General features: G+C 37.7%; 2 protein-coding genes across 2 annotated transcripts; one reads left to right on the forward strand and one right to left on the reverse strand.

Moving 5' to 3' along the window:
* The first annotated feature begins 25509 nt into the window (after positions 1-25509).
* LOC149811536 (ethylene-responsive transcription factor 4-like) lies at positions 25510-29783 on the forward strand. Its single transcript, XM_089993542.1, has 2 exons — positions 25510-26776; positions 29658-29783. Exons 1-2 carry the CDS (start codon positions 26198-26200, stop codon positions 29670-29672), a joined length of 594 nt encoding a protein of 197 aa, XP_089849668.1. The 5' UTR covers positions 25510-26197; the 3' UTR covers positions 29673-29783.
* Positions 29784-40401: 10618 nt separating this feature from the next.
* Positions 40402-54549, reverse strand: LOC149811537 (GRIP/coiled-coil protein). Its single transcript, XM_089993765.1, has 3 exons — positions 54501-54549; positions 54045-54207; positions 40402-40654 (listed from the first exon to the last, which is right to left on the reverse strand). The coding sequence occupies exons 2-3, from the start codon at positions 54183-54185 to the stop codon at positions 40586-40588; spliced, it is 210 nt and encodes a 69-aa protein (XP_089849891.1). The 5' UTR covers positions 54186-54207; positions 54501-54549; the 3' UTR covers positions 40402-40585.
* Positions 54550-56703: the final 2154 nt, after the last annotated feature.

The raw sequence follows: 56703 nt of genomic DNA on the forward strand, positions 1-56703 counted from the left end.
ACTTCTTAATTATTAATCCATATTGTAATTCTTATTTTGTAGGAGTTATACGAGCAACAAATGGTAGAGCGATATGGCGAGGACTCCACTCAGCATCCGCCTTTTGATCCCGCAGCATGGGTGACTACAACAGGTGAACCCAAAAGGGTCGTGTGTTCAGGTTTGGGAGTAATATGAACACCTCACTAGTCATTGCCTCCTCCAGTCACAGCTCTTAGAGTTCTCCCGTGAGCATCAGCTCCAAGCATCCGACTGACCCACCTAATTCTTGGGATGGTGTCTGCCAGCTTGTTAAGGACACAATGCGTGACTATTTACATGAAGCAATTTTCGACGTTGTCCATAATGAGTTGTGCAACTTTTTCCAGGATAGGGAAACTTCGTCTGCAGGTGCCTGTCAGGTATGAAAGTTTCATATCATTTATTTCATGTTGTTAGATTTCAAGCTAGTATGTGCATGATTTCATCACTATGAGCATGATTTCATCACTATGAAAGTTTTTGACTGTCTTATAACATATCTATGCATGATTTCATCACTATTAAAGTTTTTTTACCACATTAGAACACATATAAGCATGATTCCATCACTATGAAAGTTTTTTCACTACCTTAGAACACATATATGCATGATTGAATCACTATGAGAGTTTTTTGACAACCTTAGAACACATATTTGCCTGATTGAATTATTATGATTTTTTTATGTCAGCCTTAGAACACATCTGAATTCTGTTAATACCCTTCACTTTATTGCTAGCTAGATTATGTGTAATTCACTCATGTTACTTTGATTGCCTTAGCTTAGGTGCATTGCCTATAATTTATTTTATTATATTTTGTTTACCAATACTAACCTTTTTTTTCTCTTATAGGATGTTGGAGATAATCAACGTAGAGGAGCTAAAGGGGCAGATCGAGACAATGAAGAAGATGACACACAAAATCTTGGCAATGATTAGATTCATGTGTTGAATTTGTTGTACCTTCTTGTTGTTTCAAAAGAAACTCTTTGTAAATGTTCACTTGTAAATAATTAGAACTTGGCGAGGATTATAATGGATCGATAAATTATTTTAGTTGCTTTTTATATGTATTTTTTATGTGTACTTTGTTTTTTATACACAGGATATATAAATTGTATCACGAATTTTTTTTCTTGATATTTATATTTTAAACAATTTTTTTTTAAATTTTTTTTATTTTTTATGATGGATTAGCGATGGATATTATCCGTCGCTAATTAGTATCAACCTCCAATTTTTTGACGGATTAGGGATGGATATTTATCCATCGCAAAACTGAATTGGCCAATGTTTTGCAACGGATTTTAATTTGTCGCTAATTTCGTCACTACAATAGTGACAGATTAAAATCCGTTGCCACACCAAATCTCTGCAGATTAACGACGACCTTGTGATGAATCATGGCATTCGCTAATTTGTCTCAAATTAGCGACAAAACTTGCTACAGAAAGTTTCCATCACTAATTAGCGACTAGAATTTTGTGATGGAAGTTATTCGTCGCTAAACTCTACAACGACGGATTGGTGACAGATTAGTGACGGACTACAGTCGTCGCTAATCTACAGATTTCTTGTAGTGTTAGTGAAAATTGTAATGTTTTTATTTGTTTTAATCTTTTTACTAAAAATAAACATATTGTATGAAAAAAATGATGCACTTTCTTAAAAACTCTATAATTTTCTAAAATTCATCCAATGACCAAATATAGAAATAGCCAACTTTGTTAGGACCTTTTTACCCATCGCATGTGTGAAACTCATGAAGTTCGTGTGATATATCACTTCGTTCATCGAGTATCGCAGACTCACACTTAAAAAGAGGTCTACATATTTTTTGTGAACCTAAAGAAGCATGCAGAAAATTGTTATTTATGCGATCTTCTCCGTTAATTATAAAATTATAAATACCTAAGTAAAATCACATATTTTATACCAGTCACGAAAAACCATGTGAACTTCCTTTACTTTTCTTTAACACTCACTTAAATGTATGTTCACATATATTTTTTGTGGTCTTCACGAAGCACACAAAAATAATTTTTGTAAACCTCCTTATAATCATAACTTTGCAAATACCTTAGTAAAAATCGCATAAATCTAGTACCTATAAAATGTAATTTTTATGAGGAAAAATATTTATTTTGTGTTGCACCCATACATTTTTTTTAATGTGATATATTTGCATCTCTCCGCATAATTAGATATGTGATCTTCTTATAAAAAATAAAAATTTTCATTTGAACATAGTATAAAAGCAAAATTAGGGTTTCACAAAATCTAGGGTTTTTGTGGTCTCTAACCAGTGAGAAATTATGATCATTTTTTTAGGGCCAAGCATCGACGATGAAAAGATCGATGACACTTTATCGGCATAAAATTATCCACAACATGTTTTTCTGGTAAGCATATCTTATGATATAGGTGAGATAGAAAATGAAAGTTCACAATCTATTCTCATCATACAAAATGTGAACGATGTTGATGTAGAATTTATGTGGGGTAGGCTTTAATGAAATATGATAATTAGATAGATATGCTGGAGGATAATGATATATAATCGATGGTATAGTGCATTTTCTTCCTATCAACACAAAATTGACATATCTCATAGTCCGTGTTTGATCATATAGTATGGGTGAGATAGGAAAAACCAGGAGAACAACATAGAGTGTAGAATCAAAGATGATATGCTGTGTTTTCTCTCCATCAAAGATGTGGTGATATGCAACATTCTTGAGGCCCAAGAGATGGAGGTATCTTTGCACATACTCTGTTTTCTCCCCGTCAAAGAGGCAGTGAAAAGCAACATTCATGTGAAAGAATAAAATGAATTTGATGTACAAGCGACTTTATTTTGTGAAAAAATGAAATGAATTCAATATATGAGAATCTTCATTTTGTAAAAGAATAAAATGAACACAATGTATGATCATGCAATGTATGAACAAATTCATTTTGTAAAAGAATGAAATGATTGCAATGTATGAGCAACTTTATTTTGTGAAAAAATAGAATGAATGCAATGTATGAGTGACTTCATTTTGTGAAAGAATAGAATGAATGCAATGTATGAGTGCTCACATTTTGTGAAAAAATGGAATGAATACAAATAAGTCCACATATATTTTATGTGAGGATTAGGAAGTCCACATATATTTTATTAAGAAGACCTCACAAAGTTTACATCAAATATAGGTGAAAATGATCAATATTTGCAAGGATGATGAAATCCACATATATTTTATCAGAAATACCTTACGAAGTCTACATCAAATATAGGTGAAAATGATTGAAATTTGCAAGGATAAAAACATTCACATAAAATATATATAGACTTACTCACCCTTGCAAATATTTTATAGAGACTTACTTATCCTTACATATATTTTATGTGGACTTCCTCATCATTGCAAATATTATTTTTTTTCTTTATATTTTATGCGGACTTCATGAGGTCCACAAACAAATCGTGTGAATCTACCTGTTAGTCAGAGGGTGCGATACGACTTCATTCAATTCATTCAAACTAAATGTGTGAATATATATCTCAGTTACATATATTCATTATATTCCTTTCATTCATTCAAAAATAAACTTGCTCATACACATATATATTCATTCCTATTATTCAAAAATGAACCTGCTCATATATTTATTTTGTTCATTAAAAAATGAACATGTTACAAACATTCACAGTACATAGCTCAACATTCGAGGGTTTGACGAACTATATCACACAAGGTCATTAATTTGTGAAATGAAAAAGGTCTCAACATCATAGGGTTCGTTCTTTGGCTTCTTAATGCCAATCAAGTTAGTGTTTTTGTTCACAAACCCTCTCTACTCTTGAGCAAATGATTGAGGCAAACATCATAATTAATGTTAGTAGGGAATTTCACAAAAATATGGAGAGGTTCATATTTAATCCTCAGTAAATTTGCAAATCTCTTGTGCATTATTTGTGAGGTTTCGACATGTTTCAGTTACAAAAATTTCACATATACCTTTGTACGAACTTCGTTCTATGTATGAGAATTTTGTGAAAATATATATAAAGTTAAACTGAACATTGTATCTTTGAAAATACTGGACTAAGTTCGGATATACCTCATGAACTTCCTCATCCTCGCACATATTGGTCATTTCACTTATATTTTATACAAACTTCCTCATCCATGCAAGTTTACAGTTTAACTGTTTAAAGAATATCCTTCACTTACAAGACATAATTTACAAATCATAAAATATTTAAAGAACATTCAAAATTTAAACTGATAATTTATATCATTAAAGATTGACAATTCATATAAATTTACATCAACTATTCAAACTAAACTTCACATAATTGAACATGCTCATACATTGCATTCATTAAAAAAACTGAACATGCCCATACATTACATTCATTCAAAAAAATAAATGTGCTTATACATTGCATTCATTCTATTCATTTAAAAAATATGAACATACTCATACATTACATTCATTCAAAAAAATATACTTGCTCATACATTGTATTCATTACATTAATTAAAAAAATGAATATGCTCATACATTGCATTCATTCATAAAATGAACTTGCTCATATATTACATTCATTTAAAAAAAAATGCTCATATATTGCATTCACTAAAAAATGAACCTAGTCATTCATTCAAAAAAATGATTTTGCTTATATGTTGCATTCATTTCATTCATTCAAAAAAATGAACCTACTCATACATTGCATTCATTTCATTAATTAAAAAATAAACATGCTCATATATTGTATTTATTCAAAAAATGAACATACTCATACATTGCATGCATTTCATTCATTCAAAAAAATAAACATACTCATACATTTCATTCATTCAAAAAATAAGCTGCCTCATACATTGTTAGTCGCCCTTGCATGAATCCATAGAACAGGATCCACATCGTTGACCTTCCTTGTGTGCCACACCTATGTGAAGTTCAATTCACAGTTTTTGCCCAAATACTACATGTATAGTAGAAAAAATATATCATAATCATATCTATAGCAATCATATACCAAGTCAAGAGATACCTAACATATGCATAGAAGATATAAGAGTCATTAAAGTAATTCAGTAAACAACTCTTAACAAATCCTATATTTTTCAAAGCATACATACTCTAGCATACTGTTATTTGTGTGTTCGCCTGTTGTGGCTAACCTCACCACATAAACTACGCTTGTATGACACAACATGCTTGTATTTTGTTCTATATCTCTTCACCTTAGGTTGTCTTGCTTTACAAATCACTTTTGGTGGATAGACAAGTATAAGAGTTGATGAAGCGATGTGTGGAATATTATCTACCATAAAAAATGAATATGCATTATATGTAGCTCGATATGATTCAACTATGAAGAACTTGTCACAGTAATCCTCTGGTAGCTTATCATCATACAAAATGCATGTGATCGCATGTTCACATAGAATGTCACTAACTTGCCACTCTTCATAAGAGCACAAATGCTTTTGAAGATCAATACTATAATTGTGAGAATGGTTCTGGGCTTCTTACCGATGTTGGTGGCAATGCATTACTTGCACATGTAGTTGTGGTACATTTCTCTTTAGTTTTTCTAGCTTTTCTTTTACCTTTGACACCATAACACCTGACATATACTGCTTGATATTTTTTATTTTCTTAAAAAGTTTTATCAGCATGAAATAAAATATTTCAATAAGAAGAATTAAGGGCTCGTCACATATAGCAAGAATTCACAAATTAAAGCCCTCTACTATATTAGATGTTAAACACCCATATCTTTTCACTGAAAAGTGATTGCTTGTCCAATGTTTTAATTTCATGTCAGTGGCAATATAATTGTATGGAGCTTTATCTTGCTTTCAATTTTTTTGAAGAAAATAATTGCATTGTCGTCTCGTGACTGCTCGAGCTACACTTCACCAAAGTGCACTGAATGGTGAATCAAATTTCATAAAAAAAATTTCCTGTCAAATGCTTCCTGCAATATCCAACATGACATGTAGGCCATGTATGGGAAGACAATATACTTTAGACCTTCATGCCTATTTGAGATAATTGTAAGTTGTATTCTCTCATTATATTTGTTGAAGCATATGAGTTTTTCCTTTATATGCTTAAAAAACCACGCTCATGAATACTTTGACTTCTTATCAATAACAACAAATGTTACTAGAAACATCTTATAAAAATGATAAATACTATGAGTTGACAACAATATACTAGTATATAATTATTTTAAGAACATGTCATCTACCATAAGAACTGGAGGGCATCTTTTTAAAACCTCATCGATGCTTAGATAGAAGGACAAGAACAAGTAGTGAAATCAATTTTTCTCATCAGTCTCAATCTACCCTAGTGATCTTTGGTTAGCCTTTATCAAATGATCCAAATAGGAGAAAAGCATCCTGAAGGACTCTTCGAATGAACCATATAGTGCCTCCTTAGTTCATTCACATCCGTGGCATGCCTGTTTGTAAGTAACCTCCACACTTTCTTCATGATTGATGTCTCTTAGAGTTATCTTCAGGTTGTTATGCATGCATTTATAAACAACACCTGAAATCTACTTTAAAGACATTTTTCATTAAAAGGTTTTCTAGTGATCTACTACATGTATGCTCACTTTAATACTTCTTCACTTGAAAGAATCCTACTCCGTGCACTTTTGTGTAATAAACTTTTCAGAGGCAATTAACCATCATTTGCAGGTTCTTTCTCGTGTATAGGACAATGACTCTATTATTGCAGTTCTGTATAAATTTTGCTTTATAGTTATTCTTGATCATGTAACCTTTCAAAAACTCGTGACAATGTTGGAGATCATTAAACATTTTGCTGAAAGTAATTTTTTAATCATTTGAGCATGTTGTTAGTCACTGAAATTGTTCACAATCATTAAGTTGTTTGTTACGTAAGTCATCATGCAAACGAGATGCATCTGATTTAATGATTTTCAATTGATCTTCATTGTAGGAGAATCCATTGAATGAAAACCTATCCAACGATGTCTTATTAATATAATAATATAAAACAATTATATTGCCCAACAAATATTCATATAGGTTATACAATATACTAAGGATTCGACTTCTCAAATGCCATTTGTCCTATGTCATCACTGTCTTCCTCCTCTCTCATCGGTATGGTATAGTCATTATCATCGATATCATCCGATTCTCCACCATCCACATGACAACTGCTATCACTAATTGATTGTTTAGTTGCACAAACTAAATCAAAATTTATTATATCTATCACTTCTATTACTTTCACGCATTCAACATTCCTACATTTTTAATGTTTAAGATTAACTATAAAAACTTCACATCCATTATAAATTACTAGTATAAATTATAAAGTCCAACAACTTGTACTTAACTTTACCATATGCCCGGAAAGGCTGGATGTCATTCAAATTACTGTGATGAAGATCATTGACATTGGTTTACTAATTGGTTCTACATCCTCTATAGTGATCCCTTAATCATACACAACATTAATTGTTAATTCTTTAATGTATGCACATCAAACATCGATTTGCCTAATTGGTTCAGAAAATTATACGCCCTTCACATGACTGAGCTGAATGTTTGGGATATCAACATCATTCACTATTGAAAATGGTGAGAGCAATGGTTGAAATATCCTTAAATGTGGTTGTGGGTGTGGTTGTGGTTATGATTCTGTTCAAGAAGCTGAAATATCCTTAAATGTGTGAAACCCAAAAGTTGTGACACATTGTACCTTGGTAATTCCCAACTGCAACAAATAATCCCTTATTAAAATTGCAATAAAGTGAAATTGAAATCTTATTCTCGAACCTGCAACAATTGATAAAATGCCACTACAAAAACAAAAAATAAGTATGTCCTAACTCCACAACCATCATTATCTCTCCATCGATAAACAAAAATTAGGGCAAAATACTACCAACAATCAGAATAGCAACCATAAAATATTTACTTTGCTTTTCCCAATTTGGTGCATTGTCATACCATCAATTTGATGGCACCATTTGGTTGCATCTTCAGCTTCACAACAAAATCTTAGAGAGAGAGAGAGAGAGAGAGAGAGAGAGAGAGAGAAAGTTTAGCAAATGTTGAATGTCAGAACCTGATTTCACAGTGGTGATCCTCTAGTGATTCTCCAGTGATGGGTGGGCATACATGTAAATGAGTGACGAGTTCAACGAAGAAGTAGGAGAAATTTAAGAAGGGAAAGTTGGTCACTAGGTTCTTACACTAAACAATATAATTTTATACAATGACAAAAATACCCAATAAAGAAATTACAACGATGCCATTTTACGAGACATTTTCTATCCCAAATCAATTGTGTAGGATATTAAAATGCAAGAACGGTTGTGCATTGTAACACTTTCCATATATATATATATATATATATATATATATATATATATATATATATATATATATATATTAAAAGAGCTAAAAAAGCTGAATAAAGAATATGCAAAAAAGGGAAAAGGTTCACACAAGAATTTAACATGGTTCAGTGAGATCTACCTACATCCATGAAGAAACATCTCACTCTTATGATACCATTGTTTAGAGGTAATCTTTATATATGTTAGTATACAAGTCACATGGGACATCCCCTTCTAGACAATGGCTAAGGCTCATCCAAAAGGTTGTTTACATAAAATAGAACTCATACACATTAGTGAAGCTTTGTTATCCATAGTCAGAGGAGTCTTGCTACTACAACTCTTCTCAAGAAACATCATATATATTGAATAGAGAGACCAAATTTTGTTGGACTTGTTGATTACTACAGATTGACACTTTCATGAAATTCGTCACCTTTGTGAGAGAGCCCGAATCGCCATTAGTCGGTTGGACTTGTTGTTGGTCGATCTTCATGAGGGAGTCCAAATCATGATGATCGTGATCTTGATCACAACAAACTTGACGATGACCACAATGACCTTGATCATCTTCATCACAATGGCCTTGATCTTGATGATTCATATCTTTAACATCACCCTCAAACTCAACGGGCCAGAGAAAATGTTGAGTTTGGATCAAAGAGTGAAAACATGATTCCTAGAAAAAGGTTTGATAAAACTGTCAACAATCTGTTCATTAGAGGGAATATGTTGTACAAAAAGTTGCTTTTTCTGGATCCCATCCCTAACAAAAATCCACATCAATCTCTGCATGTTTGCTACATTGATGAAAAACAAGATCTGCAGCTATGTAGGTGGCACTAGCATTATCACACCAGAGAATCAAAATTTGTTGTAGAGTAATGCTAAGCTCTCGAAGAAGGAATTGTATCCAAATGAGCTCAGTAGCCACATTAGGAAGAAGCCTATATTTTGCTTCTATACTGAACCAAGCAACAATTGGTTGCTTCTTGAAACTCCATGATAGTAGATTAGGGCCAAGATAAATAGTATAACCTCCATTTGATTTATGATCATCAGGGCAGCCTGCCTAATCAACATCAGAAAATGCAGAGAGAGTGAACTTAGAAGAAGGATGAATAAGAAGTCCAAATTGTAGGCTCTGCTTGACATATCACAAAATTGTTTTAACCGCAGACTAGTTGTCAATAGTAGGACAAGCCATGAACTGACATACTTTATTAACAACAAAGGCTAGATTAGGATGAGACAAAATAAGGTATTGAAGTGCCTCAACAATACTTCTATAGAGAGTTAGATCATGGAAAGAAGTCCCAGACCCAGATAACACCTGAGAGGAAGCCAGAGGCATGTGAATGGGCTTAGTTTCAACCATTGTACCACGATTCAATAGATCCACACTATACTTTTACTGAGACAGAACTAGTCTTGCAGTGTTTTAAATAGCTTCAATGCCTAAAAAAAATAAAGATCACCAAGATCTTTAACTGCAAAGGACAGACTAAGGTTGGATATGGGAGTTTTAGTGAATTGTCCAGAATTTCCTGTGATCAAAATATCATCTACATAAACTAACAAAAAGATCTATAACTTATTTTTCTTCAAAATAAACTGAGATGTATCAGTATGAGAATTGACAAATCCAATAGCTAATAAGGCATTACTGAGACGTTGGTATCATGCCCTAGGAGCTTGTTTTAAACCATAAGGAGCTTTCTGTTGATAACATACACGGTTAGGATATCTGCTATTCTTGAATCTTGGAGGTTGTTCAATAAAAATAACTTCATGAAGGACACCATGAAGAAAAACATTCTGAACATCCAACTACTTTATGGGCCAATTATAGCTGATTGCAATGAAAATAATAGTTCTGATAGTAGTAGGTTTCACTACAAGATTAAAGGTTTCAAGATAATCAATTCCTTCCTCCTGATCATACCCCTTAGCAACTAAGTGAGCCTTATACCATTACAAAGAACCATCAGCCCTACGTTTTACCTTACAAACTCAGTTGCAACCAATAACATGGTGAGTTAACTATGGTTGAACAAGAATCCATGTATTATTTTAAAGAAGAGCACAAAATTCAATGGCATAGCCTCATGCCACTTAGGATTTTGGTCAACCTGACAAATGGATCTAGGTTCATCATCTTGATCTATTTGAGCTATAAGAGTAACAAAGAGAAGATACAAAGTTGACACATAAACTTAAGGGATACAGGTGCCATCTTGGGATCGTGTCACCATTGTGTGAGTTCACAATGGGAGAGCCAAACTAAATGGTTTTAAAAAAGGTACAATATCAAAAGAAATTGGCAAGGGCAATGGATGAAGGGTCTAACCAGAATCATGAGACTGAGGTACATGTGATGTAGGTTCAAGTGAGGTTGGCACAGACATAGGAAAGCTAAACACTGGGTCAGAAGAGGGTATTGGGATAACAATGAAAAGAGGAAGGGTGATGGATATGGATAAACTAGGTTTAGGGTTAGGTATCTGAAACAAAAATTGTTGTTCATAAAAAATATCATGTCTAGAAATAATAATTTTTCCTGTAACTATATTGAAACAATGGTATCCGTGGTGATTATTACTGTAACCCAAGAAAACATGTTTTTCTGTTTTAAAATCCAATTTATAGGTCTTATAAAGTCCAAGACTTGAAAAACATGCATATCCAAACACTTTTAAAATTTTGTAATATGGCTTTTGTTTAAATAGAACTTTAAAGAGAGACTTATTTTCATTGACAGAAGAAGGTAATCGATTTATTAAAAACACGGCTGTAGCAAAGGCATAAGACCAATATTTAATTGGTACAACTACTTGACTCATCAAGCTCAGTTCAGTATCAACAATATGGTGATGTTTTTGTTTTAGCAACCCCATTTTGTTTATGTGTGTGTGGACATAATACCCTGTGAATAATCCCACATACTTTAAAGGAGTCTAGAACTTTATACTCACCACCTCCATCAATTTGTAAAAATTTTATTTTCTTTCTAAACAAATTTTCAAATTTTGCCTTGGATAGGCAAAAAACACTAGCAACATCAGATTTATGGGCAATCACCTATATCCATGTAAACTTAGAATAAGCCTCAATGAAATGAACATAAAATCTATAATGATTTATATTAATGATTGGTGTAGGCCCCCAAACATTAGAATAAATAAGTTTAAGAGGTTCAGAAACTTTATGAAAAGAGGCAACAAAGGGCAAAGCATGACACTTTCTCTGTTGACATGCACTACAAACTTTATACATACAACTATGATTATAAGGTAAACCAAATTTGCGCACAACACTATGCACAACTTGAATTGCATGGTGTCCAAACGTTGATGTCATTGCTCTAGTGATTCTTTTTCTTCTACCAAAGCTATTGGCTGCTTCTTGCTATCTATTTTATCTTTATTTGATTGAGGTATTTTTAACTGATAAAGTCCTTCAGCGCTCCTTCCTCAAATAATCTCTTTCTTGATACTGGATCCTTAACACAACAATATTTTGAATGAAATTCAAAAGAAACATTATTATCTCTCGCAAACTTGTTTACTGAAAATAATTTTTTAGTAATATGAGGAACATGGAGAACATCTTTAAGAGTATATTTTGAATCATCCATAATAAATTAAGAGGAACCAATATGGTGAATTTTTAAACCTATACCAAATCGAGGAATAGTCAACCTTTTTTTTTTCTTATCAAAAAAATTTAAAAAAATCTGGGTTAGTCTGAGGTTAGACAACTTGTATCCATTGCCAAGTGCTTTAAATGGTGCTTTCTGTTCAGAACTAACTTGCATAGAGGCTCTCATTTCTCTTTGCCATATATCTACTCAATCAATGTGTTTGTAACACGAGATAAATCACATATTTACCATTGGTCTACTTATGGTGGCGTGTACGGAGAAAGTTTGGAATATACATAGAGCATTTGATGAAAACACGCATGTTGCACCCACACAGTTTATATTGAGGAGTTTGTTTTCATCAAGTATCCAGTTAATAGGATCTCATAGTTTTTCCTTTCTTTTCCTTTTCTGTTGAAAGAGCATTTTATATTATTTGCTTTCAGGATTTTTTTATCACCTAGGCTTCTACTGTCTTGCTCAATTTAGAAGAAGTTTCTTTCATTTTTATTGCATGAAGTTGTATAAGTGATACTGTGTTTTCTTCCTTTTGTGCAGCCGCACATTTTTGTCAATCATTGAGGGTGTGGTTGCTGGAATTTTGGGGTTTACTAGTTTGATGGGCTGTCCTTTATTCCTTGATCATGGCAGTAATTTCTGTTGAGAAACTCGGTTTTGATGTCACATAATATGATACACTGTCTAATTTGATTTTATATAATATGATAATATGTTCTCTTGAAATAATGTTATATTATGACTGAATATGTTTTGCCTTAAATCTAACGAGTATTTGATGCAAGGATATCTCACCCAATAAGGATGGAGACTTCCTGTTCAAGTACAACTATGGTGCAATCATACTCCTTGAAGAAAAAGCTTGATGAGTCATGCTTTCCTAAAGTTCAAATGAAGAAATCGGCTACCTCAAGATGAAGATTTTTTTCTTCTTTAGAGTCATTTGTAACAGAACCTTCAGGAACTTGCATATTGCATATTACATACTCATTCATACATACTATATCATAAAAGTATACGATAGTTTCAAAAAGCTCCTTTTTGAAAACTAATAATTGTACCTTCTTACAACCTTTCATGAAAAAGATATTTTGTCATATAATAATTGTACCTTGTACTATATACAAGACAACATGAAAAAAAGGAATGTAGGAAAAAGACAAAAACATAACATCGACTACATGGAGAAAACAAATTTAATATGTTTTTGAAAAGACTTTAGCTATCTTCTTTAATGAAATGTTTCTTAATACAAGAAGAAGACAAAAACATAAATCGGCTACACAAAAGAAAAACAAATAAAATATGTTTTTTTTAAAGGACTCTAGTTACTTTTTCTCATAACCATAGAATGTCGACTTACTTGAAGTCATCATTCTCTTTACAAAGCATTAAATGCCTTCTGTAACAAATCCTTGTTAAATATCCTTCTCAAAGAATGTCGACCTTCTTTTTGGTCCTCATTCTCTCTGGAGACTTTGAAATACACAACATAAAAAAAACACTTGACATGACTATGTACAAATAAATATCTCAAAACACTCATAGTACTTACACTCATTTAAAGCAAAGAAGTACTAATGTACCTCAAATCATTAATTAGAATAAAGACAAAACTACAACCCAACGTTCAATGTACTATTGTAAGAAATAGACTTTTTACATAAAATATGTATTACCTAAAAACAAAACAATGACTAGTGTACCCTCTATTTTACTCTTATGGAAAAAGGCATTCTCGATCTTCTCTAAAAGATATTTTTGAAATGACATAACATTTCACATTTCAAAAAGTTACAATTCCAAAATGTAACGACTACTTTTTAAAGGCTATATAAACACACTCAAATAAACTATTCAAACAAGAGGAATGGAATAGACGTGTGAGCTTACAAAGAGAAAATTTTCTATTCGTGATTTGAAAAGAGAGCCTTGAAAAAGAAAGAGAAAAAGAAAAAGGAAGAAAAGAGAAAAAGTCAAGTCCAGCTCTTTGACAAAGAGTATCCTCTGAGTGACAAACAGAACATTCTTAGAATCCTTCATTCGTGCATTCATATTATTCTGAAGGTTCTATAGGAAGTATTGTAACTCTGTTATTCACTGTATTCCTTCTTTGTTTAAAGAAGTAGACCTCTGTGAAAGAGGGTGTTGCCCTTCTCTGTTGAGAGAAGAAGACCTCTTGGGAAGAGGGTGTGCCCCTTCTCTGTTGAGAGAAGAAGACCTCTTGGGAAGAGGGTGTTGTACTATTTATCTGGTAACTCGGATGTTATAGTGGAATCTCAAGTGGTTTGCTTGGGGACTGGATGTAGGTCTGGATATTGACCGAACCAGTATAACTTCTGTGTTTTATGTGTTGTGCCTTATTGCTTAATTATTTTATTTTATCGATCATTATCATATTTCACTATTCACCCCCCCTCTAGTGGAATTTCAATTTCCTTGAGAGTTGCAGCAAAGGCAAGTTTTCTATTCATGACTACTTTGATTCTTGGAATCAGGTTCTACTTGATGGCCTCTTTGGTGGGCTTATGGTGTGTTACCATCTCTCTCATCAAATGTTGCTTGTTGCATAGCCAACTGTGTGTGTGTGTGGATGTCACATGTCACGAAACTCCATTTCCTAACTGTAACCTACAATCGATGGGATTCTGCAAAACCATGGAAAAGTTATGTCTGCACTGGTATTGGGCATATATGTTGGCTGAGACAATACAGGATTCTGCCTTGTAGTAGCAGCACAATTTTTATTGCATTTCTGTGGATCCGATATCAGAATATCATTACAATCATAAATACAGGATTAGGAAAAATATTGATATGTAACAGGATGCCTTTCTGATCATTGAGACAATCGTTACTGGAAATTCAGGCATATCCTATGAGTTTTGGCCTATCCCAATTCTGTGGTATTGTTAGAAAGCCTAGAATTGCAGTGCTTGTTTCAGGGTATTGTCCAATATTCCATTTTCCTTATCTTACGTTTTCTTTCCTTTATTTCACTAGCATTATATTGGATGTGGAATGAATTATCCTTAGGGAATTCTTGGGGATCAAAGCCAGCTAAGTCAATTAGATCGTAGGGTGGTCTTTGCTTATTCTGTGCACATAATTAGCATACATTGCCATAAAAAGATACCATGCTTTCTTCTGTGCTGACCTAAGCCATGGAACATTTCTAAGGCACTTGAATGCAAATATGCATGTCTGTGTCTGTGTGCGCGTGTGTCTGTCTTTTCATTGTGATGATGGCTACTAGTTGTTGATTAAAGGCTGACCACTGGTTCTGCATTAGAATCTCGTTTCACTGATCAACTTTCTTTCTTAGCAGCCTGGCAGTTCGCTGCCAACAGAAATTTTTGAAAGGCTCACCATCTCTGTTGCATAAATACCACTTATCAGTAGTGACATAAAGTTCACATTTTCTTTTGAAAAGGGTTCATACAACTTGATTGCTACAAGTTTTGTGTAGAATAGCAATTGTCATCTAGCATGTAAACAAGACAATTAATGTACCTTCTCCTTCCACTTCTTTTGATACTGCTCATACTCAATAGTTCCTGCATAGAAGAATTAAGTGCAGAAATAAATTGAAGTTATTATATCCTTCAGAAAACTATGAGATAAATTAATTAAACATGCAGAGAAATGTGAAGATTAATTGCTTAGAAATATCATACTGAAACCTCGTCATTATACTAAAATGAAAAGGAGCAGCTTCGAAACATATTAGTAGAAACTTCTAATTTGCAAGTATATAAAGCATATACATAAGAATAATTAATAAGCTTGATCTATAAGTCTTCTAAGGCAAAACATAAACTTTGTTAACTAAGCATTTTTAAACATTTTATCTTTTGAAACAATGAAAAGTGAATGAAGATTAAGCAACATGCACATCCTTTTTAACAAAACATAAACTGAATGAGTGGAATATGGGAGAGTGCCTTGATCACAAAACTTATCAATGAAAAAGGAAAGAAATATATATAATAAGCTATTAATTCAATTAAAAATGAAACTTTTTAAGTTAAAATAAAGATATGGGGAGAGCAAGCACTTACCTAAGATGTGAAGCGCCATTATTCTGTCATGCCTAAGTTGGCCCTGCATACCTATCGGCTAAGTTCATGTTACCTTAATTCATATTTGATTGTACCGTTATTTTCTTCTTGTTTTCTTCTTTTTTTTTGGACAGAGAAAGCTGGGGTTAGGCACACCCCTACAAGTTATACAACCATACCATTTGGGGTTCGAACTTACAACGTCCCAACACAAGCTACCGTGAACTAACAGCTCCTGCCAGACAAGCGGAGCCCCCGTTGGTATTTTCTTGTTGTTTTCTAGGGTACCCATTTTTTAGATTAGCCCATGTGTCCTTGCATGTTGGGTTTAAACCTCTTATTAACCTCGAAAGAGATGTCACTGACTGTGCCTTGGTTGTTTGATTGCACGCACAGCGGATACATCCGTCCGTGCTAACGATTGGGCCCGTGCACGCTCGTGCATTCACGCAAACCCTGAACGTGCAGACGGCCGGCACAATTTTGAAAAAAATCCAAAAAGAACCCTTTTTCGTGTCAAGGAGAGTTTTGCCTTCCTCCTGGAACAGGAGAGGACAATACACCTTGAAAACTTTTGAGAAAAAAATTATTTTAGTGGTGTCCATCCTTCTTATTGAGAGTAGTTCGTGAACAGGACTGGGTGTCCTTGTCCAGGCCTGCCTGCAAGCATTTGATTGTGCAATCTTGAAAAGCGTCTCTTTGGGACACTTTTTCGTGTTCAGGTGTCTCGCCTTCTCCCCTGAAACAGGAAAGGACAGGACACCATGTATACTTAAAAAAAAAACAGATTTTTTTTTTCACTGATGTCCACTGTCTTTGTTCAGGGCTGTCTACGAAAAAGACATGATAAGGTATCCTTGTTCGGGCCTGTCCACGAATCAAACACCGTGTTACTACCTTTAAGAGTTCTTAACTGCGTAATTTTTAAAGAGTATATATATTATATATACACACCTAGATGAAATTAACAAATAACCTGAGGGCTGTGGCATTTATGAAAATTGGGGAGTTAATTTATCGAGCTAAAAAGGTCAAACACTTTTAGGTGTGCACTGTTCTCAAATGATGAATTCGCACACTTGCTTATCAATTTAAAGGCATCGTCACACACACACGTAAACTAGTAAAATATGTAAACTGGTATGAATAGCTTTTTTTTGCAAATTTAACCTTGCAAATGCATTCGGCATGATCCATTTGCTTGAAATTGATTATTGGATCATTGTTATCGGATCAAGAAATATGATTTTTTATGTTTACATGTTTATGAAAATTTTGAGTCATTAATTTTAAAGCCTTAAAATATCTTTATGATGATCTAAGAGTTTGTTTCTATAAAACCATGCATCTAGATTCTATCGTTACAGTAAAATTTTATAAAAAAATTAAATAAAACCAATAAAAATCTCAGTGCATACCACCGATTTACATATTTTAGTTACTTTATATATATATATATATATAAAGAGAGAGAGAGAGAGAGTAGGGATGAGAGTGGACAAAAAAAATGGCGTCCTGTCCTGTCCCGCCTTGCCTCGTTTGGGGACATGAAACAAGGATGAAGGTTAACATCAAAACCGTGTGAGGATAGACTTATGTTTTCCCCCGTCTTGATCTCCACCTTGCCCTGCCCTGCCCCACCCCATTCTTGTCCCTATCTCCACTTTGCTTCGCCCTGCTCCATCCTGAATCCTTCTTTAGGGATGGCAGTGGATCGAGGAAAAACGGAGCCTTGCCCCACCTCACCTCGTTTGGACTGGAGATGGAAGATGAAGGTCGGGATGAAGGTTAAAATCAAAACCTGCGCGGGAATAAAAGTAGGATTTTGAGACGGGGCGGGAGTGGAGACCTTGTCCCTGCCCCCGCCGCCGCCCCGATCAAGTGTCATCCCTAAGAGAGAGATGATTTGATACCCTCTTGGGTAGGGGTGTCAATAAGTTTGGTTTGGACCAGACTTGGTGTGGCGCCCCAAACCCCGACTTTGGAAAACCTTAGAATTTTCTGTGATTTTTGTTTTTGAAAGGTTTTACTGAAAAACAACGGAAAACAAGGTGTAAGAAAAGTGGCAAAGCCGCGAGTTTGGACGGCCACAAGATAGTGCAACCAAGTAAACAACAGTGTAAATAAAAATACAACCACAATTATAAAGAGGGTACACACCCGACAATTTAAAGTTTACAAAATGAAATAGTACAAAATCTCAAAATTTGGGAATATATATCCCAACCAAGAACCCAAAACCATTGGGACAGGATCTGCAGCTTAAGTGTGGGTCCCCAAGCCTCCATCGTATGTGGTTGCATCAGCACTGCACCTGTTCGTCACCTACATCTCCATAAAACGGGGTCAGGCCTCTTGTGAGGTGGTGAAGAAACAAGCACAAATATATATCAATTCTAACAAGGAACATAAACAAGAACTAACAAGTGTCTGTGTCAGGTAAGTGCGAAAGTGACAAGTACTAGTCAAGTGAAACGTAACAGAGCTGAAGTAACTGTAAGCAAGTAACTAAGAACAGTAACAGAACTGTAACAAATACTGAACAAGTAAGTAACTGAAGTAACAGTTGAACAAGAGAAGTAACTGAAGAGAAAACTACTGAACAAGTAAATTAGCAAGTACAGTAAGTCAGTTGTGATTGGTTAGTCTTTAAGTTCTTTTTGTTACTCCTTCGGGTACGCGAAGGAACCTCGCATTCTGTGAGGCATGCACCCAGCGTATGTTATTCAAAATCTAGTGTGGTAATCGGGGATGCTACAGACCGAGTAAACCTCATGCGAGCAACACGCAGCTGAGAGAAACTCTCGCATAGGCAAGGATTGCAATCCATACTACTACAATAGTGAGGTCCTAAAAAGGTAACCTCGACCTCCCTGACTCTGAGTGACTGGAGGCCAAAGGGCGCTACGGCTTCTGTCAAAAACACGTGTCATAGTAACGACATGTCACTCAGGGCTGTACCATCCACCCTCTCCAAGGTGAACCGTTTTGTGAATGGGGCGAAGCAGGTTTATCTTTCTTAGACTCATTGTTTAGTCATACCTCTCAACGAGGATTTTGCCTCGTAGTCCCTGTGGGGTACGCAAAACGAGGAGTTGGCCTACCCATCCACGTGCTCAGCCTCACGCGGCCAACAAGAGCACCTTGCTCGTGAAAGCGATCACAACACCATATTATTTTCTTTTCTAATTCAGGGTATAGTAACATGTGAGTCCACTCACAACACAAGGGCCATTGCCCAAAGACTCCAACTGAGACCAAAACACATCATATTCATTCATATCCTATGTTGTTCAAGTTTCAGTCTTTTCATTTCATGAAGTAAGTGCACCTTGTGCACTCACCAATGCCTCAAGCACTGTATCAGCCGAGGTACGCACTACTCAGTACAAGTGTCAGGATGTGCCACGTGCAAAGTGTAATAATAATACCACATGCTTTCTTTCTTTTGCACAAACATAAGTAACAAAGGCATTATATGATTTCATTTCTGAGAGACAAGTAAACGTGCAAACAATTATACAGTTTCATGCATATGACATTTCATCAATTTTCATCATTCAAGTAGTTGTCTCTAAAGCATCAATACTGGCACTTTGCATAACAAGAAATTATTCTCGTAGAGAAACTCATGATTTGGCGTACTTAAGTGTTAAGATTGAATTTAATAATAATTCCATACGTATGGGAATTACATTCGCGTTCCAAAGTGGGTCGTCGCTCTTGCAGGAGGAAGATGCAATCGCGACACAAAAGACCATCATACTTGATTTAACATACTTACGTGTTATGGTGAATCTGGAATATTCCCATCTTATGGGAATAACATTAGCATTTCCACAGTGTGAGTAATTTTCTTACGCAGTACGACATACACATACGTGTCAAAAGTGAAATCTGGAGTTAACCTACCTAATGGGGATTACATTGGCTTTCCACGGTTCAGGGTGTGAAAATGACTGTGGGAATATTTGGACGGGACACGAGAGTGTCACGTGTCCATTCGGTCACTCTGAAATACTCAATTACGTGCATTAACACACACACACACACACACACACACATATATATATATATATATATATATAAAGGTTATCTAACACATGTGCATCCCCGAGGCATGTGTACGCATGCCAAACACCCTAATCGAATTGCGAAAGGGTGCGGGGCAAACTAAACACGAGTTTTGGACCACTATGGTTCAGTTATGGGTAGGTTTTTCATGTTGGTCTTAAAAAGGAAGGACATTATTACTGACAGCCGATTGATGGGGTAATGGGGCTGCAAGGGTTCAGGTAGTGAATTGCGTACCCGCTGTCAAGGCGGGCCTACCTAAAAATGTAGGTCTGGTCCTCCGGACCAAACTGTTGTGTCCACCAATGGATTCTGGTCTGACTCATAGTTCGGACCAGGGTACTGAAATGGGTCGGTTGGGGCTGAGTCAAGCTGCCAAAAAGGGTAGCCGTGGGTAACCCTGTGGGTCTGGGTGTCCAAGGGACTGGTCCAACTGACTGGGCCACGCTGTCACCACATTCAGGTCTCAACATTTGGTTCAGATCTGGACCGAAAGGGGCGGCCACATATGGCCTGGGTGCCCAGCACCATACGGCTGGCACCCGACTCCAAAATTGGGAAAAACGGGGCTGTCAACGCACTCAAGTTTGAACCTTTAGTTCAGACATGAACCCAAAAGGGGGGTTAGCCGAAAATGGCCTAGGTGCTCAGCACCAAGTGGCTCGCACCCGACTCCATCAAAGGAGAAGTCGGGCTGGCACCAAGTGCCAAACCCGGGCTAGAGTCTGGTCTGTGAACCAGATGGTTCCAGCCAGTTGTAGCATTAGTCGGAACCCTTGGTTCAGACTGGAACCACAACTTGAACCCACATGCTGAAAAAAAACAAGGGTCTGGCGTCCTATGCTGGGCATGCGGACCACCCGCAAGGTGCCCAGCCCAACGCATGGTAGAAAGGGGGGTTGGCTGAAGGGTCTGGTCTGTTGGACCAGACTGTGCAATCTACCACACCCACAAGCTGGAGCCTAAGGCTCAACCAGCTGCTGCCAAGGTGGGTTGGGCGCCTGTCATAGGTCGGCCCAACCTACTAATCCGTCTGGTTGCTCGTGCGCCAACAATGACCCCCCCCCCCCAAAAAAAAAAAGGAATAAAAACAATGAAAGAAAAGTTTTCGCTGGAGGCCAAGGGCTTATCACTACTAATGGGGCCTGGTCACACCATGACCCAGGCCACACATGGCTGCAACACCAGTCCCAACGTGTTGGGGCTGGGTTGAACCCAACACGCCAAAGAAAGAGCTCAAGGTGGGAGGCGACGGCTGCAGCGCACCAGCTATGCTTGCATGCACTACAAGGGAGTTCCAAAAGGGCTGGGTGCATGCTGGACGAGCCCAGCTCGGTCCAATGCACCCCAACAAGCTTATCACATCCAGCAACAAGAGAGGAACGACAACATAAAAATCGAATCTTCAGAAAAAGGAAAATAAAAAGAAAATCAAGAAGAAAATGCTATTGGAAGAGTACGAAAAACCGAAAACCAAAATGCATATGCGTGCAACAATTTAGCTAATGAAAACCATGATGAACTAATGAAAAAGAAACAAGCTTTTGCAAGTTAATCCATCGTTGGAGCATGCATGCATGGATGTATTGCTCCATCGGTTTCATGTTGTTCCGAAACCTTGAACAAAACAAGTCGAGTCTTCACCTTGGAGTTGGAAATGGAGGTGGTAGGCAACACTTCTTCAACGACAATGGTGAGGCACTCCCACGGCTGGGAGGAAGAAGAAATGAGAGAGGAGAGAGTGTAAGGGAGAGAGAAAGAGAGAAAGAGAGAGAGTTTGGTTTTTAGAAAAATCGCCCCTCTAATGGGGGGCTCGACTTTTCAAAGGGGTTAAATGTGTCTGGGTTTGAGATGAAGGGTGGAGAATCACCCTCCATGATGTAGGGTTGGGGTGGAACACGGTTTTCCACCGCCGCCCAACTCCTCCCTTCATTTTATGAGATTTGAAATTAGCTTTTAGAAATTACAGGGATGCCATGGGGCTGCCGCCCCATGCATTCAATGAGTTTTGTTCAAACAAATGATGGCTCTTCCCTCTTGGGAAGAGCCCTTGGGATCTCTCTTGAATCCCAAGGCATGTACTCAAGGGTTCATGCATTCCCCAAGAGGGAATGGCGCCCCTCCATGCCAAAATGTCTCCCTTAATGACATGACATTAATATTTAGAATTTAAATTTTTCTTTTTAATGATTTGGGTAGGGCCAATCGTGGCCCTCCCTTTATGAGCTACTAAAGTCTCTTACGAGACTGCCACTACCCCAACTGGTCAACGTGACCAGCTGGTTTCATGGCCAGGGTCGTCCCAAGGCCCTCCAGAGTGGACAGATGTCGCCTTGGTCGACCTTGACCAATGAAAGAATAAATAATTTATTATATCGATTTTGGTTTCAAGTGAATTCCTATTATTTTTGCATGATGTGTAATAATTTTATTTTATATTATCAATGTAAATGATATTACAAGGCTACTCAAGCAAAGAAATCTTTGTTTCGAACGAATTAGGTCTCATTTAGGTCATCGCTAAATTTCTAAGCGATCTCCCGTAATTCACATGCACCAACAAGGTTTTCTCGTCGTTCGGACCTCAAATTCGGGGTAAATCACCATAAACATATTATAAACTTACCCTAAAAATTTCGGAGGTTAATTCGCTCTAGATTTCCTTCAATTGCCTTTTTACGTAAAATTACATGATTTGACCTGTATCTCAATGTAGGCTAAATTACAAAAATTGTCAAATCAACAAAATTTCACCGATGTCAACATAATTACGTAATATTATCACAAAATAAATCATGGACCTTACACTTGGACTTAGTTTTCGGGTATAGTAACGGGTTCTAATCGGGTTCACTATAAGCAAAACCATACTCAAACCTGATAAAAGCTACATGAACCTGATCCATACTCGGTAAACATATTTTTTTTTTTATCATTTTTACATTGAAAATTTGCAGGTCTTAATCGAAACTCAAGTCGAGTCCGAGTCTGCTATAAAATTTCATAAACTATACTCCGGGTCTTACTATTTATCACCATACTCAAACCCTATAGATTTTGGTTGGGGTCGGATCCCGGTATAAACCCGTTGAAACCCTAATTGACAAAACCTAATCTCATGGATGTATTTTCATAATCAAGATAGTAAGAACATTTGGATCTCATTTTTCAATGTAAAAATACTATTCTGTGAGGATTGAAAATTTGTCATATCGTACAACGTTGACACTGAAATAACATAATCCAAGCACTAATCTCTACTGACCCAAACACGTAGTTTACATACCCATCCTTTCAAGCATATCGGCCAATTGCTTAAAGTGAGAGATATCAGATTCGAATCTCACGGGAATTGTTAGCAAGCTTGCCTATAAAAATAAAATAAAAAATGGCACTTGGTTCACTAACATTATATGTACCCAATTGCCACTTGGGCCCTGCCAGACTTCAATGCCTTTAAAAACCTTCCAACTTTTCATTGATTTGTATTTTCCTTTTCTCACTGAAAAAGTCCTTCATTCGCAAAATGATGGCTTGGCTTCATTGCAAGTGCATTTAAAGATGAATTTGATGTAGAGTAGTTGGGTCTGGCAGGAGCAGTTAGTGCAGGTTTCCTTGTAGCATAACTGGTAGGGTTTTGCCTAACCCTAGCTTGCCTTTAAAAAAAAAGGCATTAATTCTTTCTAAAAGGTCCCTTCTTGTAATTAACTTTAGTTGAACTTGATAATTGGATTATTGGGGTTTTGGGATTCAACTACCATTGGTGCCACCTTTACAATTTTTCAACAAAAAGAAAATCCAAAAAATTTATGTTTTTAAAATTAATCAATATATATATATATAGTCGTTATAAGAACTAAAAATATGGGCATTTTCAATAAATTTTTTTTTTGCAAATCCAACCATGTGGATGTGCTTGACATGGTGAAATTTGGTAGGAATCAACCATTGGATCATGTATTTTTCATAAAAAAAATATGAGTCTTGAGTTTTTGAATATTTATAAAGATTATGAGCCATTGATTTTAAAGTCTTAAAAAATTCTGGTTTATGCATCAAAATTGGACAATTGAAAAGCGGGTTCTTATAAAACCAAGCATGCATATAGTTCTCATAGATGGTGGTGGGACGGAAGGAGAAGGAGAAGGAAAGAGAGGAGAGCAGGAAAAGGAAAAAAAAAAAAAAAGGTAAAGAGGGTATACAAGAGGAGTTAAGTAGAGTTATTTTTGGCCGTTGAATCTAAATAAGATCGGCTAAGATCCAACGGCCAGCATGAGTGACATACCTTTCAGTATGCGACTACCAACTCTCTCTCTCTCTCTCTCTCTCTCTCTCTCTCTCTCTCTCTCTATATATATATATATATATATATATATATATATATATATATATATAGTGTCAATTGGGTTTGACTCGGATCTGATCCCTACCAAAGCCTATAAGGTGAGGGTTTGTTAATAAATAAGAAGGCCTAATTAGAATTAGAGTTGGATCCGAAGGGTCCGGTTAATATTTTATGGTTTGTGAAATTTCGTACCAGACCCGGGCTCAACCCGAGTTCTAATTAATATATTATGATTTGTGATAAAATTTATTATTTTATCGGGTATGATCTGGGTCTGGTTTATGTAATCTTTATAGCATTTAGGTATTGTTTCTCTTATTGTGAGTCTGATTCAACCCCATTTCGGAGTGGGTACCATAATCTTAAATCAGGTTTGGGTTAGGTTTCACCTGATTTCTAAACCCGACCCGTTGACACCTTAATCGCTCATTTGCTTGGACCATGTAGCAAGGGACCTGAAGGGATTTCAACGTGTTAGTGAGACTTTGCCAGGCTGCCCATTCTTGTGGTTACGGGTGTCAACAGGTCGGGTTTGGTTAGGGTCAGTCAGACTTGAATTAGATTTTCGGGTATGGTATCAGGTTTGGACCCGAGTCTTATCGGGTCTATTATAAGAGAAACCATACCCTAACTCTATAAGAACTACATTAACCAGACCCGGACCATACCCCGTAAAATAATATTTTTATCGTTTTTACATTGAAAAATTGCGGGTCTTAATCAAAACTCGGGTCTGTCTCAGGCCTGGTATAAAATTTCACAAACTATACCCGGGTTCATGTATTAATCGGACCTCCGAATCCGGACCCAGGTCTTAATCAAGTCTTCTTATTCGTCACCATACCCGAACTCGATAGGGTTTGGTCCAGGTCGGATCCTCATAAACCCGACCCGTTGACACCCTTGCTTGTTGCCCTACGCAGCAATGCATATTCCGATGTACGCACATACGCATCCCCTGCACCTCTCTCCCCCACTACGTTCTCTGTCTAGATTTTTCTTTGTTCCTGAAACCTGTTTCCCTTGTTGAGAAAAGGAGGACCGAAAATCAGGGTTTTGGTTGAACTAAACGCTTCTTTTTCTCGAGGGTCTTGGTGCATCCTTCTATTTAGAGGAATTGTTTGGGTTTCCCCCGATTTAGGGCTTTCTGGAAGTCCCTTTTATGTTCTTTGCCTTCCTTTTTCTTGATTTTGGGTCTCTGTTTTTCTCATTTTGCAGGTTTTTTTAGGGTTTCTGACTTCTCTCTCTCTCTCATAAATATTTAGACTTCTAACTTGTGGTTCTTGGTTCTTTTTCTTAATATTGCTGGTTCGGTTTTGATCCCTTTTCTTTTATTTTTGCGAGTTATCTCTGGGATTTGTCTCTTGGTTTTTAGGAAAATTTTGGTGGGTTTTCTTCCTTCATCCCTTAAGGAAAAAAAAACAGAAAACCTAGCGTTCCCGACGCTCTTTCATCGATCATTGTCATTAATTTTGGGGCTTTTCCATCTTTTTTTTTTGTATGTTGATTGAATTGGGGCTTTTCCATCTGGGGTGTCTCAGATTGGAAGATAGTTGATCTTAAGGGATATGTTTGATTTTCACCCGAGATTTTTTCGATCGAGGATTTTCTGAGATTTTCGCCCATCCAAACGCTATGACCCCTCAATTGAAGAACGGATTGCAGGAGGGTTGTGGGGCAATCGCCAAAAAAGTCCATTTCCTGGGAGTGAGGAAGCGGCCGTGGGGAAGATTCGCAGCAGAAATCAGGGATCCGTGGAAGAAGTGCCGCGTCTGGTTGGGGACGTTTGATACGGCGGAGGACGCGGCCCTGGCCTACGACGCTGCCGCCCGGGCGCTCAGGGGGCCGAAGGCGAAGACCAACTTCCCCTTCGTCCCCGTAGAGGATCGGAGTACCAGTTTCAGCAGCACCGTCGAGTCCTGGAGCAGCCCCAGGAGCAATTTCCACGCCAAGGCCCCGTCTTCCTGCGAGGTCAATCGGAGGATCGATCTCAATGCCGCCCGAGAATGCCTCCGCGCCGGTTCTCTGGTGGCTGGCTTTCCCGGTGGGGCGGGGCAGAAGCAGAAGTGCGAGAAGCGGAGCTGTGCGCCCGATCGGAGGACTCCCGGCGAGTTCAATTGTTTGATTCAGAAGAGGCTATTTGGTGGTGCTGGCGATGATCTGAACGAGTGCCACAGTGATTGCGATTCGTCATCTTCGGTTGTCAACGATGAGGTGAGCAGGCCCTCCCTGAAGAGAAGGCCATTGTTGGATTTGAATCTGCCTCCTTGTGATGATGATGATGATGATGAATTTTGTAGCATTTCTTTGAGGCTATGAATTTTGCTTACTTTCCTCCCAAAGAAAAAAACAAAAGCAAGGAGAGATGAAGTTTCTAATATGGAACCAAGTGTGATGCTTCATTTTAGAGATCTTTTAATCTTTGTGGAAGGTTTGGACGGTGACCCATCTTCCTGATAAAAGCAGGATTGGAAAATGAGTGCCCAGTCTCAAGCAGAGAAATTTTTTCCTTGGAAAATGAGATTGCCCATAATCTCAAGCAGAGAAGTTTTTTATTGGAAAATGAGGTTGCCCATAATCTCAATCAGAGAAGTTTTTCTTTCTCTTTTTATGGGTTGCAACCCTTATTCCTTGTTTTTCTTTTTATTCTTAACTTTGTAATCTATTTCATGAATGATAATGTTATATACAGATGGTAGATCAGAGAGGGCTTCTTGAATCACAGTATGGTGTTCTCCTTTGGGTAGTGTGCGAGAATCCCACAAAAGTGAGAAGAAAAGTCAAGGTTAGATGGGAGAGAGGATGTGGATTATACTGTTTTATGGTGTTTTATGCTTGGAACCTGTGCTTCCTTCCGTTGCTTTGTTTTGTTGCTTTTCAGAACGGGAAGGTGCGCAGAAATGATGATTTTTCTCTCTAGCCTCATCTTTGGTTTCTGTCCTTGTTTCCTTCTGTTGCTATTTAGCTTCGGTTGGTCTTCATGGTAAACCAGACTCTAGAGGGAAGGTTAACTTGTCTATTTTAGGGTGGGTGGAATGGAATACCAATTTGATTTGTCCAGTTGACCTAGGTGGTCAGAATGGAATTATGAATTTCATTTGTCCAGTTAACCTAGGTTTTCATCTTGGTTTACACCTCTCTCTCTCTCTCTTTGTATATGTGGTGTGTGTAACAGAAGCATTCAAACTATCACTTCTGTGAAAAAATGGGTGGTAGTCTATTTTTTCACTTTTTTTTATCTTTTTATCTTGGTTATGGTTCGGGAGGAAACCCCAAAATTGGGTGGTAATCTTTTTTGTGTGGATGACTGCTCCCCAATTGAGTATCTCTGTTTATCCCATTCTCTCACTGCTCTTGTGTCATACCATTTTCATTCTCTTTCTGTACGTATTCCCATTTGTCCTATGGTTTCATCAAAGTGCCTTCTTATTTCAGCTTTTTTCCTTTCGTTTCCTCTTTTCCAGGTTTTTCTTTTTTGGGGGTTGGGGTTGGATCTTTTTGGAGCCTTCACCAACAATTTTCTGTAATATCTTGGAAGATGGTATTATCAACCTTGGTGCCAATCTTCCTCGTTCAATATTTATCTGCAGCCAATGGTTTTCTCTTTGGGCAACTTGTGGTTTCTACCTGTTCTTTGGTTACAGGGGTGCACCATGTGTTTTCAATTCTTCACTTTCCATCTTCACCAATGCAGCACACCCGCCAAAGCGTACGGACAATATCTAAAGAAGAACATGGGAACTGAAAATGAGAACAGTGTAAAACTAGATATGCATTTTTTTTCTTAAATCTCACCACACGGATGTGATCTGCATGCTTGGTTTTAAGCTTTTAGGGCGACGAACCCTTAATCATCCGTTGCATTGCATAAGCAAGATTTTTTATGGCTCTAAGAATAGCGATTCAAAATTTTCATAAATATTTTGAAAATCATGTTTTTTTATCGAAAAAGTATAATCCAACCGTCGATTCCTAGCAAATGGTTCAATGGTCCATGCTGAACGCATCTGCAGGATCAGATTTGCAAATAAATCATATGAAATGCCTAGTTCTAGTATTTTCAGTTCTCATATTCCAGTGGTCCGGTTTAATAAAATTTTATCATTTATTTCTGTTTCCATTGCAGCAGCTTCTTCAGAAGTTAAATTTATGAATTATTTGTTGCTTAACGTCTCTCTCCACATGTACGACTACGAGATACGCAAAAGCATATCATAGGTGTGTGATTAGGGATGGCAGTGGACAGAGGCGGGGGACAAGGTCTCTATCCTTGCACAGGTTTGGATTTTAACCTCCATCCCTGTTTCATATCCTTCATCCCCTGTCCAAACAGGATGGGCCTGTTTCTCCTCTGTTCATTGCCATCCTTAGAAGGATTGGGGATGGGGATGTTGATGGGGATGGGGATGGGCGGAGCTGGGGGGGTGCAGGACCTGCCTCCCGAAACAGTTAATTTTTTTTTTTTTTGTAAAAGCCCAGTCCTAGCCCAGCCCTGACTGCAGCAAATAGTTTGATTTGTCCATATGAAATAGATTTTTATTAATAATTGTAGCCATTTTTTTTATTTTATCTCAAAAAAAAAAATTCGGGGGCACTGCCCCCAAACCCCAACTATCAAACCAGTTTTTTTTTCCTACACCCCTGTTTGTCCCCCCCTCACATGAATCCTAGCCACGCCACTGCCGGATGGGGATGGGGCGGGGCAGGAGAAAGCATAAGTCCATCCCTGCCTCCATTCCCACACGGGTTTTGATTCTTCATTCCCGTTTCATGTCCTCTATCCTCGGTCTAAATCGTGCAAGATGGGGCAGGGCCTGTTTGCCCTGGTCCACTGCCATCCCTATGTGTGTAACACTATCATATGGTGCAGAGAGTTACCGACCGACCATATTTATGACTTCTTGCTTTCTCGTTTTCGCACCAGCATTGAAAATCAATTTTTTCCTTTAATAAATTGAGTCAAAACAATATGAAAAAAAGAAAAAGATTTGTTTTAACTTCTCGATGGTGATTACGGCAATCAGTGGGAGGTGGCTATTTCACTCAATTTTCAATATTTCTTTGCTTAGTTCTGATTGGTTTCTTTTTTTTATAGGCAAGCTGTGGTTAGGCAGACCCCACCAGTTATACATCAGATTTGAACTTGCAACCTCCCAACACAAGGTGACGTGCACTAACAGTGCCTACCAAACAAGTGGAGCCACAAGTTGGTCTCTCAAATTGGTTTCTTTTGCTTCCTTGGGTGGTGAACGGACATGATGGCATCGCCTGGTGGCTATTAGGTAAGCGTAGGATTTTTGGTGAATAAAAATTGCAGGCTATCATACTTTCATTTTATGTTTTTTTTTTTGTTATAATTTTTTTTTTATTGGCAAGCTGCCGTTGGGCGCAGACCCTCCACTAGGGGTGGCAATTTCTGACACGACCCGCCAACCCGACCCGCCAACCTGCCTCTTAGGCGGGTTCGGGTTGGGCTTAAGCCAACCCGTTTAATAAATGGGTCGACCCGCGTAACCCATTTATTAAACAGGTCGGGTTCGGGTTGGGGGTATGCCAACCCGCCAACCCAGCTGACCCGTTTAATAAACGGGTTAGGCGGGTGGGTCAACCCGCCAACCCGACCCGCCAACCCGTCATCCCGCCAACCCGACCCGTCAACCTGCCTACCTGCCAACCCGATCCGTCAACCCGCCAACCCGACCCGCCAACCTGACCCGCGAACCTGAAAACCCGTTTACCCGACCCAACCCATTTATTAAATGGGTTGGCGGGTCGTGGCGGGTTACCCGTTTATTAAACGGGTCGGGTTCGTGTTTGCCACAGTCGACCCGTTTAATAAACGGGTCGGGTTCGGGTTGAGGTATGCTGACCCGCCAACCTGACCCGATTGCCACCCCTACCCTCCACCTGTTATACAATGTACCATTGGGTTTTGAACTCGTAACGTCCCTAACACAGGATGACGTGCACTAACAGCTCCTACCAAACAAGCAGGGCCTCCGTTGTTTTTTTTTTTTCGGTTATAATCACTGACCATGAATATCGGCAGACTTTTGGTTGGTAAAAATCCTTGAGGTCCTATCTATTGGGGAGTGCACCCAGTTTTGACCTTGCGGCAACAGATGATCACATGGGTTTCGAACCGTAGTTGTGTCATGTCAGTTGCCCTTAGCCAGGAAGGCGACGACCCTTTGTGAGCTTCATTTTGCAAGTTATAATTGCAAAAAAAATGTTTGTTTATTTATTTTTGCCATTAAGGTTAACTTTGGTGCTCATAAAGGCCTGAACCGAGTTGGAGCTCATGTTGCGCTGAGTGAAGCCCTTGTTTTTTTTTTATGGAAAGGCAAGCTGGGGTTAGACAGACCCCTGCTAGTTATACATCTATACCATTGAGGTTTTGAACCCGCAACCTCCCAACACAAGTTGACGTGCTCCTGCCAAGCAAGTGAAGCCCTAGTTGGTTGGTTAAAGAGTAGACATTATTTTTTTAAATTATCATGATAAGATTTGAATACCTAACGTCCTCCTTTCAAGCCACACATTCCAACCAACTACTTCACACTATAATATATGAAGTACCTGAATATATTTATATATATCATGAGAAATTACCGCTTTTAACTTTTGAGTAATTTCTCGGGAGATTTGTCACTATGGATGTGTGATACGTCTGTATTGAGACCAAAGTGACGGGTTGGGTTTGGTTCGAACCTAGGTGGAACCAAATGAAAATTTATGGGTCTTAATCGAAACTCGGGTCGGGCCTGGGTCTGGTATAAAATTTCACAAACTATAATCGGGTCCATGTATTAATCAAACCTTCGGGTCCATACCCGAATCTTAATCCATCTTCTTATTTGTCACCATACCCATACCTGGACCATAGCATTAAAATAATATTTTTTAGCATTTTTATATTAAAAATTTGTGGGTCTTAATCGGAACTTGGGTCGGGCCTGGGTCAGCTATAAAATTTCACAAACTAAATCCGGCTCCATGTATTAATCGAACCTTTGGGTCCGGACCCTAGTCTTCTTATTTGTCACCATACCCAAACACAGACCATAGCAAATAAAATAATATTTTTCATCATTTTTACATTGAAAATTTGCAGGTCTTAATCGAAACTCGGGTTGGACCTTGGTCATGTATAAAATTTCACAAACTATACTTGGGTCCGGACCCGGGTCTTAATCGGGTCTTCTTATTTGTCACCCTACCCAGACCCGGATCATAGCAAGTAAAATAAAAAATGTTCATCATTTTTACATTGAAAATTTGCGGGTCTTAATCGAAACTCGGGTCGGGCCTCTGCGACGCCCCCATAATTTTCGACTTGTAAAATCCTTTGGATTTTGGGTAATTTTTTTTTTGAAAACAAATGCGCAAGTGCGGAAGTACCAAAAAGAAAACAAGCGGCGAACTCCGGGGCGGGTCGCATGAGTGAAACAACAGTTAAATGAAACAACTTTTATTAAATACTTTTTTACAAAATTGTACAACCTATCCCTTATACAAAACCAACAACTGCCAAGATCTCGAAAAGGGTTCAGAAGTGTGGGTTCAGAGTCCGCTGCCACACATCGAGCTCCATTGCACGCCTAAGCAAACACCTGTATCCTCATAAAACGGGGTCAGTACTCTTTCGAGCTGGTGAGACAAACCAATCACAAAATATCCATATGTGGAAAACGAAGCAGAGCTATTCATACAACACATAGCATGCTTATATACAATAATTGAACAGTTACATCATAAGCAAGTGTACAAAGCTACACATGAATCTATAAGAGAATGTAACTAGCATGAATTAATGCAAATAGGCAAAGCAGGAGAAATTAACCACGACAATTCATTTCACAATTCATATCATTTAGCATAGCATGCATCAAGGAACATAACCAACTAATGCAATAACGCAATTCGTATCATTGTAACATGGTATGCATCACAGAACAAGAGCAATTAATGCAATAACACAAGAGACTGTGATGTGCAAACAAATGTGTCATCGTGAACTGTGCACGGATACAAGTGGACAAGTATGTGTATCGTGCCATAAGTATGAGAACTAGCTAAGTGACGATACAAAACATTGCACATTACGATGAGACAGTTAGAAGTATTTGCCAAGGTAAGACGTGACTCAGAAGCTGTGCCAAGGTTCATAAACCATGTATCACGACCATAAGCGAGCTCATCTCGCTAAGTGGGTCCAACGCCCACAAACAACTCGCCAAGGAGTTCCAATTGTCGCATAAGTCACATATGACCAATAACTTCCATACGTGTGCCTCAAGCTCCCTCGTACATAGGGAAAACACATTTAATTTGCCAAAGCAGAATCATATATTCAAATACAACGAATACGATGATAGCATTAATTTGATGATATACGCTATGGGTTTCGCAAAAACCCCATTTTATTTGAAGGCGTTTAATCAAGGTATTCATTTTGCGAATATAAATTGTGTTTTATGTCACACACCTACGCACGAGAGTAGGCATTCACAATACCCGTATTGATGGGTTTTCATCTTTTGCACAAACATAACCATATTTACGTAATCTGGCTTGGACAACGAGCCAAAAGTATTTTAACTACTCATACCTCATTTTATTAAAAAGGGGCATTGATAAGGTGTCATTTGCGAACATTTCTCGTCCTTTACTAAGGTAGCCATATCCACAACGAGGGTAAATCTATACTATTCTAGTTGGCTATTTTTACCACATTTGTGTGCATACGCAACCATTCTTACATAGTTCGCATTGAATAATACACACTCGTCGCACAAGTTGTAAATAGGCAAAGCACTTGATGTGATCATTGGGATATTGAATCCCGTGTGGTATGCTTACACGCAGCCCCAAAGGCTGCAGTCCGAAGACTTGCTAAAACTATCCATAAGGCGTGACCAAAAAAGGAAAAGACCCCACTGTTGGCTGGTGGCCGTCCAAAAATAGGTTATCAACCTAACCACTACATCGGCACCATGCTCATGCAGCAGACCCAAAGATGGGTGGCCCTGCTGAACCAAAAAAAAGAAGGCAGCAACATACTTGCTGCTAGGGTCGAACTTCCTGGGCCAAATGAGTTTGGTCCAGGGGAAAGCCACCAGGCTGGCCACGGCAACGTGAGGGAGGCTCCAGGTCTGGACCAAATCAGTCCAGACCCAAGCTGGGCTTGGCACAACGAGGGCGAGGTCTGGACTGGGCGTCCAGACTGGATGTGGTTCAGCTACCAAAAACCGTCCAGGTCTGGACCAACCGGTCCAGACCATGGAAGGTGTGCTCCAAACATTAAGCACGGTCTGGACTGAGCGTCCAGACCCAGCTATGCTTCGGCCAGCACCAAGAAGAGTGGGGTGCAGGCCCGCAGCCTGCACCCAGCTATAGCCCGACAACACCCGGCTTAAGCAGGCCCGAAACAAAAAGAACGAGGACCAAAAAGGGGCTTAACGCCCAATCTGGCTGGACTGGGCTCGGCCAAGGCCTATGACAGGTCTAGATCGAGTTAAGTCCAGACCATGTCAGGCCGAACGAGGTGACCAAACCTCATAGCCACCGAGTGGGCTCGACTCAAGGGGTTCAACAGGTCAACCGGGAAGAGAAAGGGCGCCCAGGCTGATCCGTTGGTGGTCGGCCTGGGGTCACCCAAACACAAGATTGCGTCCAGAAAATTTCTGGATGCCCAAACAGAAATCTTAGAGAGTGAAAAAAGGAGAAGGGGGCTCAGCCGGACCACCCCGAGCCAGCATTGCCCGAACCCAAGAGGGTCGACCCAACTGGGCATGGCGGCTGGATAAAGGGGTCGGTTTAAGGACTCCTTGCCAAAATAGTAAAAGCCTTGGCAGCACGGTTTCACTGCCATAACATGGCAGAACCATGGCTGCCATGAATCAAACCAACAAATAGGGGATAATAAAACCAACAAATAGGGGATAATGCATGGTCGTGCAATGAAAAATAAAGACAAACCAAACCAAAAAGAATGATTTCTTGGTACCTATACTTCATTGCATATCGAAAATACATTTAAGCGTGCTTAGTCAAAAACACCATCTCAATGCATGCAAGCACACCCATTAAAACCCACAATTTCTAATTAAACATGTAGTAGTAGCTCACGAAAAAAAATATAAGAACACCCATACCCTTGCTCAATCGATCCCACGATGAGGTATGCGAAAAGGGGAAACTCACAAAAATGCATGAACGTATAAAACTTGCTCAAAACGAAACCCATAATGGTGTATGAAAGGGAAGCTCACGAAAATGCAAAACACATAGAAATTGCTTAACCGAAAACCACGTTTTGGACATGTGTAGGAACGTTTCACCTTCGCAGCTTTGGAAATGGAGGAGATGGTGCTGCTCACGATTTGGAGTCTCAACAAGGCACCCACACACACACACACTCTCACGTTGGAGATAGAGGAGAGAGGGGAGAGCAAGAGAGGAGAGCCTCCAAAAATCGCCCAAGAGGGAGACCCCTTTCTCTCTCTTCAAGTCTTAAGTAGGTAGGGTAAAAGTAATGGACAAATGAGATTTAATGGGGAAAGATGGAGGGCTGGGGTGCTCCACGCCCCCCATAGCAAGCCCACGCCCAATGCATGTCTTGTATTTGAACTTTCCAACTTTTCTTTCAAAAACGCCATTGAGAAATGCCTTTATAGTTTTCAAAATTTACATGGGGGCGCCCTAAGGTGCCGCCCAACCCAGTCACTCGTCATCAAGCATTTGAAATGATTTAAAAACATTACAAAAGAGCCATGGGGCGCCAGCCCCATGCCTCCATTTTGGAAAATGCGCCTCCCATAATGAAGCTTTATGCTTCATTGTGAGTTCTTGAAAAGAACAAGGGCCAATCATGGCCTTCTTTTCAAAAACCATAAAATTTCTTGCAAAAACGCCACCCAGCTGGTCAACCAAAGCCAAAATCGTCCTCTAGAGAGGACGCCCAATGGGTTTGGGTCCTTCTCTAGTGATTCAGATCCAAATCCAAAAATCACTAATTGCATTAACTCATAAAAATGCTTATTTAATATCTTTAAACCAAAATTCGATTTCAACAAATCACTTAGTTCTTTTCAAACCCTCAATTAACATGGAATGCTCGAAGCCTCTTAAGAAAATTGTCTTTCGTTTGCGAGAAACAAACGCATTACGATTCGTGTCCAATCGTTAAGCAAAACTCGTAATTCACATGCACTGACGAGGTTTTTACATCGTATAGGTCCCAAATTTGGGGACAAGCTATACAAACATATAATAAATCAACTCTTAAAGTTTCAGAAGCTAATTCATCCAGAATTAGGCACTTCTTACTTACACAGTATTTCTACGTGATTCTAGGGTCGCGCGCTCAAAGCCAAAATACAAGATATAGTCACTTTACATCAAAATACGTGCTATAATCTCTTCAACACACGAAAGCATATATTTCAACTTAAAGCAACAGTAAATTCCTCAGAAAATTTTGCGGGTCTTACAGCCTCGATCAACTATAAAATTTCACAAACTAAATCCGGCTCCATGTATTAATCGAACCTTTGGGTCCGGACCCGAGTCTTAATCAGATCTTCTTATTTGTCACCATAACCCGACCCTATAAGGTTTGATCCAGATAAAACTGACCCATTGACACCCCTAGATGCATAAGAATACAATGGATGAAAAAGGTCAGCCTAGTCTGATCAAAGAAATTAATCAGAGCAATGGGGACAGTGCTTCAGTGGGGCCCAACAGACTAAATCATATCCAAATATGTTTGACTAGAATTTCTAAAATTTGCATCCACCCCTCGGAACTTTAAGTGTTTGGTAGCCCTAAAAAAAAAAAACTCTGCCCATCAATGTTGTTAAAAACGGTATGAAATCAAAAGGGGGCGATCTACAACCCATTCAATTCAATTTTTTGTTAAGGGACTTAAAAAAATGGTTTAATATTTTTTTTTGTTATTTAATGACCCATGTCATCTGACGGTAAAAAGCTGTGGATTCACAAACGACTCTATTTGATTCAATTCGATTCACCTAGTGACCCGATTTTTAGCTACACATTGTTCGTGATTAATAGTGTGCCCTTCTATGTGGGCCCCACAAATTCAATCGAACGCGCGAGAGGAAAACTCCTCTGCCTTTTTTCGTTGGAACCCTTCCTTCTAGATGCTGTTGATCTCAAGATGAACAACAGTCAAAACCTGTACGAATGTGATGCCAATCACTTGGATGGGCCCCATGCTTTTTTTGGTGCGGTTCGTGTTTAGGATGGACGGCATCAGAATGGTTTAAAATGAATGGCTCACAATGAGCTTGTTCACTGTTTTGATGGGTGTGGTTCTTTTTTTAAGATAGAACGACATTTAAGGCAGCTCTGACAGATGTGCCTCTGACTTGATCCTCTCTTGAAAAAAACTCTCACTTATTGGGTGTGTTTGTGTGTCATGGAAACGGTGGGGTTTTATGCGGAAACACACAAAGCACGAAGTGTTTCCATGGCAACTTAAACAGAGGGCTTTCTTTTCTCGGGGAAAGAGAGCCCCAAAATCAACGTGACCGCCCCCCTTTCAGCGGAATCGCTTTTCGGGGGTGGTCCGACTATGTTTCCGTGGAAGGCTCACGCCCTCCTTCCGCATGATGCAAACACCCCTTTTGTCTCGGCGAGGAGGAGAAAAACTCCTCATTTTTTGTGTTGGTGGGTAGCTTTTCTTTATGGGAAAATCTTGCTTTCAAACGCATCCTAAGGGTGCATTTGATAGAATGGATCACAGATCCAAGGATCTGACATGACGTGGATGGCTGCTGATGCGTGATGGGGCTCTTGCACAGATACAAGGCTATCCAAACAAGGGATTTCAGATCCCTCCCTGTCATAAAGAAAAATAGCCTCAAATCTGAAATCCGAGAATCTTCCTTAGGTTTGAGATCCAAGCCTTCCATATGCACCCTAATTGTTTTGTTCAACGATGCGAAATGCATGATTTCCAAAGAAATCATATGAAATGCTTTCCTAGGATAGGGGCACGACTGCCCCTTCACCCAAAGCCTCTTTTTCCATATGAAATCATAAGCATGGATTAAGAATAGGAGTGCAATACAATTTTTTTTTATACCTTTATTTCTTTTCTTTCTTTATTATATATAATTATAATTCATTTATAGATTAGCAAAACGTGTATTGACTGATTTTGATGAAACATAAGAGATCAAAGTATCTTGGGCCTATCTCATGAACAGATCAGAAATAGAATATAATAGATTGATAACAAAAATTTATGGTCTAATCACCGATTCGTCTGGTGTCCAAATATGTGAATCATTTACTAAAGCTACCAGACCGAAAATTTATGACGTTTCAAAAAAATTGATAGATCCAATGTCACACTCAGTAAAGATTTATGATACATGTATAGGGTGTACCCAATGCGTACGAGCGTGTCCTACAGATGTCCTGGAAATGATACCCTGGGACGGATGTAAAGCTAAGCAAATTGCTTCCGCACCAAGAACGGAGGACTGTGTAGGTTGTAAGAGATGTGAATCCGCTTGTCCAACAGATTTCTTAAGTATACGGGTTTATTTATGGCATGAGACAACCCGTAGCATGGGTCTAGCTTATTAATACGTTACAAAAAACTCCCCTTGAATCCATTTGATTCCTCTTTACCGACAAAAACCCGTACTCGATAAAATCCGAGCGCGGGTTTTTCTGGTCAAATCTAAGTGTATTTTGTCTTTTGCCTGCCCCGCTGAGCATCTGACTCGATGTGGGAAAATGCCCATTTCCAAATGAAAATGAGCCATTTTCTCACAAAACAAACAGATCTTACATGTTTGTCCAACTAGATATCTCAACCCTTACTGTGACGGGCTCTCAAATTTTCCACCATTGATCACTGAAAATCAATGTTTTCGTAATTGTATTCTGATCTGAATCGTTTGAAAAGATCAGAGAATTCACCAATTTGGAAACGAGCCCAATCGTTTTGAATTGACCTTTTCAAATTAAAGATCATAAAAACATACAAAATACAAAAAAAAAAGTAAAAGTACAAAAATACATAAATAAATAACAAAAAATGACCGATCTGCACAACAAAAATGATGCATTTTTCAAAAAACCTTACAATTTTCGAAAATCTGCCCGTGTTCAATACCACAATTTTTTTACTGTAAAATGGCCTTTTTACCCTTCGCACATGCAAATTTCCTCCAAATATGTGAACTTTCCTCTCAAATATTCAAATATGCAATTTTTTCTCAAATATGTAAATTTTCTCCCATACATTTGCAAATTTTCTCTCAAAGTATGAGAATATGTTAATGTCCTCCTAAATATGCATTTTTTTCTCAAAATATTCGAATGCCATACTTATTTTGCGATCCCCCCAAAATATGCACTTTTGAAGTGACACTAAAGGATTTAGTGCACTTTTGAAGTATCGTTATTAAAGGCCCATGGCACTTTTGATGCATCAATAAAGACTTTAGTGTCACTTTTGAAGTGTCGCTAAATGCCCATCATGCTTTTGAAGTGTCAATTTTTTTAATAACATTTTTTTTATTAAAAATCAGGTAAGGAGTACAAGCAGGAAGACATTTACAAATGTGAAAGCATGTAGGAGGACATTTATGAATGTGTTGAAGAAAATTCACATAGTTGAGAGAAAATTCACAAATACAGGAGAAAACTCACATATTTGGATATTTGAGAGGGAAGTTCATATATCATGAAAAATTCACGTGCAAAGGGAAAAAATCCTTTGACAGCCAAAAAGTTATTGATTTTAAAAAATTATAGGGTCTTTTTCAGAAAACATGTCATTTTTGTTGCACACGATCATTTTTCGAATAAATAAAGTAAATGATAACTTTTAATGTCCAATCAAATTTCAAAATATACATTTAATGCCTAAACAATCAAATAGTGAATAAATATTATAATTATAATAAAAACAAAAAAAATCAAAAGAAAACTAATTTGGCTGATTTTCTAGAAAATCAGTGAAGAAACTGTTCGATCTTCATCCAACACTGCCTGAAATCGTCTGAGCAAACCTGAATATGTTAGATGAACTTCCAAGAATCGTCTGCCAAGATAATTGGCAGAATTATAAAGCAAACCTATTATGGTTTTTGAACCTGAATATATTAGATGAACTTGCAAGAATCTCTCAAAGAAAATCTACTATGGTTTTTGAACCACAATACCATATGGTTGTACACACTTTTGTATCCATGGATCTAGCCACCAAACGCTGTATTATAAGCGTACAGATGGTTTTAACATGATTTATTTACCATGTTAGTAGGTTTAATTATCTATAATATACCAGAAGATTCCAAGACTGCAAAATTAATGGCACATGATTCATGAAGTTGAGGATGGTTAAAAAAGCTTCAAAGCATCTTGTTCAGGGAACTTTAACAAATGAAAATAGTAAATAGATCAAGCTAAACATGATTCAAAAGTTAATTCTTGTCTTATGTAAATCCGAAGCGTACCATCATAAGCTATGGAGGTTTTATACCAGAATAGATTAACCCTGTGTGGACGTGTGTACTAACTTTGCTTGAAATGACCATATCACTTTTACAAGCAATGACATTTTTGAAATATATACTTACCTTTTAGGGTCCATTTGCATGTTGCAGAAGATGCAGAAACAGAATAGGACCCCCCCCCCCCCAAACGGGAACACTTTCTGCTCCTTTTCCACAAGCAAAGGGAAGCCTGCATTTGTTTTGCCTCTGGGCCCCACGGAAATGCACGCCCATATATGCGTTTCCGCAGAAAGTGCCCACTTTCCGTGACAAGCAAACAGACAGTTATGGTAAAAAAAAGTCACATTCACTTAACACTAAACTCAAAGAAGTTTATACAGGACAAATGCTATTTGTATAAACTTAGGCACATAAGATGACATCATAAAACCGAATCCTCAGCTCTTGTTATGCTTTTGTATAATCAGAAAATACCAAATGATTCTTGTAACATTGACAATGAATTCACTTCTTACTAAAAAGGCCAGAATTCAGGTCCTTCAGGCTTCTTCACGAATATCTGATTGTATTCGGGCCGTGAAGTCTGCAAAATATATTTGTATATCCATCAGTTTCACTAGTCAGAAGTGTGAATGCAGCAATTTTCAGCAAAGTGAGCATCCATCAATAAGTTTTTATTCATACTGAAGTGAGTATCAAGATCTGATGATAAGCTTTGGGGTGTTCAGATAACATGTAGATTAATGATTAATCTGGTTAGCTGTAAAACTGGTACAAAGAAAAAAAAAATCCCCTAATGCAAAACACAGTCTCTGAAAGCACAGAAATATTGTTTGGAAGATCGACAAAGAACAAGCAACTGACGCAACTTTGAATAACTGTTTTTTTGAATGATATTTAACCTACTTTTGTGGGTTTTTTTTTCTTATGAAACAACATATCAATTATCATCATCATTAACTTGTGCTTCTTATTCATCATTATCATCACCACCTTTAGTACCATCACTTTCTCACAACGTAATTAGCATACCCTTCATGTTATAATCCCTGTCACCCCTCTATCGCTTTCATATCTTAGCCATCAACAACCACCATCACCATCCTCTCTGATCCCCTTTTTTTATCCTTTTCTAGCCATAATTCGACCATGGCTAGCTGCAAAATGGCTGGTAGGGTGCCGTCCAGGTAGGTTGGCACTATCGGAGCTATTTTTTGGCCATTAGTTGAGTAGACAATGGCAAAAAAATCAGCAATAATGGGAACACCATCTAACCCCCAGAGGGTGATTAAAATGGCCAGCCAATGGTCATATGAGATGGAAGGTGGAACCAACAGGGGTGCGCATGGTTGGTAGGAGCTGTCAGTGCACGTCCTTGTGGTGGGACATTGCATGTTCAAACCCCAGCGGTACGTTGAATAATAACTGGTGAGGGTCTGCCTAACCCCAGCTTGCCTTTCAAAAAAAGAGATGGAAGGTGGAAAGAGAGTGATAGAGGGTCGGCATCAATAAATGGGGTTAACCCTAGGGAAAGAACCAGAAAATTTATATAGGAGGGGCTGATCACACACACACACACACACACACATATATATATATATATAGATAGATAGAGAGAGAGAGAGACCCGTAACATCGAACACTTTGAGTGTTCGACATTACGTCGGACGAGCGCACACACGATCAGCAGCACACACTTGTCTGAGTTAAAACAGCCTTTAGCGGCGGTCCGCTAAAGCTATTTTTTCTGCCCAGTGAATTAGCTTGACCACGGCTAATTCATTTTTTTAACACATCAACGAACGAGTGTCATTCATTCGAGGATAGTCCATTCGACATACTAGAATATGAGAACTGAAAATATGAGAACTAATGTGTGAACCGCGATTTTCATGAATTTTTTGTTGTTTTCTCTTGAATCTAACTGTATGGATGTGATCTATATGTTTGGTTTTATAAGAACCCGCTCTTGAATCATCCGATTTTGATGCATAAACGAGAATTTTTTAAGGCTTTAAAATCAATGGCTCATAATCTTCATAAATATTCAAGCATTCAAAAATCCCATTTTTTCATCAAAAATACACAATCCAATAGTTGATTCCTAGCAAATTCACCATGCCAAGCACATCCACATAGTTGGATTTGCAAGAAAAGTGTTGGAAATGCCCATATTTATAGTTCTCATATTCTAGTGACTATATATATATATATATGAAGGTATCGACTATGTAAAGATGTATATATATATACATAGGTCTCATATATGTATCTATATGTATATATATATATATATATATATAATGGTTTTTCTTATGTCACACGGACTCGGCTAGAGAGGCGCCGCACCCGAGTCGACACGGGTGCGGCTTCGGACATGGCCCGGACTCGGTCAACGCCGAGTCAGACTCGGTCAACGAGTCGAGGCCGAGTCCGTCCTTGTTTTGGACTCGGTCAACGTTGACCAAGTCCAAAAATGTCAATTTGTAGGATGAAAAAACTAAAAAAAATGAATTTTTATATATTTTTTATTTAAAAAAATATAAAAAAAGGTTGTGTCACAGTGCACAGTGTCGTGCACAGTGCACAATGGACTGTGTTGTGTCTTTGCACTTTTTTAATATATATATATATATATATATATATATATATATATATAGCTGAGTGCCCGTGTCCAAAAATTTTAAAATCGCGCCGCACCCGTGTCGCACCCGCACCCATGTGACATAGGTTTTTTCATATTTTTTATTTTTTCATTTTTTTGTATTTTTTTGTATTTATTTTTTATTATTTTTAGCTAATCCTAGCTAACCGTTAGGATTAGCTAATCTAAAGGCTAGTAGGAGGGCCTCTTTGTTTATATATTGGGGACTCTATCCCCCTTGTATGTTATGCATTCTTTGTGTATTTCAGACATTAACAAAATATTATTTTTTATTTTGTGAGTGCTCTCTTGGTGCGTGACTATTGTGCCCTTAGTAGCCCTTGTGAGTGTGCTTAGTGGCCCTTGTGTTTTTTCCCTTAGTGACTGATTTGGTGGATTATTGTGCTCATTGGACTCGTGTGTGGGTGTTCACTTCATTACATGATATCAGAGCCATAGAACTCTTGATCCTTGAAGTTGGCGATCCTATTGCATCTTGAAGTGGAGAGGTTGTGGTTCGTGCACTCGTGGATCTTTCCTCATGTGTTCGTGATTCAAGTGCTCATGTTTCTCTTCTACTCTACCTTCTCTTTCTCTCTCTTAGTCTTCATCTATGGAGGACAAGGAGAGTGTCACCGCCGGGCCCATCAAGCTTAATGATACAAATTACATGATGTGGTTTTCTATCATGAAGCACCACATTTGGGGCAAAGGCTTGTGGGGGTTGGTGAATGGTTCTGATTCAAAGCCTAAACCCGTCCTCACCAATGTCGACAACAGGAAGGATATAGAGCTTGAAGGAGAAGCAATGCTATTAAAAATGCGCCTCAAGGCGCAAAAAGCAAGCATCGCCCCAAGGCGAGGCCCTTTATGCCTTGAGGCATAGGCATATAACGTAAAATCCTTAAGGCATACACTTTATGGGTTATAAGGCACGCCTCAATGTGAGGTGTGAGCCTCAATTAATCCATGTCAAATGGGGGTCAAAGATCACCATTTGACCAAGATTTTGGGGGAGGCCCGACCGACCCTAATTAGGGTCGGGCCTGTTAGAATGGACCACCGTACACGTGAACTGCAAGAAGGAAGCAGGCATGATGAAAAGAAGAGTTGCGACAGCAAAGGGAGACTCCTTTCTCTTGGGAGTTGTGCCCTATTCCATGTATGTATTTATATACAAAAAACAAAAAGTGGGTTGGATCAATTATGATTTGGATCCATACCCGAATACATTAAAATTACATATTACATCAGAAACAGAAAACCCGATCCATATTAGAGACCCAACTTCAGTTTTATGATACAGTCTTAATATCGTCCCTCAAGTTGTGCATGGTCCAATACCATGGATAACTTGCCTTTGAGATACCAAAATCGTGCACTCGTAAGTCCTTTGGTAAGAAGGTCAGCAACCTGATCTCCTGTTGGTACATAAGTTGGGATATTTTCTTTGTCCTCAACTTTCTGTCGAACAAAATGTTGATCGATCTCTATGTGTTTTGTTCGACCATGGTGGATAGGATTGAAGGCAATTTGTATGGCAATTTGATTATCGCAAAACAGATTTGCAGTGTTCACCCTCTCTCCTATTTTGGTTAATAAATGTCTTAACCATGTAACTTCAGCAGTAGCGGATGCCATGGATTGGTACTCAGCTTCTGTACTGGAACGCGCAACAGCACGTTGCTTCCGACTACTCCATGCTATTAAGTTTCCATCAACATAAACACAATACCCGAAAACTGATTTTCTATCGTCTGGATCTCATGTCCAGTCTGCATCTGCATACACTTCAAGTTGTCTATGTTCTCCTTTTGTCTTTGATTGATGATAAACAAGTCCATCTCCAAGAGTACCCTTCAAGTACCTAATAATTCTTTTAACAACATTCATGTTCTGTATATGGATCATGCATGAACTGAGAGACTTGATTCACTGCATACACAATATCTGGCCTTATAAAAGTAAGATATTGAAGCATCCCAACTAATCGACGATAATACTTTGGGTCTTTATATGTCTCCCCATCCTGAGCACTGAGTTTATGGTTTAACACGCTAGGAGTATTCAATGACTTGCAATTCCTCATTCCTGATTTCTTCAAAAGATCCAGAGCATACTTGTGTTGGGTCAACAAGAGACTAGTATTTTGTCGATCCACTTCAACCCCCAAGAAATATCGTAGAACACCTAGATCCTTCATTTTAAACTTCTGACTCAATAGGACCTTTGTGGTCTCTATATGCTTACAAGAATTTCCTGTAATAATAATGTCATCTATATATATGAGGAGTAAGATGTTGACCTGGTGTTCTCGAAGGATAAACAATGAATGATCAAGTTGAGATCGAATGAATCCATATCGTTGTACTTCAATGGAGAAACTGTCAAACCATGAACGTGATGTTTGCTTCAGTCCATAGATGACTCATCACAACCTACAAACATGTGTCTCAGGATTGTTTTCTGCATAACCAAGAGTCTGCTCCATGTAGACTTCTTTTAGATAACCATGTAAGAATGCATTTTTAACATCAAGTTGACTTAGAGGTCGTCCATGCTGAACCGCTAAGGATAACACAAGTCGTATGGTTCCCATTTTTACAACTGGACTAAAAGTCTCGTCATAGTCTTCTCCATATGCGTGTGTGAAGCCTTTAGCGACAAGTCTTGCCTTATGTCTTTCAATGGATCCGTCAGGTTTGTACTTGATCTTATATACCCATTTAGACCCTACAACATTCTTATCCAGTGGCTTAGGAACTATTTTCCAGGTCCTACATTCATGCAAGGCTCTCATTTCTTCATTCATAGCATCTGCCAATTTTGATGATAAGGAGGCTTTAGAAAAATCAATGGGTTATTCTTGTTTTTCAACCTGCGCAACATATAACTGCATTTCTGTGGAAAAGTACTCGTAACTTACCCATCTTTCAATTGAGTGTCGCTCAGTTGTGTGGGGTGTAACTCTTCTCCCGGCATATACTGCCCCTTTAAACCTTCTGTCATCTGCAGTGGGAGACATAACAAATTCCTGAGCAGCTGTCAACATGTTCCCTCTAGATCCTGCATTGGTTTCCATGGGTTCACACTCATTTATCACTGTATGACATGGAGCAGAGTTATCCATCTCCAGTTGATCAAATAACTCATTTGCAAGCCACAACTGATAGCCTTCTTCTTCCTTGTTTGAGTCTTCAACATTGTTCTCATCAAAGACAACATTTCGTGAGACTTTAATGTGTTGAGTGTCTGGATCATAGCATCGATATCCTTTATGTTCATCAGCATACCCAACAAACTTGCATCTACAAGCTTTATCCTGAAATTTGTTACGTTGGGAACTATCAATATGAACATAGCATACACATCCAAACACTCGCAATTGACTGTATTGAGGTTGGGTACTAAACAATACGAAATAAGGAGTTAAATAATTTAATAACCTCATTGGTAACCGATTTATTACATAAACCGCAGTGTGAAATGCTTCTGTCCAAAGACTTTAGGGCACTTTCAACGATATGCCGATGTTTTCTTTTCGTGACCCCATTTTGTTGTAGCGTATGTGGGCAATATATTCTATGCCTTATCCCATTATTTTGAAGAAATTAAGTAAATTCCTTTGATAGATACTCTTCCCCTCCATCACACTGAAAATGTTGAATATTTGTCGAGAATTGATTGACAACAAGAGCATGGAATAAACAGAAGAATTTGAATACCTCAGATTTGTATTTCATAAAATAAATCCAAGTGTATCTGGTATAACTATCAATGAATGTGACATAGTAACGACTACCAGACAAAGAGGATTGTGGAGCAGGTCCCCAAACATCAGAATGAACAAGTTCAAAAGGAAAAGAAGTTCTTTCATTTATTTGATTAAAAGGAAGCACATGACTCTTACACGACTGACAACTAGAACAAAGTAAGCCATCAACCTTATTACACTGACTTGACTTTGAAATAAGACTACTCAACACTAATTTCTCAAGAGAGGAATTATTACAATGACCCAAACGACGATGCCAAATATTTGACTTATTATACGAGGACAGACTTAAACAATCTTTAGATGAATCCAACTTGAATGGTTGACCAATGGACGATTTTGGTCCAGCTCTACGAACAGAAAAAAGGAGCTTCTTTTAGGATATACATGTTTCCCTTTCGTTCTCCCTCAACGAACGTCTTCTTCATGAGTGGATCCTTGACATAGACAAAAGAAGGAGTAAATTCAATGCAAGAATGAATGTCATCAACTAGTTTAGAAACAGAGATGATGTTTTTGACAATATTAGGAGAATGAAAAACATTGGACAATTTTAGGGAACCATCGAAAAGAGGAATATTCACATTTCCAGTGTAAGTTATTGGATGGAGAGCTCCATCTCCAGTTTTAATACTTGCATTTCCATGATAAAGGATGGATTTCGAAATCTTACCAATGTCTCTTGTAACATGTGTTGCAGCTCCAGAATCAATGTACCAAGTTCCTTGATCACCCTGTTTAAAATTTAATCCTGACAAAGCTGATATCAAAAGATTCTTGACATTGTCTTCATCCCATTGATTTCCTCCAGCTCTTCCCCTGCTTGACGATCCTGTCATATTCATTTTACCTTTGTTTTGCAGGTTGTGCCAATAATTTGCCTTGATATGTCCCTTTTTGTTGCACAAATAACATGTTGGAACATTTTTAAAATTGTGATTTCCAAAAAGGCTCGATGTGCTAGGCGTGGGTAACAATCCACGACCCCCTTGATTATTCCTTATCTGTCCATGTCCTCCTCGGAAGTAACCACGTCCTCTCCCTGAATTTGTCCCTACAAACAATACTTCTTGGTTTCCTGAATTGTTGCCTACATCTTCGCCTTTGATGGAAATTTCATATTGTAGTAATTTCGCCCGAAGATCTTCAAAGTTAGGAAGTGAAGGAAGACACAAGAGAGATGTAACCAACATGTGATAATCTGACCCAAACCCGTTTAGCACTTGTTGAACTTTATCCTTATCAGAAATCATACAACCCACCATAGTCAATTGGTCTGCGATGATCTTCACCTTGTTCATATACTCTGTAAGAGTCATGCTCCCCTTTCTTACAAGTTGAAACTCACTCTTCAAATGCATAATTCTTGCTTCTAAAATTTGTGAATGCTTTTGCAAGTTGTTCCCACAGCTCCACCGCTGAACACTCATCTGGAATACCTATAAGAACCTCTTGTGAAAGAGTAGAGGTAATGTAGGCTACAACAGCCTGATCTCGTTTTCTCCAAGCAGTAAATTCAGGGTTTTGAATCAGCCTGTTAGAAGCCTCTCCTTTATCGTTCATAACTTCCTGCACAATAAATTCTGGTGGTGCAGAAATCGTTCCATCTAGGTGTCCATAGAGGTCGAGACTCTTAATAAAAAGCAGTATCTGCCTTTTCCAGGTCAAATAGTTGTTGTTATTGAATTTTTCATAGATAAGTTGACCTAAAAAACTAGATGGCAGGGTAGGAGAATCCATGAAAACTAAAATTGAAACAAGGAAAATATGGCAAACGAACCTGTCTGACTGCTGCCAAATACTCAAGGATTAACGTCAGATCTAAGATAGATTCTGACGGATGGAATATAAATGCAGGAAAAGTTTGGAAGGAAAACTCAAGCTGGATTGTAACAAAGGTAGAAGGAATAGAACTAGAAGAAAGAATTCAGATCTGAATTTGGGTTCAGATCTAAACAAAACGAGAATATTTAAACTGGTGAAAGAAATCACGCCTGGACAAATTTAGGCATCGGGAATCTTCATATCCAAGACTGATAAAAGAAATCACATAGATCAGATCTAGAGTCAGATCTGCAGTCATGCAAGATTTGGGTTCAAATCTAAACAAACGAGAATGTTCAAAACTGATAAAAGAAATCACGCCTGGACAAATTCAGGCCTCGGAAGTCTTCAGATCCAAAACTAATAAAGGTAATCATGCACGATCTGATCTAATCGATCAGATCTGGAGTTGAACAACGCTCAGATCTGTGAACAGACCTGCAGTCACACAGGGTCTGATCTAATAATCAGATCTGTCCCGATCGAGGGTACAAAAATCTATATTGAGATAAGAGAATAACAAGACCTTAAACAGAAAAATATTGGTGAGAAATAGAAGGACTGGGGAAGGATTCAGATAGTAGAAGAGAGAGGAAGAAGAAAACTGGAAGGCACTACTCACCTGGAACGTCGGTCTCTATGGACACCTTCTTTGGAGACAATTCAATGCACAAATGCATGGTGCTCTGATACCATGTTAGAATGGACCACCGTACACGTGAAGTGCAAGAAGGAAGGAAGCAGGATCAAAAGAAGAGTTGCGGCAGCAAAGGGAGACTCATTTCTCTTGGGAGTCGTGCCATATTCCATGTATGTATTTATATACAAAAAACAGAAAGTGGGTTGGATCAATTATGATTTGGATCCATACCCGAATACATTAAAATTACATATTACATCAGAAACAGAAAACCCGATCCATATTAGAGACCCAACTTCAGTTTTATGATACAGTCTTAATAGGGCCTCTCTCTCTCTCTCTCTCTCTCTCTCTCTCTCTCTCTCTCTCTCTCTCTCTCTCTCTCTCTCTCTCTCTCTCTCGTGTCTCATCTCTCCCTCTTTTCTCTCACCTTTTGACTCTTCCTCTCTCTCGTGTTGCGTCTCCCCTCTCTCGTGTCTCCAAAAGAAAGGGATACAGGTACCGCCCCTTCTTCTTCCTTCCATTTATTCTTTCTCCCCCTCTTCATTTTTCTCTTCTCTTTGTTCTTGCTTCCCTCACTGTTTCTTCCTGTTTTTCTTTTTCTTCTCCCCTGTTGTTCCTCCCTTCTGCTCACCTCCTCCCTTTTCTTCCTCTCCTTTCTTCTTTCTCACCGCCTGTATTTTCTCTTTTCCTTTTTCTTCCCCCACTATTTCTTCTTCTGCTCCCTTATTCTTCTCACCTGTTCTTTTTCTTTTTCTTCTCTCCTTCTCTTCCTCCCTTCAGCTTGCCTCCTCCATCTTCTTTTGATTGTTATTTGTATCTTTTTATTTTTTTGAAGTTTTATTAGATGGATTTTTACTTTTCTGTGAAAGCATGCATAGTTAATTTTGTTGAATAATTCTGTGAAAACATGCATAGTTAATTTTTCTGTGAAAGACTCGATGAACGTTAGAAACTTAGATGTACTAGATTTTATGGACTTTCTGGTATCCAACCTTGAATATTCTAACAACATATGATAAAACATAGCTCTAGATTGAAAAGCAAGAATTAACACTCTAACTTGGAACCCAGTGCATGAATAGCATCTTTACCTCTAATTCTTTTAGGGTCTTTTATGATTATCATGGTCTGTTTGATGTTTATCTCATTAGTCTGTGATATGTAGGAAAATTTTGCATGTGATCCTTGCTCATTTTTTAGCTATTGTTGTGTGTCACTATTGCTATTTCTTTTGTGTACCTGTTTAGGTTAGTCTTAAGTGCAAGTGAGTTTTTCAGTTCTGGAAGCATGTAACATGACATCTTTTATTGTTTGGATCTTTGAGAAAGTAACTTTTAATTTGATGATAAGGTAATAGAATTTTCCTATACTCATTGCTCTTTGAGCTTTTTTGTTCTATACTTATCAACAAACTGTGAGGATCTAACTTTCTGTTACAGCTATTATGGTTAGTAAATCTGTAACTAAAAGTCATGAATCTTTTCCCTGGCTATTGGATTTATTTGTTTGTATGAGTTGATTGAGGATATTTGCTAACTTTTGATTTTTGTTCTACATCTTCTGCAAGCAATAGTATAAAGTAGTAAAATGTGTAAGCTGAGAAAAGTTCTATATCTCTTTATTTGTGTTTTTATATCTAATTGTAATTGATTGTTCATTTGTTTGTCTTTATAACTCTAAATTATAATTGATTCTTTGTTTTAGTCTTTTCTTATATGCAAGTTTTGCAGTTGAACAAAGAGAATTGGAATAAATGTAGGAAGGGATCATGGAACTAAAGTTCCAAATTCCACTAAGGATCTCAAACTTGTTGGACACATAATTTGCAATTACTGTAAAAAAGATACTAGAGGTAGCATTTTAAGACTAAAACATCACTTAGTTGGCACAACACATGGTGTAAGTGCATGTCATGATGTTCCACCTGATGTAGTAAGGTTTTTTAAGAATCATCTAAGGGGTCAGCAGAAAATGAAACAAGAAGAGCAACAAAGCAAGTTAGAGATCAGGAGAAGTGTTTATTTTGGTTCGGCATCATCAGCAACCGATAATGTGAATGTCAGTCGATTTAACAAGAACATGCACAACTGATCCCATAGACCAATTTACAAGCAAAAAAGCATAACAAACCACAATTAATACGACATTCAAAAGGAATGAGAGAAAAGACATATGTCGTGCCATTAAAAGGTTTTTTTATGCCAATATGCTATCATTCAATCTTTGCAACAGTCCATATTTTAGTCCAATGGTAGAAAGTATTGCAAATCATGGGCGAGGATTCAAACCACCTTCTTACCACAAAATCAGAACGTAGATTTTGAAAGATGAGATAGACTCTACACATGAAATATTAAGACTTCAAAAAAGAATGGACCAAAGTTGGTTGCAGTATTATGGCAGATGATTGGACAGACGAAAGGAAAAAAAATTTAATTTATTTTCTTGTGAACAAATCATCATTAACATCAGGGACATGACAAAAACATTTGAAAATTTATTTAAGTTGTTTGAAAAAGTTGTTAAATAAGTTCATAAAAAAAATGTAGTGTAATTCATTACATATAATGCATCAAATTATGTAACAACTGAAAATATGTTGACAGTAGGTAAAACATGTTTTTAGACACACATGCGACACATTGTCTGGATATGGTGTTGAAGATATTAAAAAAATATCCAACAAAAAAGACAAAATTTCAAGATATATCTATTGTCATGCATGAGTATTAAATTTAATAAGAAAGTTAACAAACAAGAAGAAACTTTTACGTCCAACCGTCACTCGTTTTCCCACATCGTATCTCACGCTTCATAGCATTGGATGTTACAAGAAATAATTGAAGTCGATATTTTTGTCTTCAAATTTTAGATCATCTAATTAAGATAAGAAGGTGAATGCTAAGAATATTGTTCATATTGTTCTTAATTATCATAAGTTTTGGGTTGTTATATCTTATGCAATTAAAGTTATGTTGCCTCTCATGAAAGCATTGAGATTAGTGGATGCAGATGGGCCTATTATGGGATTTTTGTATGAGGCAATGGATATAACAAATAAAGAAATTGCTTTGAATCTTGGTAACGTGAAAAGAAAATATAAACCTATTTGGGAGATCATTGACAGACGATGAGATTTACAACTCCATAATCCTTTGCATGTAACTGCCTATTATTTAAACCCTCAATTTCATTATGCTGACAATTTTAACCCAGATGAAGAAGTTATGAGTGATTTTTATGATTTTATTGAAAAATTGGTTTCTGATGCAAATGTTCGATTGAAAATTATAACACAAATCAATGCATTTAAAAAGGCAAATGAGTTGTTTGGCAAAGAGGCAACCATTACAATAAGAAAACTAAAAAATCCTGGTAAGTTTGCAATGTTTTTATTGTTTTTATTAAATCCATGCATTTAAAAATAAAAGGAGTTGTATCATTATTAATGTTATTATTATTTTTTTACTTTTTTATTTGAATGCAGCCGATTAGTGAAATTCATTTGGACACAAAAATCCTGAGTTGATGAATTTTGCAATTCAATTTCTAAGTTTGACGTGTAATGCATCGGGCTGTGAAAGAAATTGAGTACCTTCTCATTGGTACATGTCACAATGTGACTCTGTATTTGTTTTTAAATACATTTCTATAGGTTCAATTATTTTTATAATTGATTATCAATTATTTGGAATTAAATGTGCATTCAAAGTAGAGAAATATACTTAGAACAAGAGAAGATGAATGCATTGATTTTTGTTATGTATAATATGAAGTTAAGGGAGAGAAATATGATGATGATGGCTACCAAAGACCCTATATGTCTAGATCATAGACTCCGATGAGGACAAATAGAGAAGGAAAGCCATTCTCTGGGGTGGAAGAGATGCATGTGAAGTAAATCGGATGGATTTAACAACCTATCTATGAGCTATGAGAAGATTGAATCAACCAAACAAATGTTTTGAACACTGCAAAAGATGATTTCACTCTACTTTCCACTATCAATCATTTCTGCCGCTAAGAGACTAAATCCACTAATCATGATTTATATACTCACCATCTAATGGAGTTCACAAGTTAATAACTGCCACCTATGGAAACAACATTAAGGAGGCACCTGGGCACAGGTACGAGTACAGAGGGTACGACACGGCAATTCCAAAAAATGTAGGTATGGGGACACGGCTATATATATATATATATATATATATATATATATATATATATATATATATATCACATAAATACAAAATAAAATAACTTAATATAATTTATATACATATGTTATATCTAAAATATATATTATATACTGAAAATATAAAATTATAAACTGAAAATATAATTATAAATTATAAATTGAATACAAACTTGTATGTACGGACAGTAAAATGGTGTGTCCAAGTGTCGACCTCTGTACGCAGGTCCTTGAAAAGGGTACACATAGAGAGTAGTTGATCCAAATGGTTTCGGGGATAAATTGGGGTTGCTGAAACAGTTTAAGCAGCCTCCCAGCAGTTTACACTGTTTGATTCCCACCAGCGGTATCAGCCTACTTTGGAAAGGACTACCATAGCACCGGCCCAACCGCAGTCCACCTAAACAGATTGAGCATTATTTCAGGGATCTGCATCCTGCCTGAAAGCAATTCTTCAATCCACCCTAATAACTTACACCAATCCTCTGAATCAAAGAGACCAGACAACTTTATACACAAGGCTTTCGACCATACAGAGGTGAGCTTCTCATGAAATGTCTATAACAATCAAGCTTCTAAGAAGAGAAAAAACAAATTTGCATTCTTTCTTTGCCTTCCTACTTCTGATCCTTTCTTGCGAATCATTTGGGGTGTGTTTGGATTTAGGGATTTACTGAATTTGAATTCAATTTCACTAAATCCTTTGGCTGTTTTTTCAGCCACAAAGAGTAACTTTGTGGGATTGGATCCAAATTCCACAGAAATCCTTGAATCCAAACACATCTTTACGGAAACAAATTGGATTTGGAACAAAGATTCATCACCACGATATGAAAAATCCAACCAATGCAGGTGAAATGACATTATGAAAAGGGCTAAGTGTACTCACAAGATCTTTGAAGATAATGAACGCGATGACGAAGAACAAGAAGAAGAGAATCTCAAACTCTGCCAATCTCACAAACGCGAAAACCGAACTCACTGCCCTTGTGAGCAGTGATTCGCGAACCGGTTGAGGCCTTCTACGCATTGTTCCGAATTCAAGAACTGCCCTGTTCGAATAGAAAAACTGAAAACCCCAACTATTACAAAAGATTTGAGGACACAAAGGTTGGTTGGTTATGAAGATTGGAGGAACAATTCCTCTCACCACCAACAAAACTCATGTTTAGATCATTCCATTCCCCACATGGAGCAATGAAAACATGGGTAATGTTACCAAGACCCTTTCTAAGTTTTTACAGCAAGCCGTGCTCAATCAGAGCATGGAACTACAATCAAGAACCTAAGAAACACAATCAACGATTGGTTACTGTGATCAAGCAGAGAGAGAGAGAGAGATTACCTCGGTAGTCTCCGATGGAGAAGGATGAGAGCTGAGACTTTAGGCGAGAGGGCTTTCCCTTTTAGAAAATTTTAAAACGGCCCATAATTAGATACAATTTCTGAATTTGGTCTTTTTTTTTTTCAAAAGCTCAAGTAGAGGTCAAATATTTGGGCTTAAGCTGTTAAAAGAAAATAAAAAATCCTATTTTTTTTTCTTTAGGGTAGGGCATGTTTGATGGCAGAGAAAGTTTCTTTAAGGACAAATTTTCCTACTTGTGTGGGCCCCACATGCATTATCAAGGAGAGGGTAAAATCCTCCCACAATTTTCCACTTTTTTGTGGGAAAATGGAGATAAAAAGTGGTTGTGTATTTATCTCTAAGTGTCACCAGAATGAGAACCGGAAATATGACAACTAATGTGTAAACAGTAATTTTTATGAATTATTTATTTTTTTTCTTGAATGTAACTATACCGATGTGATCTACATGCTTGGTTTCATAAGAACAGGCTCTTGAATCATCCGATTTGGATGCATAAATGAGATTTTTTTAAGGTTTTAAAATCAATAGCTAATATTCTTCATAAATATTCAAGCATTCAAAAATCATATTTTTTCATAAAAAACACATGATCCAATGGTTGATTCCTAATAAATTAATCATGCCAAGCACATCCACATGATTGAATTTGCAAAAAAAAAATGTTAGAAATGCCTATATTTTCAGTTCCCATATTTTGGTTCTCATATTCTAGTGATTCTTATCTGGACTAAGTTTCTCCCATAGTGAAATTATCTGGTGTTGCAAACACGCCCAAGTTGGGAGACCTACCACACTAGAAAGTCCTGTCAAGCTATGATCTCCACGCCTAATGGCATAAGTCCCATGGCTTTCCTTTCACCCACTATAGGAGTAATATGGAGCTTGTAACCCATTTAAAACATACTTGTATGCATTTTTTGCTTCATTTAAACCTGTGGATGTGTTTATCATTAATTATTTATTAAAACCATATTTAGATCAAATAAGTTCAAAAATTATTGAATTTTAGTTAATCGGTGTAATATGAATCATTATTTATTTTGTTGACCTAAAAACACATCTAAACATGAAAAATGTTTAAACACATGTTTTCTACTAAATAAAGCATATAGATCACATCTGAGTTTAGATTAAGAAAATACACATGCAAGTATGTTTTTTAAAAGGGTCGGTGTGGGAAATAAATGGTCTAGAAGCTACCCATAAATCAAGTTGATTTCATCTTGCAACAGAAGCTGCATAGGTATTGAACTCTTGATGTCCTTTTGCTTAAATACTTTACCACCTAGCCAGATGTACACTGCCCTTGTGCGCAAAAAAAAAACTAAAGATGATGGTTTGAGACTGAATATCCATTCCACAGTTTGAAATGTCATTTTTACTTGAGAGTTTTCAAACTTTCAATAATTTATTAACATTTAACTCATGGTTTGCATGAATAGTTCCTTATTGATCCGCTCCCAATAGGACTGTGTAAAAGATTCACATTTTTTTATTTGATAATATCATAATAACATTAAACTAAATTTAATCTTTCTTTTCCTTAAATCATCAACTCTCTAAATTATATTTATTTTATTTTCTTGACATTATAACAGTGTCACAGCATAGTGTAGGTTATCAGCCCCTTGTGCGGCACCTCATGTGCATAGCTGTGGTACTTGATGCGCATAGTTGCCGCACAGTGAATCGTACAGAACCTCGGCTCAAATCACACTAGCAGATGCTCAGACTTTGGCACGCTCAGTCCGCCGGCCACTGCAGTGCTCGTGGAGATGGAATCCCTATTGTGCTCACAGGCGCATTACAGAATAGTGCACTTAGACGCTCAAGCATACAGCACACAGGCGTACGTCTGAGATTACACAAATATGCGGTTCTGCTGGTGCTCACGTTTGCTGTAGTTGAATACGCTCACAGTGGATAACTGCTGGCGCTGATCCACTGTGCACACACAGTCATAGCTTGATGCACGATGTTGCATGCGAGATCTGTGCTCACTTTGACATAATAGGAAGAATTGTAAATTCTGAAGAAGAGATCAAATATTCAAAAGTGTCTAATGCAGTTAGCTTAAGTCGATTGAGCAATGACTAAGCAAGTTGCTTAAATCACGGGATTTAGTCTGTGCAGTCAGCTAGCTGAGATCTTCCTATGCTTTCCGATCGTTTTTTCTATC

The sequence above is a fragment of the Nuphar pumila genome, chromosome 17 (genome assembly GCF_984573655.1).
Source record: "Nuphar pumila chromosome 17, dmNupPumi1.hap1.1, whole genome shotgun sequence".
Taxonomy (NCBI): domain Eukaryota; kingdom Viridiplantae; phylum Streptophyta; class Magnoliopsida; order Nymphaeales; family Nymphaeaceae; genus Nuphar; species Nuphar pumila.

Excerpts from the sequence above, each read along its gene's own strand:
- LOC149811536 (XM_089993542.1), top strand. The coding sequence starts at position 26,198 with ATGACCCCTCAATTGAAGAACGGATTGCAGGAGGGTTGTGGGGCAATC.
- LOC149811537 (XM_089993765.1), bottom strand. The coding sequence starts at position 54,185 with ATGCGTAGAAGGCCTCAACCGGTTCGCGAATCACTGCTCACAAGGGCA. Across the intron at positions 40,655-54,044 it reads TCATTATCTTCAAAGATCTT|ACTTCACGGCCCGAATACAA; the intron begins GTGAGTACACTT and ends TATATTTTGCAG.